At 42.6% G+C, this 72,089-nt stretch overlaps 1 protein-coding gene across 3 annotated transcripts; it reads left to right on the top strand.

The window, feature by feature from the left end:
• The first annotated feature begins 26,194 nt into the window (after nucleotides 1-26,194).
• Nucleotides 26,195-54,627, top strand: LOC124011487 (cholecystokinin receptor-like). Of its 3 annotated transcripts, XM_046324915.1 has the most exons (6): nucleotides 26,195-26,468; nucleotides 27,763-27,859; nucleotides 39,564-39,812; nucleotides 47,089-47,350; nucleotides 53,165-53,292; nucleotides 53,711-54,627. In XM_046324915.1, the coding sequence occupies exons 1-6, from the start codon at nucleotides 26,430-26,432 to the stop codon at nucleotides 54,283-54,285; spliced, it is 1,350 nt and encodes a 449-aa protein (XP_046180871.1). In that variant the 5' UTR covers nucleotides 26,195-26,429; the 3' UTR covers nucleotides 54,286-54,627. The 3 variants fall into 3 exon arrangements, with proteins under 3 accessions (XP_046180871.1, XP_046180872.1, XP_046180873.1); XM_046324916.1 differs by lacking the exon at nucleotides 27,763-27,859; XM_046324917.1 differs by lacking the exon at nucleotides 26,195-26,468 and having other exon boundaries at nucleotides 27,763-27,879.
• Nucleotides 54,628-72,089: the final 17,462 nt, after the last annotated feature.

Here is a 72,089-nt window from a genome sequence, read left to right as displayed (position 1 = left end):
GGACGCGACATTGACGTTCGTTCTAAATGTTCTATTGCCATGCTGGCTGGCTGGCAACATTCTTATAATATATAATAATAATATATGCCATTTAGCAGACGCTTCTTGTCTCTTCCTTGCTAGCTAGCTCACTACAGCTAACTTACAGTCACATCAAACAGTGCAGCTAGAATAAGAACAAAGTAGCTGCATTCGCATTTGTTTCAGCTGTTTTCTAGTGACTTTTATTTGGATACATAAAAACAAGCTTATGAAGAGCAATTTCACCTGGCATAGAAAATGTGCTCTGTCGTCAGGACATTGTTGTTCAGAGGAGCTAGCCAACAACACAGCTAACACACTCACTTCTAATTGAATCTGGAAACACTGAAAACTAGCTGCACTTAATTTAATTTGACATGTTTTCTATTGATATTTCTTAGTATATAACCATAAAAATTATGCTGATTCGTGATTTCGACTGGCTGAGAAAAGCTGCCTGCCTGCCTTTTTCATCCCGTCTCCTGACGCATTCATTTCTATGTGATAGCTGGAAATCGAATTGGAACATCGAATTGGAACATTGAAACAATGTTGCAAATGTAAGATAGACAGACAGCAAGGTTCACACAAATCTCCTCTGTTGAAAACTAAATGTTAGTCTAAAAGAAATGTGAGATAATGTCTACATGTTTTTATATTGGAGATCAAGTTGATAAGTTGCCTGGCTGGGCTGATGAGACAGTGTATTGCGCTGTCAGATGGAACAGAGTAAATAGGCATTTTAACATCATAGATTTAGCCGGAAAAGACACTGGCTGGAATGAGGTTTTAACCAATCAGCATTCAGGATTTGTCACACCCTGATCTGTTTCACCTGTCATTGTGATTGTCTTCACACTCCTCCAGGTTTCTCCCTTCTTCACCATTGTCCCCTGTGTATTTATAGCTGTGTTCTCTGTTTGTCTGTTGCCAGTTTGTCTTGTTTGTCAAGTCAACCAGCGTTTTTGTTCTCAGCTCCTGCTTTCCCCAGTCTCTCTTTTTCTCACCCTCCTGGTTTTGACCCTTGCCTGTCCTGACTCTGTGCCCGCCTCTGTGCCCGCCTGCCTGTGCCCGCCTGCCTGCACTCTGCCTGCCCCTGACCCTGACCCTGACCCTGAGCCTGCCTGCCACCCGGTACCATTTCCCCACCTCTGGATTATTGACCCCTGCCTGCCTTGACCTGTATATTGTCTGCCGCTGTTGTATTATTAAACCATTGTTAGTTCGATGTTGTCTGCATCTGGGTCTTGCCTTCATACCTGATAGGATTAGACATGATAGGATTATAAATTCTTATATTAAACAAAATCTGAAAATCCATCATTATAGTCTCTCCATGTCTACCTTGGAGGAAATCATGAGAACAGGGGCAATTACATATGTTTTATGTTTAACATAACTAACAAATTACATTTAACAAAAATGTACCCTTGATCCAATATAAACGAATGTATAGAATGTATTACACAAGACAAAATTCAAAAATTCAACAGCAAAATGGCAGAGTCATGTTTTAAGAGTAAAACTAACAATTACTCAATAATCCATGCCTTCAGGGAATGCTATAAAGTCCAAAATGTATGGGCAGTGTTAGAAGGTTGCCTGTCAGAATTATTACAATGTACTTTTAATATGCCTGTTTGCATATTTCAAGACATGGCATTTTAAAGTGCAGTCAGATACCCGATGGGTTGGACTATACTATCTCAACAATAATCTTGAAAAAAATGTAAGTTAAAAACTGGAAATCAACTAATCCTCCACTGTTAACACAATGGAAATATCACATGCTTTATTTTTATTTTTTATTTTTTTATTATCTAAATGTTGAAAGTCTGTGGGTGACAGAGAAAAACTAAATTGTACAGTTTGAGGCTATGTGATGGAGAGTAATTGAGAGTATTGTATATTAAAAAAATCTAAAATAAAATAACATTTGTTCCACAGAAAACATTAAGATGAAGAAATTAGCACTGTTTCAAATACATACATATAATGAAAATTACTGTAATGTTACCTAAACACATCGAATTAATAGCGATTACAGTAGCAATTAACAATGAGTTTACATGTCCACACACGAGTGTCTCAGTTAAAACCACATCTACAAGAAGTCTATATTAAATGATCTCTTCCGCCTTACGGCATGTGGAGGGGGCAAGTATGCTATGCATTCAGATACCATTTGTTATCACGCTAACGAACAACCAGGGTCGGGAGCCACGTCAAGACAATGATCATGTTGAATGCCTTGGATGGTATCATCATCTTGTTAGGAAACCAAATTCAAGGTAAACATTTTAGTCTTTCATTGTATCCAAGTTGTATATAAATGTTCTAATTTTGCATATGTATTTTTTATGTATTATAAGTAATTAATGCACGAATGGCACCATTTTTATATTCTTGTTAGTAAAAAATACTGTTGTTTATGTAGGTCTTTATGTTTACTGTTAGAAAATATTACATTTGTTTCTTTCTACATACTACATATTTAAACACTACATACGCACACATAAAACACACACATACCGACACAACACAAACACGCACACAAACACATACAGTGGATGCTCCACTAAAAGTTTCACGTTTATGCTGCGGGACTTAGAGGTAATTTGTGGTTTAGTACGGTACCCCGGGTCACCACTTCATTGCTCCACACCAGCGCAAGGGGGAGTTAGAGCACTGATTATGCTTTTGGGTCCTACTGTATCTCTAACTGACAATGAATGGGCGACATTAACCTAAATAGAAACTGATCATTGTCCACGACTTCAGTATTACTTACTAAAACTGTTGTTACACTAAGGTTTTTATTATTTTATTTTGTTAGGATTATTTTTCTCTTACTGTAGTACTGTAGCCCACTCTCGATCGGTCATGTTGTACAGCGCCTGAGTGGTGCAATGGTCTAAGACACTGCATAGCAATGCTACAGATGCAGGTTCTGTGCTGGCCTTGACTGGGAGACCCATGAGATGACTGTAGGTTTTAGGTTTCTCTCCCTCTAAAAACATAAATTAATCATTCTAAATAACCAACTGGCTTTATTTACAAATTGGTAACAATGTCTCACCCATGTTCAAGAATTGTCTTTTTCTCGCTCATTTTACATTATTTGAAAACAATATCATCGCCAAAATATTGTTATTTTTTAAACAAAGCGAATATTATTATTATTATGAATTTAAAATGATATAAAAGCTCCTTGGATATTGTCACAGCTATATAATTAACCCTGTTATTAGCAGGACACTATATATTGGTCATATTGATCATGGCTCCCATGGGATTGCCTTGCAGTTCTCCAGCTGTATCCACTGAAAGCGTGCGAGGTTCAAGGCACGAGGGCTGGGCCACAGAGCCAAGCACAGAAGACAGACCTTGTCACGCCCTGACCTTAGAGAGCCTTGTTATGTCTCTATTTGGTTTGGTCAGGGTGTGATTTGGGTGGGCATTCTATGTTCTTTATTTCTATGTTTGGCTGGGTATGGTTCTCAATCAGGGACAGCTGTCTATCTTTGTCTCTGATTGGGAATCATACTTAGGCAGCCCTTTTTCCCACCTGTGATTGTGGGTAGTTGACTTTTCTTAGTGGCACTATAGCCCTGTAAGCTTCACGGTTGTTTCTTCGTTTGTTGTTTTATTGGCAACATTTAAATTTAATTTCAATAAAAGGGATAATGTACGCGCACCACTCTGCACTTTGGTCCACTTCTCTCGACGGCCGTGACAGAACTACCCACCACAAAAGGACCAAGCAGTGTGATAAGGGGGACACATGGACATGGGAGGAAATCCTGGACGGTAAAGGACCCTGGAGGCAGGCTGGGGAATATCGCCGACCCAAGGAGGAGCTGGAGGCAGCAAATGCGGAACGACAACGCAACGAGGAGTTGGCTCAACGAGGCATGCACGAGAGCAGCCCCAAACATTGTTTTGGGGGGGGAACATGGGGAGATTGGTGGAGTCGGGATATAGCCCTCAGCCAACTCCGTTTACCGTGGGGGTAAGCGTGGTACCTGTCAGGCACCATGTTATGCGGTGGAGCGCACGGTGTCTCCAGTGGGCATTCACAGCCCGGTGCGCTACATCCCAGCTCCCCGCATCTGCCAGGCGAGTGTGAGCATCCAGCCAGGACGGATGGTATACACCAAGTCACTTGGCTCTGTCATAACCTCACATGGTCTCTCCTATCATTGCTATGCAGACGACACACAATTAATCTTCTCCTTTCCCCCTTCTGATGACCAGGTGGCGAATCGCATCTCTGCATGTCTGGCAGACATATCAGTGTGGATGACGGATCACCACCTCAAGCTGAACTTCGGCAAGACGGAGCTGCTCTTCCTCCCGGGGAAGGACTGCCCGTTCCATGATCTCGCCATCACGGTTGACAACTCCATTGTGTCCTCCTCCCAGAGCGCTAAGAACCTTTGCGTGATCCTGGACAACAAACTGTCGTTCTCAACTAACATCAAGGCGGTGGCCCGTTCCTGTAGGTTCATGCTCTACAACATCCGCAGAGTACGACCCTGCCTCACACAGGAAGCGGCGCAGGTCCTAATCCAGGCACTTGTCATCTCCCATCTGGATTACTGCAACTCGCTGTTGGCTGGGCTCCCTGCCTGTGCCATTAAACCCCTACAACTCATCCAGAACGCCGCAGCCCGTCTAGTGTTCAACCTTCCCAAGTTCTCTCACGTCACCCCGCTCCTCCGCTCTCTCCACTGGCTTCCAGTTGAAGCTCGCATCCGCTACAAGACCATGGTGCTTGCCTACGGAGCTGTGAGGGGAACGGCACCTCAGTACCTCCAGGCTCTGATCAGGCCCTACACCCAAATAAGGGCACTGCGTTCATCCACCTCTGGCCTGCTCGCCTCCCTACCACTGAGGAAGTACAGTTCCCGCTCAGCTCAGTCAAAACTGTTCGCTGCTCTGGCTCCCCAATGGTGGAACAAACTCCCTCACGACGCCAGGACAGCGGAGTCAATCACCACCTTCCGGAGACACCTGAAACCCCACCTCTTTAAGGAATACCTAGGATAGGATAAAGTAATCCTTCTCACCCCCTCCCCCCTTAAAATATTTAGATGCACTATTGTAAAGTGGTTGTTCCACTGGATGTCATAAGGTGAATGCACCAATTTGTAAGTCGCTCTGGATAAGAGCGTCTGCTAAATGACTTAAATGTAAATGTAAATGTAAATGGATGGTGCCAGCTCAGCGCGCCTGGTCTCCAGTGCGTCTCTTCGGTCCAGGATATCCTGCGCCGGCTCTGTGTACTGTGCCTTCGGTGCGTCTGCACAGCCCAGTGCGTCCTGTGCCAGTGCTCTGCCTGTCCCGGTCGAAATTAACCATCCAGCCAGGACGGGTTGTGCAGGCTCTACGCTCGAGACCTCCAGTGCACCACCACAGCCCAGTCTATCCAATGCCCGCCCCACGCACCAGGCCTCCTGTGTGTCTCTCCAGTCCGGTGAGTCCTGTGCCTGCTTCAAGGACCAGGCCTCCTGTGTGTCTCCCCAGCCTGGTGAGTCCTGTGCCTGCTGCACGAAATAAGCCTCCAGTGATGATCCATGGCACGAAGCCTCCAGTGATGATCCATGACACGAAGCCTCCAGTGATGATCCATGACACGAAGCCTCCAGTGATGATCCATGGCATGAAGCCTCCAGTGATGATCCATGGCATGAAGCCTCCAGTGATGATCCATGGCAAGAAGCCTCCAGTGATAATCCATGGCACGATGCTTCCAGTGATGATCCATGGCAAGAAGCCTCCAGTGATAATCCATGGCATGAAGCCTCCAGTGATGATCCATGGCATGAAGCCTCCAGTGAGGAGTCATAGCAGGAAGCCTCCAGCAACAGCCTCCAGTCTGGAGCCTCCAGCGACGGCCTCCAGTCTGGAGCCTCCCGCGACGGCCTCCAGTCTGGAGCCTCCCGCGACGGTCCGCACACCCCTTTTTGTTCTTGCGCTGTCTCTCCGAGTGCTCATTGACTCTGGGTTTGATGAATATCTTATGGATGCCACGATAGCTTCGGAGATTGGTATTCCCACTCAGCCTCTCTCTGTGCCCATGGATACTAGGGCACTGGACGGCCGCTCTATAGGGGAAGTCACCCATAGTACTGTGCCCGTTCAATTACGGGTTTCTGGTAACCACAATGAGACCATACAGTTCATCTTCATTGCTTCTCCCCATGTTCCGGTTGTGCTGTGTTGGGATTTTCCTGGCTACAAAAACACAATCCTGTGATTGACTGCACCACAAGCTCAATCCTGGGTTGGTCCTTTTTTCCATTCCCACTGCCTTCAAGCAGCATAGCCTTCCCCAAGTCGTCCTCCCCAGGATGTTAGCGAGATTGTGGTTGTCTCTGCTATTCCTACTGAATACCAAGACCTCCTGGAAGTGTTCAGTAAGACATGTGCTACTTCTCTTCCCATGCACCGTCCTTATAATTGTGCCATCAACTACACCAGCTCGGGGTTGGTTTTAGTCCGGACCAGAGACCAAAGCTATGGAGGAGTATATAGAAGAGTCTCTGGCCACTGGGGTCGTCCGTCCTTCTGCATCTCCTGCTTGCGGAGGGGGTTTTCTTGTGGAGAAGAAGGACAAGACCCTGCGTCAGTGCATTGACTATAGGAGACTTATTAACGATATCACTGTCACAAATCGTTATCTCTCCTCTCCTCAGCGTTTGAACCTCTCCAGGGAGCTACCATGTTTTCCAAGTTGAACATTCGGAATGCCTACACAAATCCTCTGCCACACCCTTGACCTCTGAAACCATTCTCCCTACCTCATGGCTTGCTGCCACTGTGGATTGGGGTATTGAGAACCAGGTTCGCAAGGCGCAACGCTCCCAACCTGGACCTGAAGGTGGCCCGGCTAACTGGCTGTTTGTCTCTAACCCAGTCTGGTCCTGTGTCCTGGACTGGGATCATTCCTCCAGGCTGACCTGTAATCCAGGGTACCGTCGTACCCTAGCCTTCCTTCAACAACGTTTCTGGTGGCCTACAATGGTCCCTGACATCTCTGCCTTCATCACCGCATGTACTGTGTGTGCTCAAAACAAGACTCCACGGCAAGCTCCTTTTGGCCTCCTGCAGCCACTACCAGTTCCTCATCATCCCTGGTCTCAAATATCTCTGGACTTTGTCACTGGGCTCCCTCCGTTTGATGGCAACACTGTCATTCCAACGGTAGTCGACCGGTTCTCCAAGGCAGCCCATTTCATCCCTCTCCCCAAACTACAAGGAGACGGCCCAGCTTATTGTGCAGCATGTCTTCTGGATCCATGGACTCCCGGTAGACATGGGCTCCGTTCAGAGTTCTCATCTCAGTTCTGGAAGGCATTCTGCACCCTTATTGGGTCGGCGACAGTCACCGGACCCAAGCTCCCTGCTACTGCATTGGGCAGAGGGTATGGCTTTCAACTCGGGATCTGCCCCTTCGGGTAGAGTCCCGCAAGCTGTCTTCCTGGTTCATTGGTCCTTTTCCCATCTCCAGAGTCCTGAGTTCCGCTGCTGTCCGTCTTGTGTTACTCCGTACCCTCCGTATTCACCCTAACATCCATGTTTCTAGGATTAAGCCTGTGTCTCACTGTCCTTTGTCTTCTGTCTCCAGGCCCATCTCTCCCGCCGGGTTATCGGTGGCCAGTAAGCGTATACGGTGAGACGCCTCCTGAAGGTTTGACCACGGTGCAGGGGGTTTCCAGTACCTGGTCGACTGGGAGGGATATGGCCCGGAGGAGAGGTGCTGGATTTCTGCTAAAGACATCTTGGACCCAGTCTCCAACCATCTACCTCCTGTGTCTACATTTGAGTCTCGCCTTGATACTCATATTTGTCTTTAGGATAATATTATGACTGTTTCTCAGAGATTAGAGTGAAACGGAACACTGTGTGGAAGACTGAAGATTAACTGTGCTGTTGCTTTCTGTCCCAACTCATTATCATCATCTGCCTCATGGTGTAAATATGATGAATCAAATAAATGCATTACTCTCAACATTAATGCTCATATTCAATCATGGTGGTGAGATTTGACAAACAGTACGAGGTTGGTATTTCCAGTTTTTAGCAACATATCCAAGGCATATCCAAGGCAGATGCTGGTCTTCACACAACAGTCATGCCATCAGTGTTACTGTCTCAGGTAAGTAATTCATTAATCACTGCTCTCAGCTTGTAATACATTTTATTTTATTTTATTTCACCTTTATTTAACCAGGTAGGCTAGTTGAGAACAGGTTCTCATTTGCAACTGCGACCTGGCCAAGATAAAGCATAGCAGTGTGAACAGACAACACAGAGTTACACATGGAGTAAACAATTAACAAGTCAATAACACAGAGAAAAAAAGAGGAGTCTATATACAATGTGTGCAAAAGGCATGAGGAGGTAGGCGAATAATTACAATATTGCAGATTAACACTGAAGTGATAAATGATCATGTACAGGTAGAGATATTGGTGTGCAAAAGAGCAGAAAAGTAAATAAATAAAAACTGTGGGGATGAGGTAGGTGAAAATGGGTGTGCTATTTACCAATAGATTATGTACAGCTACAGCGATCGGTTAGCTGCTCAGCTAGCTGATGTTTGAAGTTGGTGAGGGAGATAAAAGTCTCCAACTTCAGCGATTTTTGCAATTCGTTCCAGTCACAGGCAGCAGAGTACTGGAACGAAAGGCGGCCGAATGAGGTGTTGGCTTTAGGGATGATCAATGAGATACACCTGCTGGAGCGCGTGCTATGGATGGGTGTTGCCATCGTGACCAGTGAGCTGAGATAAGGCGGAGCTTTGCCTAGCATGGCCTTGTAGATGACCTGAAGCCAGTGGGTCTGGCGACGAATATGTAGCGAGGGCCAGCCGACTAGAGCATACAAGTTGCAGTGGTGGGTAATATAAGGTGCTTTAGTGACAAAACGGATGGCACTGTGATAAACTGCATCCAGTTTGCTGAGTAGAGTGTTGGAAGCAATTTTGTAGATGACGTCGCCGAAGTCGAGGATCGGTAGGATAGTCAGTTTTACTAGGGTAAGTTTGCCGGCGTGAGTGAAGGAGGCTTTGTTGCGGAATAGAAAGCCGATTCTTGATTTGATTTTCGATTGGAGATGTTTGATATGGGTCTGGAAGGAGAGTTTGCAGTCTAGCCAGACACCTAGGTACTTATAGGTGTCCACATATTCAAGGTCGGAGCCATCCAGTGTGGTGATGCTAGTCGGGCATGCGGGTGCAGGCAGCGATCGGTTGAAAAGCATGCATTTGGTTTTACTAGCGTTTAAGAGCAGTTGGAGGCCACGGAAGGAGTATTGTATGGCATTGAAGCTCGTTTGGAGGTTAGATAGCACAGTGTCCAATGACGGGCCGAAACTGTATACAATGGTGTCGTCTGCATAAAGGTGGATCAGGGAATCGCCCGCTGCAAGAGCAGCATCATTGATATATACAGAGAAAAGAGTCGGCCCGAGAATTGAACCCTGTGGCACCCCCATAGAGACTGCCAGGGGACCGGACAACATGCCCTCCGATTTTACACACTGAACTCTGTCTGCAAAGTAATTGGTGAACCAGGCAAGGCAGTCATCCGAAAAACCGAGGCTACTGAGTCTGCCGATAAGAATATGGTGATTGACAGAGTCGAAAGCCTTGGCAAGGTCGATGAAGACGGCTGCACAGTACTGTCTTTTATCGATGGCGGTTATGATGTCATTTAGTACCTTGAGTGTGGCTGAGGTGCACCCGTGACCGCCTCGGAAACCGGATTGCATAGCGGAGAAGGTACGGTGGGATTCGAGATGGTCAGTCACCTGTTTGTTGACTTGGCTTTCGAAGACCTTAGATAGGCAGGGCAGGATGGATATAGGTCTGTAACAGTTTGGGTCCAGGGTGTCACCCCCTTTGAAAAGGGGAATGACTGCGGCAGCTTTCCAGTCCTTGGGGATCTCAGACGATATGAAAGAGAGGTTGAACAGGCTGGTAATAGCGGTTGCGACAATGGCGGCGGATAGTTTCAGAAATAGAGGGTCCAGATTGTCAAGCCCAGCTGATTTATACGGGTCCAGGTTTTGCAGCTCTTTCAGAACATCTGCTATCTGGATTTGGGTAAAGGAGAACCTGGAGAGGCTTGGGCGAGGAGCTGCGGGGGGGCCGGGGCTGTTGGCCGAGGTAGGAGTAGCCAGGCGGAAGGCATGGCCAGCCGTTGAGAAATGCTTGTTGAAGTTTTCGATAATCATGGATTTGTCGGTGGTGACCGTGTTCCCTAGCCTCAGTGCAGTGGGCAGCTGGGAGGAGGTGCTCTTGTTCTCCATGGACTTCACAGTGTCCCAGAACTTTTTGGAGTTGGAGCTACAGGATGCAAACTTCTGCCTGAAGAAGCTGGCCTTAGCTTTCCTGACTGACTGCGTGTATTGGTTCCTGACTTCCGTGAACAGTTGCATATCGCGGAGACTGTTCGATGCTATTGCAGTCCGCCACAGGATGTTTTTGTGCTGGTCGAGGGCAGTCAGGTCTGGAGTGAACCAAGGGCTGTATCTGTTCTTAATTCTGCATTTTCTGAACGGAGCATGCTTATCTAAAATGGTGAGGAAGTTACTCTTAAAGAATGACCAGGCATCCTCAACTGACGGGATGAGGTCAATGTCCTTCCAGGATACCCGGGCCAGGTCGATTAGAAAGGCCTGCTCACAGAAGTGTTTTAGGGAGCGTTTGACAGTGATGAGGGGTGGTCGTTTGACTGCGGCACCGTAGCGGATACAGGCAATGAGGCAGTGGTCGCTGAGATCCTGGTTGAAGACAGCGGAGGTGTATTTGGAGGGCCAGTTGGTCAGGATGACGTCTATGAGGGTGCCCTTGCTTACAGAGTTAGGGTTGTACCTGGTGGGTTCCTTGCTGAAAAATGAGCTCCTGTATATCTTGAGATTTAAATGGTTTTTTAGAGTGAAGTACATCGAAAAAATCAAGAGAACTGCAAGACTCAATAGAAGACAAAACAAGGAACAAACCAAAAAAGACAGGCTTTTGAAAAATTAACTATTTTTCATAAAATTGTACAGTTATCTTAGCTAGCTGAATTGCTAGTAGAATTGTTTACTTGTTGCTAAGCAGTTGCTAGGGACTCTCCTGGAAGAAGCTAGCTAGCTTACAAAGAATAACAACAAAAAATATCTAGTTAACAGAAGAAAGGAAGACAAAATAAGGACAAAAGAAGGACAGAAGAAAAAGGAAAAGAAAGAGGACAACAAAGTGAAACAGTCAGCACTTCTATTGCAACTTCGTATTTCGTCGTCCTAACGTAGTCTACACTGCTATCTGCCCAGCAGCTAGCCAGCTAGCAAACGTCCACCGTCTACCGAATAGCAGCACTGTAGAAACTATTACACTCAACTGAACGACTTGATTAGTGTAGTGTTAGCTAGCTACATAGTTGTCTTTGCTGTCTTCGTATCCAAGATAATTGTGTAGTTTAGAGCATGTAGTCTTAGAGTGATTATCTTAATTTACCGAGGTTAGCTAGCCAGCTATTTGTCGTCCTTAACGTAGGAGACACTGCTAGCTAGCCAACAGCTAGCCAACGTCTACTGAATAGAACTTCCGCACTCAACAACCCGGTCGCATTCCGCTTCGCTCCACAGGTAGTATCACATTTTTCATTTCATTTCATTACAGCACAACGGTTTGATTACATAGCTACATAGCTAGCTACATAGCCGTCTGTGTATCAAAGATAATTGTGTAGTCTAGAGCGATTTTCTAGGTTAGCTAGCCAGCTATTGTCGTTCTTTTAACGCAACGTAACGTAATCAACACTGCTAGCTAGCCAGCTAGCCCCCGAATAGCAGCACTGTAGAAACTATTACACTCAACGGAACGACTTGATTAGTGTAGTGTCAACAACGCAGCCACTGTCAGCTAGCCTACAAAGTCAACAACGCAGCCACTGCCAGGTAGCCTACTTCAGCAGTACTGTATCATTTTAATCATTTTAGTCAATAAGATTCTTGCTATGTAAGCTTAACTTTCTGAACATTCGAGACGTGTAGTCCACTTGTCATTCCAATCTCCTTGCATTAGCGTAGCCTCTTCTGTAGCCTGTCAACTATGTGTCTGTCTATCCCTGTTCTCTCCTCTCTGCACAGACCATACAAACGCTCCACACCGCGTGGCCGCGGCCACCCTAATCTGGTGGTCCCAGCGCGCACGACCCACGTGGAGTTCCAGGTCTCCGGTAGCCTCTGGAACTGCCGATCTGCGGCCAACAAGGCAGAGTTCATCTCAGCCTATGCCTCCCTCCAGTCCCTCGACTTCTTGGCACTGACAGAAACATGGATCACCACAGACAACACTGCTACTCCTACTGCTCTCTCTTCGTCCGCCCATGTGTTCTCGCACACCCCGAGAGCTTCTGGTCAGCGGGGTGGTGGCACCGGGATCCTCATCTCTCCCAAGTGGTCATTCTCTCTTTCTCCCCTTACCCATCTGTCTATCGCCTCCTTTGAATTTCATGCTGTCACAGTTACCCGCCCTTTCAAGCTTAACATCCTTATCATTTATCGCCCTCCAGGTCCCCTCGGAGAGTTCATCAATGAGCTTGATGCCTTGATAAGCTCCTTTCCTGAGGACGGCTCACCTCTTACAGTTCTGGGCGACTTTAACCTCCCCACGTCTACCTTTGACTCATTCCTCTCTGCCTCCTTCTTTCCACTCCTCTCCTCTTTTGACCTCACCCTCTCACCTTCCCGCCCTACTCACAAGGCAGGCAATACGCTCGACCTCATCTTTACTAGATGCTGTTCTTCCACTAACCTCATTGCAACTCCCCTCCAAGTCTCCGACCACTACCTTGTATCCTTTTCCCTTTCGCTCTCATCCAACACTTCCCACACTGCCCCTACTCGGATGGTATCGCGCCGTCCCAACCTTCGCTCTCTCTCCCCCGCTACTCTCTCCTCTTCCATCCTATCATCTCTTCCCTCTGCTCAAACCTTCTCCAACCTATCTCCTGATTCTGCCTCCTCAACCCTCCTCTCCTCCCTTTCTGCATCCTTTGACTCTCTATGTCCCCTATCTTCCAGGCCGGCTCGGTCCTCCCCTCCCGCTCCGTGGCTTGACGACTCATTGCGAGCTCACAGAATAGGGCTCCGGGCAGCCGAGCGGAAATGGAGGAAAACTCGCCTCCCTGCGGACCTGGCATCCTTTCACTCCCTCCTCTCTACATTTTCCTCCTCTGTCTCATGCTAAAGCCACTTTCTACCACTCTAAATTCCAAGCATCTGCCTCTAACCCTAGGAAGTTCTTTGCCACCTTCTCCTCCCTCCTGAATCCTCCTCCCCCTCCCCCCCCTCCTCCCTCTCTGCAGATGACTTCGTCAACCATTTTGAAAAGAAGGTCGACGACATCCGATCCTCGTTTGCTAAGTCAAACGACACCGCTGGTTCTGCTCACACTGCCCTACCCTGTGCTCTGACCTCTTTCTCCCCTCTCTCTCCAGATGAAATCTCGCGTCTTGTGACGGCCGGCCGCCCAACAACCTGCCCGCTCGACCCTATCCCCTCCTCTCTTCTCCAGACCATTACCTGAGACCTTCTCCCTTACCTCACCTCGCTCATCAACTTATCCCTGACCGCTGGCTACGTCCCTTCCGTCTTCAAGAGAGCGAGAGTTGCACCCCTTCTGAAAAAACCTACACTCGATCCCTCCGATGTCAACAACTACAGACCAGTATCCCTTCTTTCTTTTCTCTCCAAAACTCTTGAACGTGCCGTCCTTGGTCAGCTCTCCCGCTATCTCTCTCAGAATGACCTTCTTGATCCAAATCAGTCAGGTTTCAAGACTAGTCATTCAACTGAGACTGCTCTTCTCTGTATCACGGAGGCGCTCCGCACCGCTAAAGCTAACTCTCTCTCCTCTGCTCTCATCCTTCTAGACCTATCGGCTGCCTTCGATACTGTGAACCATCAGATCCTCCTCTCCACCCTCTCCGAGTTGGGCATCTCCGGCGCGACCCACTCTTGGATTGCGTCCTACCTGACAGGTCGCTCCTACCAGGTGGCGTGGCGAGAATCTGTCTCCTCACCACGCGCTCTCACCACTGGTGTCCCCCAGGGCTCTGTTCTAGGCCCTCTCCTATTCTTGCTATACACCAAGTCACTTGGCTCTGTCATAACCTCACATGGTCTCTCCTATCATTGCTATGCAGATGACACACAATTAATCTTCTCCTTTCCCCCTTCTGATGACCAGGTGGCGAATCGCATCTCTGCATGTCTGGCAGACATATCAGTGTGGATGACGGATCACCACCTCAAGCTGAACTTCGGCAAGACGGAGCTGCTCTTCCTCCCGGGGAAGGACTGCCCGTTCCATGATCTCGCCATCACGGTTGACAACTCCATTGTGTCCTCCTCCCAGAGCGCTAAGAACCTTGGCGTGATCCTAGACAACACCCTGTCGTTCTCAACTAACATCAAGGCGGTGGCCCGTTCCTGTAGGTTCATGCTCTACAACATCCGCAGAGTACGACCCTGCCTCACACAGGAAGCGGCGCAGGTCCTAATCCAGGCACTTGTCATCTCCTGTCTGGATTACTGCAACTTGCTGTTGGCTGGGCTCCCTGCCTATGCCATTAAACCCCTACAACTCATCCAGAACGCCGCAGCCCGTCTAGTGTTCAACCTTCCCAAGTTCTCTCACGTCACCCCGCTCCTCCGCTCTCTCCACTGGCTTCCAGTTGAAGCTCGCATCCGCTACAAGACCATGGTGCTTGCCTACGGAGCTGTGAGGGGAACGGCACCTCAGTACCTCCAGGCTCTGATCAGGCCCTACACCCAAATAAGGGCACTGCGTTCATCCACCTCTGGCCTGCTCGCCTCCCTACCACTGAGGAAGTACAGTTCCCGCTCAGCCCAGTCAAAACTGTTCGCTGCTCTGGCTCCCCAATGGTGGAACAAACTCCCTCACGACGCCAGGACAGCGGAGTCAATCACCACCTTCCGGAGACACCTGAAACCCCACCTCTTTAAGGAATACCTAGGATAGGATAAAGTAATCCTTCTCACCCCCCCCCTTAAAAGATTTAGATGCACTATTGTAAAGTGGCTGTTCCACTGGATGTCATAAGGGGAATGCACCAATTTGTAAGTCGCTCTGGATAAGAGCGTCTGCTAAATTACTTAAATGTAAATGTAAATGTAAATGATTTGAGTGAGATTGAGGGCATCTAGCTTAGATTGTAGGACTGCCGGGGTGTTAAGCATATCCCAGTTTAGGTCACCTAGCAGAACAAACTCTGAAGCTAGATGGGGGGCAATCAATTCACAAATGGTGTCCAGGGCACAGCTGGGAGCTGAGGGGGGTCGGTAGCAGGCGGCAACAGTGAGAGACTTATTTCTGGAGAGAGTGATTTTCAGAATTAGTAGTTCGAACTGTTTGGGTATGGACCTGGAAAGTATGACATTACTTTGCAGGCTATCTCTGCAGTAGACTGCAACTCCTCCCCCTTTAGCAGTTCTATCTTGACGGAAGATGTTATAGTTTGGGTATGGAAATCTCTGAGTTTTTGGTGGCCTTCCTGAGCCAGGATTCAGACACGGCAAGGACATCTGAGTTAGCAGAGTGTGCTAAAGCAGTGAGTAAAACAAACTTAGGGAGGAGGCTTCTGATGTTGACATGCATGAAACCAAGGCTTTTTCGATCACAGAAGTCAACAAATGAGGGTGCCTGGGGACATGCAGGGCCAGGGTTTACCTCCACATCACCCGTGGAACAGAGAAGGAGTAGTATGAGGGTGCGGCTAAGGGCTATCAAAACTGGTCGCCTAGAGCGTTGGGGACAGAGAATTAGAGGAGCAGGGTTCTGGGCATGGTAGAATATATTCAGGACATAATGCGCAGACAGGGGTATTGTGGGGTGCGGGTATGGCGGAGGTAAGCCCAGGCACTGGGTGATGATGAGAGAGGTTTTATCTCTGGACATGCTGTTTTTAAAGATATGCGAAGAAAAAATATCTAAAATATCTAAAACGAAAAAGAGACGATATTTACAGAGAGACGATACGACAGGACGAGTTACTGCTACGCCATCTTGGAATGACATATACATATTGCATCAGTCAAAGAAATTATGATCTTTAACTTATTTTGTCGCACACAACCTCAGCTTTACTATGGCACCATTATTTGATCCATGAGTGAGTGTTGAGTTGGTCACACTGGGCACACCATGTCAATCAACATGGAAATGTGAGTAATATTTGCTTGAGACATTGTTCAATGAGATTTCAACATTTATTAACCCGCTCAAAAAGATAGCTAGAGGTGTATGGAATTCCCAATGTGTTGTCACACTTTTAAACATCTAAAAATACAACCAAATTTGAAAAAATGATGGGGGGGGTGTTTTGCTAGTGCAAGTGATAAATGGTGTTTCAGATTCTGCACATATTGTTATAACAAGATCTCCACAGAGGAGCGACCTTTGCATGCTTCTTGAACATGCACGCTTTCTATGATTACATAAGAAAACAGGTACAGTTGAAGTAGGAAGTTTACATTCACATATGTTGAAGTCATTAAAACTTGTTTTTCAACCACTCAACAAATGTCTTGTTAACAAACTATAGTTTTGGCGAGTCAGTTAGGACATCTGCATGACAGAAGTAATTTTTCCAACAATTGTTTACAGACAGATTATTTCACTTATAATTCACTGTATCACAATTCCAGTGGGTCAGAAGTTTAGATACACTGAGTTGACTGTGCCTTTAAACAGCTTGGAAAATTCCAGAAAATTATGTCATGGCTTTACAAGCTTCTGATAAGCTAATTTACATAATTTGAGTCAATTGGAGATGTACCTGTGGATGTATTTCAAGGTCTACCTTCAAACTCAGTGCCTCTTTTCTTGACATCATTGGAACAACAAAGGAAATCATGTCTGGTTCATCCTTGGGAGCAATTTCAAAATGCCTGAAGATACCACATTAATCTGTACAAAAAATAGTACGCAAGTATAAACATCATGGGACCACGCAGCCATCATACCGCTCAGGAAGGGACGCATTCTGTTCTCCTAGAGATGAACGTACTTTGGTGTGAAAAGTGCAAATCATTCCCAGAACAACAGCAAAGGACCTTGTGAAGATGCTGGAGGAAACAGGTACAACAATTTCTGTATCCACAGTAAAACGAGTCCTATATCGGCATAACCCGAACACCATGCCAACCGTGAAGCACGGAGATGGCAGCATCATGTTGTGGGGGTGCTTTTGCTGCAGGAGGGACTGATGCATTTCACAAAATACATGGCATCATGAGGCAGGAAAATTTGGTGGATATTATGAAGCAACATCTCAAGATATCAGTCAGGAATTTAAAGCTTTGTCGCAAATGGGTCTTCCAAATGGACAATGACCCCAAGCATACTTCCAAAGTTGTGGCAAATTGGCTTAAAAAAGTCAAAGTATTGGAGTGGCCATCCCAAAGCCCTGACCTCAATCCTATAGAACATTTGTGGGCAGAACTGAAAATGTGTGTGCGAGCAAGGAGGCCTACAAACCTGACTCAGTTACACCAGAACTGTCAGGAGGAATGGGCCAAAAATTTTGACTCAAGTTAAACAATTTAAAGGCAATGCTACCAAATACTAATTGATTGTATGTAATCTTCTGACCCACTGGGAATGATATGAAAGAAATAAAAGCTAAAATAAATAATTCTCTCTACTATGATTCTGACATTTCACATTCTTGAAATAAAGTGGTGATCCTAAATGACCTAAAACAGGGGCTTGTTTCTCTGATTAAATGTCAGGAATTGAGAAAAACTGAGTTTAAATATATGCACACTTCCGACCAACTGTATAACTAAACATTAACCTCAAAATGTGGCCATTGATGTGTTATTCATTTTAAGGATGAATAAACACTGTTCAATTCGTTTTTAAGATCGCCTTATTTACTGTATTACAAAAGTAAGATTGAATTCTTTGGTTGACATCGCAACCAAATCTTAACATTTGAAGGTGATGTAGCTCAGTTGGTAGAGCATGGCGCTTGTAACGCCAGGGTAGTGGGTTCGATCCCTGGGACCACCCATACGTAGAATGTATGCACACATGACTGTAAGTTGCTTTGGATAAAAGCGTCTGCTAAATGGCATATATTATTATTATTATCTAATGCTTCGATCGTGTCTCCGCTGACCTTACTGAACCCATTATCTTTCTCAACCTTCAGTCTCAACCTTGACTGTGATTACTCATAATTATTAATTATGTTGCTTTATTTTACTTGTTTTTTGTTGTTGCTGTACAGCCCTTTGAGATGTTTGATTGTTATGAATAGCACTATAAAAGTAGAATCAATTGTTATTATTATTCATTTTATCTGAACCACTCTCTTAATCTTATTCTTTAACTTTTATTTTTGGTTTAGTTGGAGATGTGAATCCAACATATAATTTCTTAACAAGTTAATAGGCTGTGTATTGTATTGCAATAGTGATATTGAATTGTTTTTTGTTACCAACGCAACCAAATATGTACATTTGAAGGGAATTTATGACTTAGTCTGACCTTAATTCCAGTTTGTCTACAAATAAATAATGTATATGGTGGATTCATGCCTCCATCTTAACCATACATGTAAGTTAAATAACAGGACTAAATCAAACCAAACTTTACAGAAAGTGCTTGGAGAAAAAAGAAGGAAGGGAAGCACTGCTAAGGTATACAATAGTAGGTTTTTGTAGACAGAAGGTGCTCTTTGGTAAAAGGGGTAAATTGATCATCAAAACGAAAGGAGAACCAAGGCACACTTCATATAATTACTTAAAATGTCTTTATTTGTATTGCATGTGGTTACATAATTAATTGGACAACACCTAGTAATCAATACCATACACATTAAAAAAGTATAATAGATACAATGGTGGAAAAAGTACCCAATTTTCATTCTTGAGTCAAAGTGAAGATACCTTAAAAGAAAATGACTCAAGTAAATGTAAGTCACCTTGGAAAATCCCACTTGAGTCAAATCTAAAACTATTTGGTTTTTGGTACTATTTGGTACTTAGGTATCAAATTAAAAGTATAAATCATTTAAAATTCCCTATATTAAGCAAACCAGACAACATGATTTTCTTGTTTGTGTCACGTCCTGACCTTAGTTCCTTTTTTTATGTCTCTGTTTTAGTTTGGTCAGGGCGTGAGTTGGGGTGGGCATTCTATGTTGTGTTTTCTAGGTTTCTATTTCTATGTGTTTGGCCTGGTATGGTTCCCAATCAGAAGCAGCTAGACAGTCGTTGTCTCTGATTGAGAACCATACTTAGGCAGCCTGTTTTTCCACTATGATTTGTGGGTAGTTGTTTTCTGTCTCTGTGTCTGCACCAGACAGAACTGTTTTGTTATTTTTGTGATTTCAGTGTTCATTAAATAATATGGACATATACCACGCTGCACCTTGGTCCTCTCCTTCCAACAGCCGTTACAGTTTGTTAAATTTACGGATAGTCCAGGTCACAGTAAAACACACAGACATCATTTACAAACGAAGCATTTGTTTTTAGTGAGTCTGCCATATCAGAGGCAGTAGGGATGATCACCAATGTTCTATTAATAAGTGTGTGAATTGGCAATTTTCCTGTCCTGCTTAGCATTCAAAATATAACAAGTACTTTTGGGTGTCACGGAGTAAAAAGTACATTATTTTATTTCGGAATGTAGTGGAGTAAGAGTCGGCAAAAATATAAATAGTAGAGTACAGGTACCCCAAAAAACTACTTGAGTAGTACTTGGAACCTTAGGCCTATTTTGTATCGTCTATTTGTAGTTGAATCCTAGGTTTAATAAAAAAAATAGATGTTGACGACTTCCCATGGAGATGACCACTATGGCTACAGCTGCAGGGGCTGACTCTGCAGAAGACTCATGAGAAGAAGATTATGATGACGGTGAGGGATGCTGATCTGAGAAATACTATACAATAATACAATATGGCGAATATTCTGTAACTTCCACCAGTATAGTTTAACTGCAGATTAAGCATTAAAAGGGACATTTCACTTTTAGTTGAACGTTTAATGTTTCTAGACCTCAAAAGGAGACGAGTAGATGTCAAGTTCTGACCTTAGTTCTGTTATTATATCTTTGTTAGTATGGTCAGGGCATGAGTTGGGTGGGTTGTCTGTGTTCGTTTTTCTATCATTTGTGATTTCTGTGTTCGGCCTAGTATGGTTCTCAATCAGAGGCAGCTGTCAATCGTTGTCCCTGATTGAGAATCATACTTAGGTAGCCTGGTTTCACTTTTGAGTTGTGGGTGTTTATTTTCAGTTTAGTGTTTGTGTGACTCGTGTGCTCGTTAGAGGTTAACGTGGTTTCCTGTTCGTGGGTTTTTTGCTGGACAGTTTTAGTCCCCGTGTTTGGAACATTTGTTTTTATGTGCGCCCTGTGTTTTCGTGGTGTGGCTTATGTTCGCCGTTTGTGCATTAAATAGCACTACCCTGAACTCTCTGCTTCCTGCACCTGACTTCGCACCCACTATACCCAGATCGTTACAGTAGACTAGTGTTGTGATATGTCAACAAACCCATAAATTGTGTAGATCCAGCTATAGGCCTCAATCACCAATGAATGGTAAAAATAAATAAATAATTTCCTAGGTTAATTTGGTGCTCATCTTTTCCATTTGTTTAGGGATTGAGGAATATAGCTGGATCGACACAACCAATGGTCTGGGAATAGGATATTCTGTATTTTAACACTAGTTACCCTCTTGCAATCTATTGACTTTGATAAACATCTTCATTCAACATGGAGCTGTATTTCTATATTGATACTTTCAACAGGAAATATGTCCAAGGTCAAGTGTATGAAAATGACCAGTTAATCCCTGCTTATATGTCCCTGCTTTACTCATGTGCTTTTATCCATATTAAAGATTAATTAGATACATTGTCAGTTAAAATGAAATTGTTAAAGTGGTGCAGCAGAGCTTTTGTATCATTTCAGCCAGTAGTTTTGAAGTAGTGTTCACGAGTCAAAACGGGTTCACGGAAATTGTACACAATTGTGTACAACGTCAACCATCTCATATGATATGTTACATACCACAAAATATTCTATAAAATCCTGCAATTCATATATATTACGGATTTGTAAGTGCTTAAGATCTCTTTATTTAATAACAAGGCAACAGTAAAGATGTCATCCCTTACGAATGATGCAGAGCCTCACCTTTTGCCAATAGTCACAACAATTCAAGCTCAAAATGGAATAGGAGATATGCTTGTTCACGGTTTGGAATTACTAACGTACGAACAGACGGAGACAAGAGCCATAGTCTCCCCTCCAATTTCTTCGTGGTGCCAATTTACACACGAGCGAAAAGCAAGACCGATGTGCGAGTTAAATATACTCCCTTTTCACTTTTAGTATTTGTCAAAATTTGAATCCACTAGGGAAGACAGAACCTGCAAAGGAAGAAATCACTAGGGAAGAAAGAGAAAAAGCTAAATTTGACCAGGGTGATCGCTTTGCTGTTGTTTGAATCTCAGATTGACCCTTTAATTCTGTGCTCATACATCAACTATTAATAGGTAGCTATTTATTCATGAAATCATGATTATTCAATAACATCAGAGGGATTCATTACCTTTTGCTCAAACATCAGGCAGCTTTTGCCACCAACAGAAAATAAGTACTCAGATAGAAACGAACAAAGAAGACAACATATCCCTTCATCCAAATGATAGATGGATGAATCACAGACACACAGGCGCACACACACTGCTGTGATTCACAAGGCTTCTCCGTCAGACTCCCACTCAGATTGGTCCTAAAAATGGTACAATTCAGTGGCTTTCCCTTTTCATTGCTGTCACTCACCATCATTACCCAAGATGCTTAGTGCCCTCTCTGAGTGATCACTGACTCAACACAAGGTAGTACACAATTGGACAGACAGCAGAGTCTGGCACCATATTCCTTAGACTAGTGCACCACTTTTGACCAGAGCCCTATAGGCCCTGGTCACAAGTAGTGCTCTAAATATCCATCAATCAATCAAATGTATTTATTAAGCCCTTTTTACATCAGCAGATGTCACAAAGTGGTTATACAGAAACACAGCCTAAAACCCCAAACAGCAAGCAATGCAGATAAATAGGTGAAACCACTGCTTCCAGCTGTTTGCTTACAAATTCTAGGGACAATAGGGAGGCCGATGTCTTCTAACTGTAGTGTATGTGTAGGTACAGTATGTACCGCAGAACCAAATCAGAGAACAAGTTTGGAGCAAGTCCATGTAATGCTTTATAGGTTAGCAATGAAACATTGAAATCATTCCTAGCCTTAACAGAAAGGCAGTGTAGAGAGGCTAGCACTGGAGTAATATGATAGATTTTTTGGGTTCTAGTCAATATTCCATCAGCCGTATTTAGCACTAATTTAAGTGTATTTTGTGCTTGATCCAGGTAGCCGGAGAGTAGAGCATTGTAGTAGACTAATCTAGAAGTGAAAAAAGAGTGGATTAGATTTTTTACATAATTATTGGTGGAAAGATGCAAAAAAGCTGCCCTAGAAATATTCTTCATACTGTATGTTCGTCTAAAGAGATATCAGGTTACAGAGTAACACCGAGGTACTTCCATGTGTTATTTTAGACAACTGTACAACCATCAAGTTCAATTGTCAGATCAATTGTCTGATTATATCTTGCGACCTGGAACTATCATCTCTGTTTTGTCCGAGTTTAAAAGTAAAAAATGTGCCTCCATCCACATCCTTATGTCTGAAACACAGGTTTCCAGGGTCGGTAATTTTTTTTGCCATCACTATGTTTCATCTATGTTTCATTTAAATCTGTGTGTTATCTGCATATCAGTGAAAGTTGACATTGTGTTTCCGAATGACATCACCAAGAGGTAAAATATATAGTGAAAACAATTGTGATCTTAAAATGGAACCTTGAGGAACACCAAAACCTACCATTGATTTGACAGAGAACAAACCATCCACAGATGGTGTCAAAAGCGGCATCGATGGCGCCATCGTCTATGAATTTATTTTGTCCCCCTACACAAAACGCGATCACGACACGCAGGTTAAAATATGAAAACAAACTCTGAACCAATGACATTAATTTTGGGACAGGTCGAAAAGCATTAAACATTTATGGCAATTTAGCTAGCTAGCTTGCTGTTGCAAGCTAATTTGTTCTGGGATATAAACATTAGGTTGTTATTTTACCTGAAATGCACAAGGTCCTCTACTCCAACAATTAATCCACACATAAAAACTGTAAACCGAATCGTTCCTATTCATCTCTCCTCCTTCCAGGCATTTTCATCTTTTAACTTTAACTTTCATAGTATTAACACAATAACTGGCAACAGTTCGTCTTTCAATCACCCACGTGGGTATAACCAATGAGGAGATGGGAGAGGCAGGACTTGCAGCATTGAGATCTATATTTTAATCCTTGGAAACGCAGACGCTTGTTGGCACGTGCGATCAGTGTGGGTGCAATAATTGAATAACAGATTTCTAAATGTATTTTGCTCACACATGCGACGCGAGCGGTGTGGTCAGCCTATAAGAGCACAAGGACAGACGACCCTTGGTTTGACGCCATTAAAATGTAATTTACCAACTTCACGAGTGCAGTCTCTATACTTTGAGGGGGTCTAACACTTTTGGATACATTATTTGTCTTCAGGAAGGCAGTGAGTTGCTGCACAACAGCTTTTTCAAACAATTTTGAGAGGAATGGGAGATTCGAAACAGGCTGATTGTTTTTATACATTTAAGGAGAGGATTTATTACTGCCAATTTTAGTCAGCTTAGGAAATAGCTCTTTCAGTAGTTTTGTTGGAATAGACAGCTGGAAGGTTTAGAGGCCATTGTTATTTTTGTGAATGTGATGAGAGGTGAAAACAACTTGTTTCTCAATTGATCCTAGGTCCTGGCAGTTCTGTGCAGACTCAGGACAACTGAGTTTGAGAAATACGAATATTCAAAGAGGAGTCCATCATTTTATTTCTAATGATAATTATCTCTTTGTCGAAGAAGTATCTTTGCGACAGTAAAAGATACATTTTTGATTGGCTGGAAAAGCAGCAGCGATACTGTACGTTGCTGTCTTTCCAAACTAGTCGGAAGACTTCCAATTTGGTGGAACGCCACTTCCCTTCCAATTTTCTGTATACCAGGGAGCAAATTTCTATTGACAAAGTTTTTTGGTTTTCAGAGGTGCGACTACATCCAGGGTATTATGGATTCCATCATGCCATCATGATGCACAAAACAACCATTTGATGCAATATCAGTATTATAACATATTCTTGTAATTTCTCTCACAGCCCTTGGAGGTGGAGGGAGTCTGAAAGGGAATCTAGGAATCTATGTGTTGTCTGAGATAGTGCGGCTTTTGATAATCCTTGCTTGGGGATTGAGCAGATTATTGGTTGCTATTGCAGACGTTAAAGATTGTGGTCCGATAGTCTAGGAGGAAAAACCTTTAGATCCACAATATGTATTCCACTGGACAAAACTAGATCCAGAGTATGATTATGGCAATAAGTAGGTCCGGAGACAGGTTGGACAAAACCTATTGAGTTGATAATGGCTTTGAAAGCCTTTTGAAGTGAGTCTATGGACTTTTCCATGTGAATATTGAAGTCACCAAAAAGTAGGATATTACCTGCCATGACTACGAGGTCCAATGGGAATTCAGTGAATTCAGTAATACGCTGTATACGGCCCAGGAGGCTGAATATGGCCCAGGAGGCCTGTAAAACAGTAGCTATAAAAAGTGATTGAGCAGGATGTATAGATTGTATGACTAGAAGCTCAAAAGACAAAAACAGTCCTTTTTTTGTAAATTGATATTTGCTTTCATAAATGTTAGCAACACCTCCACCTTTGTGGGATGTGAGGGAGATATGATCACTAGTAAACCTGGAAGAGAGGCCTTATTTAACACATTATATTCATCAGTCTTGAGCCATGTTCCAGTCAGGTTATGATTAGTGATTAGTTCATTAACTAAGACTGCCTTGGAAGTTAAGGATCTAACATTAAGTGGTCCTCTTTTGATATGTGAGATATTTTCAAATTCTCTTTCAAAAATGACAGGAATGGAACAAGGGTAGGTAACAACACATCCATGCTGGGTCCCCTCAGAGGTGTGTTTTCAGTCCCCTCCTGTACTCCCTGACTGCACGGCCAGACACGACACCAACACCATCATTAAGTTTGCCGATGACAACAGTGGTAGGCCTGATCACCGACAATGATGAGACAGCCTATAGGGAGGAGGTCAAAGACCTGGCGATGTGGTGCCAGGACAACAACCTTTCCCTCAACGTGATCAAAACAAAGGGTGATTGTGGACTACAGGAAAAGGAGGACCAAGCACGCCCCCGTTCTCGACGGAGCTGAAGAGCTAGTCGCAGGTTGAGAGCTTCAAGTTCCTTGGTGTCACATCAAAACAAACTAAACATTGTGGTCCTGTGTAGCTCAGTTGGTAGAGCATGGCGCTTGTAACGCCAGGGTAGTGGGTTTGATCCCCGGGACCACCCATACGTAGAATGTATGCACACATGACTGTAAGTCGCTTTGGATAAAAGCGTCTGCTAAATGGCATATATTATTATATATATTATAAACATGGTCCAAGCACACCAAGACAGTCGTGAAGAGGGCACAACAAAACCTATTCCACCTCAGGAGACTGAAAAGATTTGGCATGGTTCCTCAGATCCTCAAACGTTTCTAGAGCTGCACCATCGAGAGCATCCTGACAGGTTGCATCACTGCCTGGTAGTGCAACTGCTCAGCCTCCGACCGCAAGGCACTACAGAGGGTAATAGACACTGCCCAGTAGATCACTGGGGCCAAGCTTCCTGCCATCCAGGACCTCTATTCCAGGCGGTGTCAGGAAGGCCCTAAAAAGTGTGACCCGATTCAGGAAACTAAGCGTATGTTGCAAGTCATGACATCACAGGAGAGCGTTTTGAACGTAAAAAATATTTTCTTTATTAAATTGCGTTTTTTGAAGGCTGCTGTCTATATGAGCTCCTCAGTCTGTGTTGGTAATAAAATAAAATCTAATTGTATTATTCACATGCGCCGAATATAACAGGTGTAGACCTTGGAATGAAATGCTTACTTACGAACTATTAACCAACAATGGAATTTAAAAATATGCAGATAAGAATAAGAAATAATAATATTAATCCTGTCGAACACGGCTTTACATTTTTTTTATTGTGTACTAGAGCTGCATAAGTGTTGCTCTACACTTTCTGGAGGATCAAGTTTTGAAATCAGTGGAATTAGAGTATGATAGCTAAAGAGATGGAGAAAACACCTGTCTCCGGATTACAATTATGGCAACCATGGTATGGCGCTCATGACAGGGAGACTCATCCATCATGCAAGGGTAAGATTGTCTAGTGTTAGCTAGCTACATTTTCAGATATTACATGTTTCTAATTTTGACAGAAAGTGGTTTCATTTCAAGCAAGTGTACTGTTAGCTAGCTAGATAACGTGAGCTGGCTGGCTCCCTAGCTGACATTATTATTTGTTTCCCAGAGCCATTTGCTTTTCGAGTTAGAGCCTAATGTTAGGCATTGTTGGCACTTTGATCATTGATGTTTAACTAGCGAACGTTAGCTGGCTGGCTCGTTATCTAACGTTACGTGATGTGTGTGATCTTCACCGTTCTTTACCTAGCTAAGTTCATTGTTTAGCTAGCTACCTATATGTCTTAAGCTAAAGTGTACTGTTAGCTAGTTAGCTAACATTAGCTGGCTGGCTACCTAGCGGACATTTACTATTCGTTTCTCAGCTGTTTGCTTTTCTAATTAGAGCCTAATGTTAGGCATTGTTGGCACATTATTCATTGTTGTTTAACTAGCTAACGTTAGCTGGCTGGCTCGTTAGCTAACGTTACGTGACGTGTGTACAACACCCCTTGAATATGGTTGGTGTCAGTAAACGTATGAAAAAAGACGTAATTGTTGCCAGCAAAGCTGATTAGGCTGTTTTCTTGTTATCCAAAGGTAAACAAATCATCGGTCAGAGCATCAAGTGTGCACTCCGAGAGCGAAATGAGATGGGTGGGGCTAAAGCTTAAGAGGGTGTGAACGATACTGAATAGTTGTAGACAAAGAAGAGCTCTTCACTAGACAACAAAACATTCAAATGCGATTTTCTCAAAAGTGAGTTTACAGGTTGATGAAGTTTCAAAGCAAAATTACTTTCTACATTGTTCCTCAAATGCAGTGTATGATATACCATTTTGTAGCTCTGAGTCTCTATAATGTATAAAAAAAACACAATTTCACATTTTACTACATGAGACCGAATCCAAGTGGTGAGTCACAATTGTAAAAGACTATTCTCTCTGCTACCGTACGGCAGATTAAAAAGAAGCCTCGATACTGTAATATTTCTAAACTTTTAAAACCATGACTAGAGAGAGACAGCAAAAAGCTGCTGTTTATGTAAGTAAGTTAATGTTTAAGTTGTTATTCAGCACTGTCAACAATTTGTTCAACACTTTTATAAGCCATAAAATGCGCGTTCTACCTACTTCCACTCACGTTACAACCAGCACTGCAGCTGCAGTGAATGAGTATAGAAAAGTGCTTAGATAAGCTTGCATTATTATTATTAGCGGCTTGTGTCTTTTTTAATATCAAGGAATATTTCCCTGTCTCTGTTTTATAGGAGGAACAATATGATTTGGTGCATGAGGCAGAATTAATGCAGTGCAGCTTGAGTTTTGCCTTCAGCTGGAAGACTGTGTCCCCTTTTCTCAACAAAGGTAGGGAGAGCAGAGAGATGGTGAGTTGGATGAGTGGCAGCCTCACAACTGCTCCCTCCCTCCCCTCAGACTGACAATCAGATGCAGACCATCAGTCCAGTAACACTTAAAAAGCTCATTATTATGCTCACTCAGCTGTGCCTCACAAGAAATACAACAAATGATCTATTATCAGTGTGATCATATACCTCCAATTTTGAAATATTATTTGGCAGGGCAATTTAAGCATAGGCAATATGCCATGGAAATCTATTGTGCCTATAGCCTACTGCACAAACCTCATTGCTACTTAACTGTTTTTACGTTTTTTAAAGAAATGCTTTTTTTATCTTAATGTAAGATGACTTGCTTTTGGACTCAGAAGTGATGTTGAGAAAAGGTTGGTGACCACTAGGCTAAGGTGTTATATCTTCCACTGGGAGGCAGTGTCAAGCTACAGTATATACTACTGTGCTGCAGTTAAGTAACTGCATTGCCCCTCATCCCAAACACCCCTCCCCAACGTGTGTTTATAAAGTGATGCATTCTCTCTACATGCCAGAAAATCTCTCCAGTCTCCGCGCAACAATGATGCCAGTGTGCTCTCGTTGACTCTACACACGAATCTGCATCTTTCTGCGGACTGTCAGTGGATTGACATATACGACAGAACAATTTAATGTCAAAACGACAGGAGTGTAAATTGGAAATAATCCTCTGGACCAGATTTGCTACCATGGGCATTTTTGTGATGCTCTCCACAACTGTATAATTATTTCATAGAGATACAACTGATAAGGATGAAAATATATTGATTTGATTAATTGTAATAGTTTGAAGAACAGAGAAAAAACATGGCTTTACAAACTTCTAATGACACTTCTTTGTCAACATTCCTGGACTGTCTGCCACGCCTGCAGAGCAACTCATCCGTGCATGCATCTGGAAATATGAGCAAGGAAGTTACCAATACCACCTGTAGCAATGCGTCTATCATCACAAAAGCCCCATCGGTGCGTCAAAAAGGTAATACTGGAAGATTCCTAAAGATTCTCATTAACAATCTCAGTTCTTTTCCTATCATTAAATTAATTACATGAGATTAATTCCTACATTAAATGATATGATGGGTTGCGATTGGCATCGTTTGTCACAGCAGCATAGGATTTAATTAAGTGAGAAATGCAGGTTGTTTACACCACATTGAACAATAGGGTAACTTGGAGGAAATGTATATTCACCTTAAGGGAAATGTATATTTTCTGATGGAAAAAAAGTTACGTTTGGTAAGATTTAGATATATTGCAAAATGCCCCCTGAAGATTAGTGTGTTAATTGACTCTTAAAAGCTAAAGTCCTGGTAAATCAAATTTTGGAAAACAAAATGACCTTGCATATGTAAACGACATCATTTTGCTTGCCTAGAGATTACCACTTCCTCCCGATTTGGGGCATGCCTTGCACAAACTCAGGTGCTCTGCCTTGCTAGCACAGGTGACACCCTCCTGAAGTGTTTTACCAGTCAGCACCACACAAATCTAGTTATTCACTTACGCAACTAGCACAAAAAAACTGTTTACTAGTCAAAAAGCTTGGACACGCCTACTCATTCAAGGGTTTACTACTTTCTACATTGTAGAATGATAGTGAATAAATGAAAACTATGAAATAACACATATGGAATCATGTAATAACCAAAAAAGGATTAAACAAGTAAAAATATATTTTATATTTGAGATTATTCAAAGTGGCCATCCTTTGCCTTGATGACAGCTTTGCACACTCTTGGCATTCTCTCAACCAGATTCCTCTGGAATGCTCTTCCATCAGTCTTGAAGGAGTTCACACATATGCTGAGCACTTGTTGGCTGCTTTTCATTCACTCTGCGGTCCAACTCATCCCAAACCATCTTAATTTGGTTGAGGTCGGGTGATTGTGGAGGCCAGGTCATCTGATGTAGCACTCCATCGCGGTCCTTCTTGGAGGTGTGATGAAAAAAAAATGATAGTCCCACTAAATGCAAACCAGATGGGATGGCGTATCGCTGCAGAATGATGTCGTAGCCATGCTGGTTAACTGTGCCTTGAATTCAAAAAAAAATTTGTAGACAGTGTCACCAGCAAAGCACCATCATACCTCCTCCACCTTGCTTCACGGTGGGAACCAAACATGTGGAGATCATCCATTCACCTACTCCTGTAGTAGTTGTTTCTTTGCAGCAATTTGACCATGAAGGCCTGATTCACACAGTCTCCTCTGAACAGTTGATATTGAGATGTGTCTGTTACTTGAACTCTGTGAAACATTTGTTTGGGCTGCAATTTCTGAGGCTGGTAACTCTATAGAACTTGTGCTCTGCAGCTGAGGTAACTCTGGGTCTTCCTTCCCTGTGGCTGTCCTCATGAGAGCCAGTTTCATCATAGTGCTTGCTGGTTTTTGCAGCTTCACTTGAAGAAATGTTCTACATTGACTGACATTGATTTTAAAGTAATGATGGACTGTCATTTCTCTTCTCTCTATTTTTACCATAACATGTACTTGGTGTTTTACCAAATAGGTCCATCTTCTGTATACCACCCCTACCTTGTCACAACACAACTGATTGGCTCAAACACATTAGGAAAGAAAGAAATTCCACAAATTAACTTTTAACAAGGCACACTTGTTTGATTGAAATGCATTCCAGGAGACTACCTCATGAATTTGGTAGAGAGAACACCAAGAGCTTTCATTAATGCAAAGGGTGGCTACGTTAAAGAATCTCAAACTGTTTTCTATTGATACCCCAACCACATCGATCTCAACACATTCAAATTATATTATTCAATTAAATACACATTTATTCACACGTACGGAAAAAAGAGAGCGCGCGCACACACACACATACAGCCCTGACATAACTAATGTAGACTTCATCTGCAGACTCCATGGCTAAAAGGATTTTAGCTGACTTGGCTGTCTCTGAGACAGTGTCACGAGTTCCACCAAAGTCGGCTCCTCTCCTTGTTCGGGTGGCATTCGGCGGTCGACGTCACCGGCCTTCTAGCCATCGCGCTCCATTTTAATTTTTTTAATTTGTTTTGTCTTGTTCCCCACACACATGGTTTAATTCCCTAATCACATTGTATATATTTATTCCTCTTCCCCCCCCCCCCCCATGTCCTTGTGTGGAATTCAGTAAACGGAAATAAAAACACGTAACTGCTAGGCTAAACTTCTCTGCTGTTTAGGCCCTATGGCTATCACACTGTGATGGTGTGAAGTGAACCCATGCACATGTGTAGATACTGTGTGTGGCTGTGTGAGAGCAAAGTCTTGCATCTCGCTCATCTCAATATCAGCAGTGCTGCTCATCACAAAGTAATTTAGCTGAATCTACTCTCTTAGAATAAGAAGTGACTCGAGGAACCCTTGAGATTATCAAGGAACCCCTGGAGTTCCTCAAGGAACAATTGCTATTCAATGTTTCATATTTCCACCCTCGGTTGGTTGAGGGTTTCTTGGAGGAACCTAATGGTTCAATGTAGCAACAGGTCCCTGGAAGAACCATGGAGCGGAGGCTTGGCTTATTAGGGGCGTTTCTTATATATATATATATATTTTTTGTGCCAACCGTTAGAGTAAACATCATTCATGTAAATCTTTTCTGTTATATTGTCATCAAGGTTGAACACTGACAGTTTTGTAGCGTCAATGAAGCTAAAAGAGGTTTCTGAGTTCCTCAGGAGCCTATGAAAATCCCATAGTTGGTTTAGTTACCACTTTATTGCTGGATGTAATCAGCAATGTTAATATTATATTTTAATAATTGCATAAATATTCAAGGATTATTTTGTTGTTGCAGTGTACACATTTAACATAAATGACATTTACGCTAACAGGGAACCGAAAATAACTATCTTAAAGCCACATCCTCTATATTAAAACTGTTCAACATTGAACTCCTCCATCACAAAAGGTTCCGGTTTGAACCTTTACACAGGGTTTCCTCAAATACCCTTCTCAGAGGGGTTCCTCAAGAAACTTTTTTCAACTGGAAAGGTTCCGCCAGTGTGGCAACACAAAATATTCTTCCAGGCAACTTTACTTCTAAGAGTGTACTTTTAACAAACCTGTTTAAAAAACTAAAACTATAATGAAACTATTATTTTTGACTCCAAAAAGTAACTAAAATAAAATAAAGACCATCATGAGTTATGTTCAGTTTATTAAAAAAAAACAATGTGACACCGTCATGTATAATATCAGTCTGATGGTATTTTTGACAGTATTTCAATCTGAAGACAGTATGGTTTGAAGTGACTGAAATGCATCAGAAAGGTATTGGGAAGTTCAAAAGATCATGATGATCCTGTGTAGAAAATAACATTACTAACCACATTTCCATCCACAGTTTTAATGCAAGTAATTTTATGCAGTATAAACTAAAATCATGACAGCTGTGATAGAAACATGAAGTTTCAGTACAATTTTATAAATGCCGACAGATAATTTGTTAATTTGAAATGGTGGGATTTTTTGTGTCTGTAAAATTAACAATGCACAAATTGGCTGTGGAAACTCCTTTATGTGTAAATATTGATATAATAACCATCATATAGAAGTAAACTTTGTGTCACGTGATGATATTGTGTGTGGTCTTCCCACAACTACTTGGGAAACCATACAGTTTATTAGGCTATTACAGCTGCAACCAGAGGTTACTGTGGCAACCAGAGGTTACTGATGTAACCCTGGTTCTATGAACCAAGCACACATTTTCACTTGGGAACCAATTTTCAAATCAGGCAACTCCACATGGTGTTGCGACCCCTAATTTGATTAACCCTGATTTTAAGGTAGACTCGGCGCAATGACATTGCCACAAGCAGCACCGCAGTTATTGGGAGTGTTTGAGGGGTAAGGCTAAAGAAAGTGACTGTAGATTAAAGTTGAGGAATGAAGTCGGAGGAGGTACATCTGTGACAGCCGAAAGTCGGACACTAATGTGGTTTTCCAACAGCAGGGCTCAGATTAACATGGCCGTGTTGCCATTATTTATAAAATGTTTTCTTTACAATGTCGAAATTAACATGTATCTATGCCTCATATCACACACTCACAAACTAAAATCATAATATAATATTATACAATCACTTAGTGAGAGCCTCAAATATCACATTTATTTGTATATCCACTGTTGTACATATACACCTTGGCAAATTGGTTCCTGTTTGAGTCATGTCTTTGGTCACGTTTGCGTTAGTCAAACAAAACACCCTAATGATTTGTTGACAATAGATACTCCCACAATGCATGCAAAGGCTGCAGGATGAAGTTGGTGAAGGGCAACTGCATAAGCTTGCAGTCCACTGCAGTCAAAACGCAATGTACTTTGATTACAGGATTCTTGTAAAGTTCATGCAGTTGACATGTAGGTGCAAGGGGACATTGCCATGCGTAAGGTGCCGTCTTTCAGATGGGATGTTAAACGGGTGTCCTGACTCTCTGTGGCCATTAAAAATCCCATGGCACTTATCGTAAGAGTACAGGTGTTAACCCCAGTGTCATGGCTAAATTCCCAACCTTGTCCAATTCCATCATGGCCATCTAATCACCCCCCTCATTCCTACAATGCATATATCACTCCTCACCTCTCCACCTGATAGCTGATGTGTGGTGAGCGTTCTGGCACAAAAATGAATGGCGTACATCACAGAGGTGGGTGCTGCACATTGGTGGTGGATGAGGTGAGTTTACCCCTTAATATGTAAACTCTTTGAGTACCTCAGTTGGTAGAAAAGCGCTATATACTGTAAATACAATACATTTTTATTACTAATCAAGTCTGACAGTTTTCATCCCCAGAATTCAACACACAATGAAAAGCGGTGACCAATGATGGTCCCCAACTTGACAAAAGAGATCCGCTCGAACGCAGCCGTTGAAATGAGCACAATGCAAGACTTTGCTTTCACACAGTCACACAGAGTATCTGCACATGTGCATGGGTACGACTCACATGCTGCTACAACGTCGTAACAATGTGACCAGAACAGCTGAGAGAACTAAATCATCTAAAAATGAAATATAGATATTTTTATAAAACTAGTCAAATGCATCTGAAAACTAACTGAAACTAAACTAAATGTAAAATAAAAACTGTTGAACTAATATAAATGAAACGAATATATATATATATATAACACACAAAACTAAAATAATCTTGCTTCCATCACAATCATCGAGTTTAGCTGTCAGTGTCACTATCATTACAGTTGTCATTTTTGATATCATAAAGGCTGTCAGAAGCGTTATGTTCATCTTACAGCATTTTGGTGATAGAAAGAAGCCACTCGATTGCTATAGGGAACAATGAATCAGATGCATGTCTTTACTCTAAACAGGCAACTGGGTCAGTTAGGCTCAGTTTTGAATTTTCAATCACAATGAATGAGCTTAACATGGATAAGGGAGGGCTGCGCCTCTGAGACACTTCATATGACTCCGGCCACTGATCTAATGCACAGATAAGGAGATGACATGGATTTCCATTGATTTAATTGAAAGGGAGTCATTTTCGGAGCTGACACTGTCCTTCTGCATGGTTTAGAAAAGAATGTGTCATGAAGCTGATATGATACTGTCAACATTTATTCAAGTCCACCTCGGGCACCATATATGGGGGGGGGGGAGCAGCATTGTACTGCACCATAATAATGCCTAGAAGACTTTGTATCAGGGGCTTTATGTATCAAGCAAGTGATACAGACGCCACTTGCTCTCTACTGGAGGTGGCTTAGAAATGCTGGGACCAAGTGAGTTTCAGGTATCCAGTGAGCATAGATGATCATGGTTTTCGCCTGATAGATTTAATGTGATTGGGGAATTTGCTGGACCACTTATCTGATAACTGACTAAATCCTCCTCTCACATCTCCTTCATACAACAGCTCCCAATAATTAAATCCGATCTCAAATAAAAAATATATTTCATTTTTCACATGCTTCGTAAACAAGAGGTGTAGACTAACAGTTAAAGGTTTACTTATGGTCCCTTCCCAACCATGCGGAGAGGAAAAAAAGAGAAATAGAAAAATAATAACACAAGGAATAAATGCAAACTGAGTAACAATAACTTGGCTATATACACAAGGTACCAGTACTGAGTCAATGTGCAAGGGTACTAGGTAACTGAGGTAGATACTGTATGTTCATACTATCAAGGAACAAGGCGGGACCTAAATGCAGACACAGGATGCAGATGGTTGGAGTCTTACAGTGTTTATTAATCCAAAGGGGTAGGCAAGAGGATGGTCGTGGACAGACAAAAAGGTCAAAACCAGATCAGAGTCCAGGAGCTACAGAGTGGCAGACAGGCTTGTGGTCAAGGCAGGTACAAAGTCCAGAAACAGGCAAGGGTCAAAACTGGGAGGACTAGAAAAAGGAGAATGCAAAAAGCATGAGAACAGGAAAAACACTGGTTGACTTGAAAACATACAAGACGAACTGGCACAGAGAGACAGGAAACACAGGGATAAATACACTGGGGAAAATAAGTGGTGCATCGGTACCGCTTGCCGTGCGACAGCAGATAGAACAGTTTATGACATGAGTGGCTGGAGTCTGACAATTTTTGGGGCCTTCCTCTCACACTGCCTGGTAAAAAGGTCCATGCGCAAAACCCTCTGTAGAGCCTTTCGGTCAGATGTCAAGCAGTTGTCATACCAACCAGTGATTCAACCAGTCAAGATGCTCTCAATGGTGTGGCTGTATAACCTTTTGAGGATCTGAGTACCCATGAATCATCTTTTCAGCCTTCTTAGGGGGAAGAGGCATTGCCATGCCTTCTTCACGACTGTGTTGGTGTGTGTGGACCATGATAATATCTTAATGATGGTTGGTGTAACTGAGTCAGGTTTGTAGGCCTCCTTGCTTGAACACGCTTTTTCAGTTCTGCCCACAAAATTTCTATAGGATTGAGGTCAGGGCTTTATGATGGCCATTCCAACACCTTGACATTGTTGTTCCTAAGCCATTTTGCCACAACCTTGGAAGTATGCTTGGGGTCATTGTCCACTTGGAAGACACATTTGCGACCAAGTTTTAACTTCCTGACTGATATCTTGAGATGTTGCTTCAATATATCCACATAATTTCCCTCCCTCATGACGCAATCTATTTTGTGAAGTGCACCAGTCCCTCCTGCAGCAAAGCATCCCCACAACATGATGCTGCCACTCCCATTCTTCACTGTTGGGATGGTGTTCTTCGGGTTGCAAGTCTCCCCCTTTTTCCTCCAAACATAACGATGGTCATTATGGCCAAACAATTCTATTTTTGTTTCATCACACCAGAGGTAATTTCTCTAAAAAGTATGATCTTTGTCCCCATGTGCAGTTGCAAACCGTAGTCTGGCTTTTTTTATGGCGGTTTTGCAACAGTGGCTTCTTCCTTGCTGAGCGGCCTTTCAGTTTATGTCGATATAGGACTTTGTTTTACTTTGGATATAGATACTTTTGTACCTGTTTCCTCCAGTATCTTCACAAGGTTCAATCCCTGTTCTGGGATTGATTTGCACTTTTCTCGCCAAAGTGACAGACTGGGTCTCCTTCCTGAGCGGTATAATTGTTTGTACAGATGAACGTGGTACCTTCATGCATTTGCAAATTGCTCACAAGGATGAACCAGGCTTGTGGAGGTCTACAATCATTTTTCTGAGGTCTTCGCTGATTTATTTGGATTTTCCCATGATGTCAAGCAAAGAGGCACTGAGGTTGATGGTAGGCCTTGAAATACATCCACAGGTACACTTCCAATTGACTCAAATGATGTCAATTAGCCTATCAGAAGCTTGTAAAGCCATGACATCATTTACTGGAATTTTCCAAGCTGTTTAAAGGCACAGTTAACTTAGTGTATGTAAACTTCTGACCCACCTGAATTGTGATATAGTGAATTATAAGTGAAATAATTTGTCTGTAAACAATTGTTGGAAAATTACTTGTCACGCACGAAGTAGATGTCCTAACCAACTTGCCAAAACTATAGTTTGTTAACAAGAAATGTGTGGAGTGGTTGAAAAACAAGTTTTAATGATTCAAACCTGTGTGTATGTACATTTCCGACATCAACTGTAAGTACCTTTGATTGTGTTAAATTAAAATAGCCCCAAAAAGAATAGTTTCTCAGCAACAAAAAAAAGTCCAAGCAAATATGTTGCTTGGACTGTCTGGGAGTGGTCTGAGAGAGGGGCCTAATTGGAAGAGCCTAATAGGAGGGAAGTATAACATGAAAACTAACTTTTACAAATCTCTCTTTGTTATTGGTAAATTAACTGATACCACTTGCTACTGTCACCAGGCAGTCCAAAAAACCCAACCAGGAAAACAAGCAGACATTTTCAGGCTGTCTTTTTAAAAAGCTTTTACACTAAAAGTGCATTATGATAATTTTCTCAATTTCACAGTATTATTCCAACCTCATAGTGTGGAAATATAAATAAAACACAGAAAAAATATATTTTTACTGCACTGGAAGTCAGGATTTGTTCCGTACATTAAATAACCATGATCTGTTTACGTTACAAATATACAATGCATTCTGAAAATATTCAGACCACTTGACTTTTTCCACATTTTATTACGTTTCAGCCTCATTCTAAAATGGATGGGAAAAAATACACATAATACCCCATAATTACAAAGCAAATACAGGTTTTTAGAAAAAAAGTATTCAAATAAAGCAGCTTTGGTATAGATGGCAGTCTCGTGTCTTCTTGGCTATGACGCTACAAGCTTGGCACACCTGTATGTGTGGAGTTTCTCCCATTCTTCTCTGTAGTTCCTCTCAAGCTCTGTTGGTTGAATGGGGAGCGTCGCTGCACAGCTATTTTCAGGTCTGTCCAGAGAATTTAGATCGGGCTCTGAATACTTTCCGAATGCACTGTTATCGATAATGTTTTGTTTCTATTGTTTGGATATACAGTACAGCCTAGTGTACATCATATAATAATATCTACCATTTAGCAGATGCTTTTATTCAAAGCAACCTACAGCAGTGTACAGCAATGCATTTCAGTACATGTGGCCCCATCAGGAATCAAACACGTGCTTATGTCATTGCTAGCTCCACGCTCTTATCTACTGTGTTAAACAGGACCGGTCAAGTGTAGATTACTTTGCATTATTTGACCTTTTGAAATGTATCTAGATTCAGCTCAGTTCATTATAGAGTAGCCAGGTTTTCTTTGTGTGTTTAACAAGCCTCATGGGTAATTGAATGCATTTTTGGCATGGTGCACAACAAGCAGACATTTTAAAAGTGCCAGCAATAAGACAGCAAAAAATGTTTGGGTTAGTCTTGGCCCCTCTAGGGTTTGCATCGCTCGAACACCAATTCACTTGAATACTGCTGGTTATTCTAACTTATCTTGTTAAAAAGTAGACTATAAAGATAGTTGTTTTTTTATAGTTGTTTTTTTCTTCGGTGTGTTAAGCTACAGCACATTTTTTAATACTTTATCAATTAACTTAATTGTTAAATGTTGTTATTGGCGGGCTGTCAGGCTGGCTGGCTGTAGATATTTATATAAAGTATATGCAGTACCAGTCAAAAGTTGACAAACCTATTCAATCAAAGTTTTATTTTCATTCTTACTATTTTCTACATTACAGAATAATAGTGAAGACATCAAAACTATGAAATAATGCAAATAGAATCATGTAGTAACCAAAAAAATGTTTACAAAAAAAATATATATATTTTAGATTCTTCAAAGTAGCCATCCTTTGCCTTGCTGACAATTGAAGATATATGGACAGAAACTGAAACCACTACTACTGTAGGCTGCCTGCTACTTTTCCCCAATACTTTCTTATGAACAGAATCGCAAAGCGGGGCAGCATTGGTATTTCCAAGCACAAGTGGGGCATTTCGAACAATTCCTTCGACCTCTTGGCTTGGTTATTAGTCTGACATTCACTGTCAACTGTGGGACCATATATAGACAGGGTTGTGCTTTTTCAAATAATGTCCAAACAATTGAATTTACCACAGGTGTAATCCAATCAAGTTATAGAAACATCTCAAGGATGATCAATGGAAACAAGATGCACCTGAGCTTTAAAAAAAAACTGTTTTCACTTTGTCATTATGGGTTATTGTGTGTAGATTGATGAGAATTTTTTAAATAACGGAGCAAAATGTGGAAAAGTGAAAGGGGCTGAATACTTTCTGAATGCACTAAAGGTTGATTGCACAATCTGCTTCCTGCTGACTAGAGAGAAACAAGATATGTTTCTGTATAAAACGGCCACTTCAAATCTAAGTTTCTCAACAAGCTCATTCGTATGCTTTATAAACTATAAGTCATTGTCAAACAATAAGTATTTGAAGTATGAGTATGCATCCTGCAGACATTAACCCTTGACTTTCGGGGTGACATTACTCTTGTAATCACTCAGCTCAGCAGATAGTCAATGGTGACCTTGTCCCGTCACATGCTGTCAGCTTCAAGCACAGGGTCCGTGACAGTGTAATGACTAGCATCGACTTCACTGGCATCCTTGGAGCTCTCTGTCCTTGCAGTCATAGATGCTCAGTTGCAGACCAGCAGATTGTCTAGATGTATAGAATGTAGAATATATTCCAACTATGGTGTGTTGTGATTATGCTCCGTATAAAATGATATAATACTGATATGTTTTAATATGTGATCATTGTCTTCTCTCTCTCTCTCTCTCAGATATGGACTCGGTGCGGATCCTGCTTTACTCTCTCATCTTCCTGCTCAGCGTCTTTGGCAACCTTCTGATCATTGTGGTCCTGACGGTCAACAAGCGCATGCGCACGGTCACCAACACCTTCCTGGTTTCGCTGGCGGTCAGTGACCTGATGATGGCTGTCTTCTGCATGCCCTTCACACTCATCCCCAACATGCTGGAGGACTTTATCTTTGGAGCCGCCATGTGTAAAACGGTCACCTACTTCATGGGTAAGATTGTGGCTGTGTTCCAGACGGTCTGCAAAGCAGTTGCACTGCACAAATTCACCAATGATTGAATAGCATGTAATCTACATTGCAGTCGAGCATCAGATTGCAATATTATATTGGTGTAGTTACTGACATGGGCAACACTTATCCAGGCATTATGAGATTTGGTGCAATAACAGCTTTGTAGACAGGCTGGATATTACTGGCCTGGAACTGTCACATAGATCTGAAAGCAATGCATTACATATTTTCAGTATTCTTACTAGATATCAGAGCATAATTAGGTTCTGGAGTCAATCATCTTTAAACAGTGGTTTGAGAAGTCTCTTCCTAGTGACATCCTGTTTTGGAGTCGTAACAACAGCCAAAGGGGAATTAACTGTAGCTCATTTATGCTGAGGTCAGGGCGGCCACAACCCATCATGCCAGAGCCAGTTGGACTGTCATATGTCCGCAGGAGTGTGACTTACTGATGAGCTGGCCTTTCATCAGGCTGAGCCCAATTGACCACAATGCCTCCCTGAGTCAGAGAGAGAAAAAAGAGAGGAGAGTGAGTAAGAGGGAGTGAGAGTGAGAGAGTGGGGGGAGAGGGGCAGACAGAGAACGAGAGAGAGAGAACACGAGAGAGAGAATGTGAGAGAGAACGAGAGAAAGAGAGAGAGAGAGGAAGTTTCAAATTTCACATTTTATTTGTCATGTAAGGGATAAACATGCTATACACTGTCCAAGAAAATGCTTATTTGCAGATTTATTCCTGACAATGCAACAACAATAAGAAATTAAAAATCTATAATAATACGAACATGAAGTAAATGGCTCCGTAAAATATATTTTTTAAATGTATAGTACAGGACGACACATTTTACAGTCCAACATGTGTTTTGGGGAAGGGGGGATTGGGGGGCAAGTATTTAATTGTGAATAATTTAGCAATCATAATAAGAGTCTGGTAGCAGCAGTTGTGATGTTTGTGTAGCATGAATGTGTGTTGTCGTAGAAATTCATTCGGAGAGAGACTGTCATTTCTTCAAACAATCAAGTTCAAGTTCAAATCCTCGAGCTGACAAGGCACAAATCTGTCGTTTTACCCCTGAACAGGCAGTTAAACCACTGTTCCTAGGCCATCATTGAAAATAAGAATTTGTTCATAACTGACTTGCCTAGATAAATAAAGGTACAATAAAATTCACAAAAATGTAAACTTGTTTTTCAACACTCCACACATTTCTTGTTAATAAACTATTGTTTTGGCAAGTCTGTTAGGACATCTACTTTGTGCATGACACAAGTAATTTTTCCAACAATTGTTTACAGGCAGGTTTTTACACATATAAATCACTGTATCACAATTCCAGTGGGTCAGAAGTTTACATACACTAAGTTGACTGTGCCTTTAAACAGTTTGGACATTTCCAGAAAATTATGTCATGGCTTTAGAAGCTTCTAATAGGCTAATTTATGTCATTTGAGTAAATTGGAAGTGTACCTGTGGATGTATTTCAAGGCCTACCTTCAAACACAGTGCCTCTTTGCTTGACATCATGGGAAAATCATAAGAAATTTGCCAAGACCTCAGAAAAAAAATTGTAGACCTCCACAAATCTGGTTCATCCTTGTGAGCCATTTCCAAACGCCTGAAGGTACCACGTTCATCTGTACAAACAAATGTACACAAGTATAAACACCATGGGACCACGTAGCCGTCACACCACTCAGGAAAGAGATGCGTTCTGTCTCCTGGAGATGAACGTACTTTGGTGTGAAAAGTGCAAATCAATCCCAGAACAACAGCAAAGGACCTTGTGAAGATGCTGGAGGAAACAGGAACAAAGGTATCTATATCCAAGGTAAAACGAGTCTTATATCAACATAAACTGAAAGGCCGCTCAGCAAGGAAGAAGCCACTGCTCCAAAACCACCATTAAAAGGCCAGACTACTGATTGAAACTGCCCATGGGGACAAAGATCATACTTTTTGGAGAAATTACCTCTGGTCTGATGGAACAAAAATAGAATTGTTTGGCCATAATGACGATTGTTATGTTTGGAGGAGAAAGGGGGAGGCTTGCAAGCCGAAGAACACCATCCCAAACATGAAGCACGGGGGTGGCAGCATCATGTTTGGGGGGTGATTTACTGCATGAGGGACTGGTGCACATATATGTCAATCATGAGGGAGTAAAATGACGTGGCTGTATTAAAGGAACATCTCAAGATATTAGTCAGGAAGTTAAAGCTTGGTCGCAAATGGGTCTTCCAAATGGACAATGACCCCAAGCATTCTTCCAAACTTGTTGCAAAATGGCTTAAGGACAACAAAGTCGAGATATATTGGAGTGGCCATCACAAAGCCCTGACCTCATTCCCATAGAACATTTGTGAGCAGAACTGAAAAGGTGTGCACGAGCAAGAAGGCCTACAAACCTGACTCAGTTACACCAGCTCTGTCAGGAGGAATGGGCCAAAGTTGTCCCCAACCTATTGTGAGAAGCTTGTGGAAGGCTACCCAAAACATTTGACCCAAGTTAAATCATTTAAAGGCAATGTTGCTAGCTGACCTAAAACAGGGAATTTTTGCTAGGATTAAATGTCAGGAATTGTGAAACACTGAGTTTAAATGTATTTGACTAAGGTGTATGTAAACTTCCGACTTCAACTGTATCTATTTGTGTGATCTGCCTTATTCATATTATGCAGTTAGAAACATCACTCTGAAGCAGACAAGAAAAATCAATGGGCAAAAGTTTCATCAGCCAAAAGCAATCAATGCACAGGGCTATTATGACTTTCTTTCTTCAGACATTGATTTTGTGCATAGGCACAGCAAAATTGACCATTAATGCCTGCACATAGAGTCTTACCATCAGTCCCAATGACTGGCTAAAGGTAGATGATGTACATTATATAGATGTCCTGTATATATTGATGAAGTGTGTTGTTAACCTCTTGATGTGTAAATTCTAAATATGAATAACGGCCCTTACAATGTGAGTTCTTCTTGCACGCGATACCAGGTATGTTGCATTTTGCCATTATTCTCTGCCCCCCTCACTGCATCAAGACCACATTTTCCTCTTAATATTAGGCTTTACATAACCATTCAATCCCTTATCCTTTCTGCATATGGTAGTAGCAGTGAGTATCTATATTATTATTGATAAATCTCTTATTATTTTAATCTATATTATATTATTATCTGAAAGAGGCTTTGGTGTTAGCCTGTCTGAGTGCGGGGACTTTGGCATGAGTGAGGCAAGGTTGTAGATATAATGAGTTATCTATGGAGCTAGACAGGATTATCTAGATTTATATTTTGGCGTCATCTATGGGCTGAATGTTATGTGGGTGGGCCAGTTATCGATCTCCTTCCAAAACATGGTTACATTTGTATTAACTTAAAGTATTACTAACTACAAACTGCCCTAAAATGGTTTCACCCAAATCTGCCAACCCCATTTAGCTTTCGCACTGCAGCTAGGCCGGGCAGGCTTGTATTTGAGGTGATAATCTGTGAGGTGAAAACATTCATTTGCTTTGTGATTTGTTAGAAACTATAAACGACTTGTCAAGTCATGTGCCCCGGTTCTTGTATTTACTGTAACAAGCACATTGAAGATTTGTACTATGCTGAAAAGTGGCCAAACTAAATTAATCTTATGCAGTCAATGGGCGCAGCCATCTTTGACTTTGTTAATTTGTGTTTTATAGTCAATTGCATTTTGGGGTTAGGGAGTTTTCATTGGTCAACATAAACAAACATGTCTGCAATCATGAAGATTTTAGCCGCTGTTAGCTTAGCTGACACGTACCTCTATAATATTACATTTCTCCCTTGTGCTCACCAGAGATGTGGTACATTGTAAACAAGTCTAGCTGTTAGGTTGCAAATGTATGTTTTGTTTTTTTGTCAGCGCAACTTGTTTTTTAGACTGGTTTATGGAATGAGTTTGGCTGTGGATGTGTTCCGTGTGATGCTTGGATGCTAAAGTTTGCACTTACAATAAAAGGTCAAATTGAGGAATAAAGTTGTGAAAACCTTTATTTTCCATCAGTAAGTAACATTGTTTAGATGCTTTTCAGACAACAACGCCATTTAGATGTGTTTGTTATATGTAGACGTTCTGTTACTTCTGTTCCAATCACATATTTGCGATGGTACGCTGCAGGGACCAATCAAAAAATATAACAAATATGTGACCGTACGCTTGAAAAGGTTAAGGGTCCAAGGAGCCATTTTTATCTCAATATCAAATCATTTCTGGGTAAGAATGAAGAAGTATCTTAATGTAATTGTTCCAATTAAAATGAACAAAAATAGCTTCTTAGCAAAGAGCAATTTGTCAAGAAAGAATTTAGCTCGGACTGTCTGGGAGTGGTCTGAATTGTGAGGGGAAAACTGAATGCCGTGGCTGCGAATACAGAGTTTTCTGTCACCTGCCGCCCCGAAGGCTATACAACCTCTGTCTGTTGTAATGGATATTGCAGTTGAACAAGCAGGACACAGTCCCTTAACATCGCATTGGAGCAAAAACAATCACTGGATGATAGCTTGTGAACAGGCAGTGGCTCGGGTGGTTGTTGTCCTTGATGATATTTATGGCCTTCCCAGTTTGCCCCCGGTGATGCGTTGTGCAGACCTCACTACCCTCTGGAGAGCCTTACGGTTGTGGGCGGAGCAGTTGCCGTACCAGGCGGTAATACTGTAGAAGTTTGTAAGTGCTTTTGGTGACAAGCTGAATTTCTTCAGCCTCCTGAACTTGAAATGTACTACCCTCTCCACTACTGTCCCGTCAATGTGGATAGGGGAGTTCTCCCTCTGCTGTTTCCTGAAGTCCACAATCATCTCCTTTGTTTTGTTGACGTTGAGTGTGAGGTTATTTTACTGACACCACACTCCGAGGGCCCTCACCTCCTCCCTGTAGGCCGTGTTGTCATTGTTGGTAATCAAGCATGGCCACGCAGTCGTGGGTGAACAGGGAGTACAGGAGAGGAGCTCACAGCACACCCTTGTGGGGCCCCAGAGTTGAGGATCAGTGAGGTGGAGATGTTGTTACCTACCCTCACCACCTGGGCGCGGCCCCAAGTCCAGTACCCAGTTGCACAGGGTGGGGTCGAGAACCAGGGTCTCGAGCTTGATCACGAGTTTGGTGGGTACTATCGTGTTAAATGCTGGGCTGTAGTCGATGAACAGCATTCTCACATAGGTATTCCTCTTGTCCAGATGGGTTAGGGCAGTGTGCAGTGTGGTTGCGATTGTGTCGTCTGTGAACCTATTGGGGCGGTAAAGCAAATTGGAGTGGGTCTGGGGTGTCAGGTAGGGTGGAGTTGATATGGTCCTTGACTAGTCTCTCAAAGCACTTCATGATGACGTAAGTGAGTGCTACGGGGCGGTAGTCGTTTAGCTCAGTTACCTTAGCATTCTTGGGAACAGGAACGATGGTGGCCCTCTGAAGCATGTGGGAACAGCAGACTGGGATAAGGATTGATTGAATATGTCCGTAAACACACCAGCCAGCTGGTCTGCGCATGCTCTGAGGACGCGGCTGGGGATGCCGTCTGGGCCTGCAGCCTTGCGAGGATTAACACGTTTAAATGTTTTACTCACGTCGGCCACGGAAAAGGAGGGGGGGCCCATAGTCCTTGGTAGCAGGCCACGTCGTTGGCACTGTATTATCCTCAAAGCGGGCAAAGAAGGTGTTAAGTTTGTCTGGAAGCAAGACGTACAGTATGTGTCCGTGACGTGTCTGGTTTTCTATTTGTAGTCCGCGATTGCCTGTAGACCCTGTTCACATACGTCTTGTGTCTGAGCCGTTGAATTGCGACTCCACTTTGACCCTAAACTGACATTTAGCTTGTTTGATTGCCTTGTGGAGGGAATAACTACACTGTTTGTATTCGGCCGTATTCCCGGTCATCTTTCCATTGTTAAATGCGGTGTTTCGCGCTTTCAGTTTTGCGTGAATGCCGCCATCTATCCATGGTATCTCGTTAGGGTAGGTTTTAATGGTCACAGTGGGAACAACCTCTCACTTGCTCATCCTTGTAAACTCACACAGTGAATCAGCGTAGACATCTATTTTATTCTCTGAGGCTACCCGGAACATGTCCCAGTCCACGTGAACAAAACATTCTTGAAGCGTGGATTCTGATTGGTCAGACCAGTGTTGAATGGTTCTTGTCACGGGTACATCCTGTTTGAATTTCTGCCTATAGGAGAGGAGAAGCAAAATAGAGTCGAGGTCGGATTTGTCAAATGAAGGGCAGAGGAGGGCCTTGTATGCATGGCAGAAGTTAGAGAAGCAGTGATCCAGTGTTTTGCCAGCCATTGATATGCTGATAGAATTTAGGTAGCCTTGTTCTCAAATTTGCTTTGTTAAAATCCCCAGCTACATTAAATGCAGCCTCCGGATATATGGTTTCCAGTTTGCATGGAGTCCAGTGGAGTTCCTCGAGGGCCGTTATGGTGTTGACTCGGGGGGGATATACATCGCAGTGACAATGACCAATATGAATTCTCGTGGGAGATAATAGGGACGACATTTGATTTTGAGGAATTCTAGGTCCGGTGAACAGAAGGACTTGTGTTCCTGTATATTGTTATTTTTGAATGAGCAGTCGTTCATGTGCAAAGTATTTATTCTCATCAGCATAGTTTCCACATGTATGTACCAGCCCAATCTCTTTGTCTCTCCCGCTCTCTTTATCTTGCTCCTCACTTTCATTGTGTAACAAGCCGTCATACTGGGTTAGTCTACCATGGACTTTTCATTGAATTATTGAAGTAATCAACCTATAATCTATCCTGTGTGTGTGTTTATGTAATTCTGTGTGAGTATTTAGTTAATCTAGAAATCTAACATTGAGCAGGACAGAACGACAATGGTGTGATTCCATCAGTGTGGGGCTATTTGTCTGAAATGTAATGCTCTTCGTGTCTTTACTTAATTATAAGCTAAAGAGGTTTTACCATTTGTCTTTACTTTTTTTGGTGGCCTACGAGCATCTCTCTGATGTGGCAAGCCTGCTCAAATACATAGATGTTTATCACTATCAAACCTGGTAATATATTATTTGTTTTCCTTAATTAAAATATTTTTCCTGCTTAATTGAACTTCCCTTGCTCAATGGAGACAATGTAATTGTCTCAAAAGTTTAAACCCCGTCCATCAGGCACTCCAGACAGAAAACAAGTACCATTTGAACCCAGGTCTGATCACTGTTGATAGTCATTTTAATCTCTCTTATTGACCCCTATCCCTTCCCTGCATTCCTATAGGGCTCTCCGTCAGCATCTCCACCTTCAGCCTGGTCGCCATAGCAATCGAGAGGTACAGCGCCATCTGCAACCCACTGAAGTCGCGAGTGTGGCAGACTCGTTCCCATGCCTACCGGGTCATCGCCGCCATCTGGGTGTTGTCGTTGGTCATGATGGTGCCCTACCCAGTGTTCAGCCACCTCAAGTCCTTCCCCAAACCCGACCGAACTACGGGACACATGTGCCGCCTGGAATGGCCAAGCGGTGGGGTGGAACAGATGTGGTGAGTGAGTTTCTGACTGGAGACCTCTAGTGCAGTGGTCAGAACTAGTTTCTGACCGGTCCCTGAGTTTCCTGACGCTAATTAAGTCAGTTCTCGAGAGGTATTTTCAAAGTAAGCCGTTATCAAAGGAACATAGATTGCATTGTACAAAAAAGTATCTTGAGTTTGTTCGGTCTGTTTTTATGTTTGATTGCTTTTATTGAATAGATTTGTTTCAAAATAAATTGTTTTTCCCCACATTTCTGATCAGGGAAGCAATGAAGCATTTCATGCTGTTTTCATTATATTTCCACTTATATTAAATTTGCCCAAAAGTAATGCCTTCCCCCTGCAAGACTGAACAGAATCGTCATAGCCGGACATTTCGGAGCACCACAGCAACATCTAAGGCAAAGCAATTCTATTATAAGGCGGAGTAGTTCGCATTGACTCAGGGCTAGCGAAGCAGTTTTGACTCAGGGCTAGCGTCGACTCAGGGCTAGCGAAGCAGTCGACGATTAGTAATATCGCTAGAATATATCTGCATCTGCAGTTCAAGTTTCGGCTTTTTCTGTAGAACCTGTCGCTGTTAAGTTTGGGCACAGAGGACTATTCATCAATTTGCCCATTAACAACCAGAGAGACTGTGGAGTAGAGCAATTAAAGGAAGATTGACATTCTCCAGGGATTCTCCCCAGCCTTATACAGCTCTCTCGTCTCTCTCCTCCAGACCATACTTCTTATCTTTTACACTAAATAAGCTCTCTCTCTGCAGACCTTACTACTTGAATTGTAGTTGTTCACTGATTGCAGCCTACACTGATATGTCTGCCAGACATGCAGAGATCCGATTCGCCACCTGGTCATCAGAAGGGGGAAAGGAGAAGATTAATTGTGTGTCGTCTGCATAGCAATGATAGGAGAGACCCTGTCATAACCTCACATGGTCTCTCCTATCATTGCTATGCAGACGACACACAATTAATCTTCTCCTTTCCCCCTTCTGATGACCAGCTGGCGAATCGCATCTCTGCATGTCTGGCAGACATATCAGTGTGGATGACGGATCACCACCTCAAGCTGAACCTCGGCAAGACGGAGCTGCTCTTCCTCCCGGGGAAGGACTGCCCGTTCCATGATCTCGCCATCACGGTTGACAACTCCATTGTGTCCTCCTCCCAGAGCGCTGAGAACCTTGGCGTGATCCTGGACAACACCCTGTCGTTCTCAACCAACATCAAGGCGGTGGCCCGTTCTTGTAGGTTCATGCTCTACAACATCCGCAGAGTACGACCCTGCCTCACACAGGAAGCGGCGCAGGTCTTAATCCAGGCACTTGTCATCTCCCGTCTGGATTACTGCAACTCGCTGTTGGCTGGGCTCCCTGCCTGTGCCATTAAACCCCTTCAACTCATCCAGAACGCCGCAGCCCGTCTGGTGTTCAACCTTCCCAAGTTCTCTCACGTCACCCCGCTCCTCCGTTCTCTCCACTGGCTTCCAGTTGAAGCTCGCATCCGCTACAAGACCATGGTGCTTGCCTACGGAGCTGTGAGGGGAACGGCACCTCAGTACCTCCAGGCTCTGATCAGGCCCTACACCCAAACAAGGGCACTGCGTTCATCCACCTCTGGCCTGCTCGCCTCCCTACCACTGAGGAAGTACAGCTCCCGCTCAGCCCAGTCAAAACTGTTCGCTGCTCTGGCCCCCAATGGTGGAACAAACTCCCTCACGACGCCAGGACAGCGGAGTCAATCACCACCTTCCGGAGACACCTGAAACCCCACCTCTTTAAGGAATACCTAGGATAGGATAAGTAATCCCTCTCACCCCCCCCTTTAAGATTTAGATGCACTATTGTAAAGTGACTGTTCCACTCGATGTCATAAGGTGAATGCACCAATTTGTAAGTCGCTCTGGATAAGAGCGTCTGCTAAATGACTTAAATGTGAATGTAAATGTAATTAAAACCTTTCCAGACTTTACTTGTTTTTCTTTTACACTACAACCCTAAGAGTCCTTTGGGGATCTACAGTGCATTCTGAAAGTATTCAGACATCTTGAATTTTTCCACATTTTGTTGCATTACAGCCTTATTCTAAAATAGATTAAATCATTTTTTCCCCTCAGCATTCTACACACAATACCCCATAATAACAAAGCAAAAAACTTTTTTGATAAATAAATAAAAACGTAAATATCACATTTACGTAAGTATTCAGACCCTTTACTCAGTACTTTGTTGAAGCACCTTTGGCAGCTATTACAGCCTCAAGTGTTCTTGGGTATGGTGTTACAAACTTGGCACACCTATATGAGGAGTTTCTCCCATTCTTCTCTTCAGATCCTCTCAAGATCTGTGATGTTGCTGCCCAGCTAAGCCACTCCTGCATTGCCTTGGTTGTGTACTCAAAGTCGTTGTCCGGTTGGACTGTAGGGATGGTGCCAGGTTCCCTTCAGACTTGATGCTTGGCATTCAGGCCATTGAGTTCAATCTTGATTTCATCAGACCAGAAATTCTTGTTTCTCATGGTCTGAGAGTCCTTTAGGTGCCTTTTGTCAAACTCCAAGCGGACTGTCTTGTGCCTTTTACTGAGAAGTGGCTTCCATCTGGCCACTCTACCATAAAGGCCTGATTGGTGGAGTGCCGCAGAGATAGTTGTCCATTTGAAAGGTTCTCCCATCTCCACAGAGGAACTCTGGAGATCTGTCAGAGTGACCATCGGGTTCTTGGTCATCTCTCTGACCAAGGCCCTACTCCCACTATTCTTCAGTTTGACCGGGCGGCCAAATTTCTTCCATTTCTTTGTGTTTCCAAACTTCTTCCATTTCAGAATGATGGAGGCCACTGTGTTCTTGGGAACCATCAATGCTACAGAAAGTTTTGGTATCCTCGATACAATCATGTCTCGGGGATCTACGGACAATTCCTTTGACCTCATGGCTTGGTTTTTGCTCTGACATGCACTGTCAACTGTTGGACCTCACATAGACAGGTGTGGGCCTTTCCAAATCATGTCCAATCAATTTAATTTACCACAGGTGGAATCAAGTTGTAGAAACATCTTAAGGATGATGAATGGATGCACCTGAGCTCAATTTCAAGTCTCGTAGCAAAGGGTCTGAATATATATATTTTTTATATAGATTTGCAAACATTTCTGAGGATTTATTGTTATTTCTGAGTATTTTTGTTTATTTAATCCATTTTAAAATAAGGCTGTAACCTAACAAAATGTGAAAAAAGGGAAGGAGTCTGAATACTTTCCGAATGCACTATTTCTCTTATCAAATCAAATCAAATTAAATTTTATTTGTCACATACACATGGTTAGCAGATGTTAATGCGAGTGTAGCGAAATGCTTGTGCTTCTAGTTCCGACAATGCAGTGATAACCAACAAGTAATCTAACTAACAATTCCAAAACTACTGTCTTATACACAGTGTAAGGGGATAAGGAACATGTACATAAGGATATATGAATGAGTGATGGTACAGAGCAGCATACAGTAGATGGTATCGAGTACAGTATATACATATGAGATGAGTGTGTAGACAAAGTAAACAAAGTGGCATAGTTAAAGTGGCTAGTGATACATGTGTTACATAAGGATGCAGTCGATGTTGTAGAGTACAGTATATACATATGCATATGAGATGAATAATGTAGGGTAAGTAACATTATATAAGGTAGCATTGTTTAAAGTGGCTAGTGATATATTTACATCATTTCCCATCAATTTCCATTATTAAAATGGCTGGAGTTGGGTCAGTGTCAATGACAGTGTGTTGGCAGCAGCCACTCAATGTTAGTGGTGGCTGTTTAACAGTCTGATGGCCTTGAGATAGAAGCTGTTTTTCAGTCTCTCGGTCCCAGCTTTGATGCACCTGTACTGACCTCGCCTTCTGGATGATAGCGGGGTGAACAGGCAGTGGTTCGGGTGGTTGATGTCCTTGATGATCTTTATGGCCTTCCTGTAACAACGGGTGGTGTAGGTGTCCTGGAGGGCAGGTAGTTTGCCCCCGGTGATGCGTTGTGCAGTCCTCACTACCCTCTGGAGAGCCTTACGGTTGAGGGCGGAGCAGTTGCCGTACCAGGCGGTGATACAGCCCGCCAGGATGCTCTCGATTGTGCATCTGTAGAAGTTTGTGAGTGCTTTTGGTGACAAGCTGAATTTCTTCAGCCTCCTGAGGTTGAATAGGCGCTGCTGCGCTTCTTCACGACGCTGTCAGTGTGAGTGGACCAATTCAGTTTGTCTGTGATGTGTATGCCGAGGAACTTAAAACTAGCTACCCTCTCCACTACTGTTCCATCGATGTGGATAGGGGGTGTTCCCTCTGCTGTTTCCTGAAGTCCACAATCATCTCCTTAGTTTTGTTGACGTTGAGTGTGAGGTTATTTTCCTGACACCACACTCCAAGGGCCCTCACCTCCTCCCTGTAGGCCGTCTCGTCGTTGTTGGTAATCAAGCCTACCACTGTTGTGTCGTCCGCAAACTTGATGATTGAGTTGGAGGCGTGCGTGGCCACGCAGTCGTGGGTGAACAGGGAGTACAGGAGAGGGCTCAGAACGCACCCTTGTTGGGCCCCCGTGTTGAGGATCAGCGGGGAGGAGATGTTGTTGCCTACCCTCACCACCTGGGGGCGGCCCGTCAGGAAGTCCAGTACCCAGTTGCACAGGGCGGGGTCGAGACCCAGGGTCTCGAGCTTGATGACGAGCTTGGAGGGTACTATGGTGTTGAATGCCGAGCTGTAGTCGATGAACAATGGCAGGCACAATCATTTTAATAGGATTTATATTTGAATTTGTATTGATATTCAAAAAATGATCAAAGCAGCAGTGACAGTAGATGTAATCAACAAGCACACACAATATAATACCTATCATTTTTGAATTATTACAATATATTTCAGAAAATATGCTATTGAAATATAACTTGTGACCTTAGTACTTTTGTACTTTTGGTGACCTCTTTGGTGTAATGGCTAAGGTGTTGGACTGACAGTCACAGGGACTATTTGAGTCCATTACGGGCTACTCCCCAAATTGGCTATTGAATCAGCGTGTCTAATTATGCTTACTTATGATGCCGGGCCATGAAGAATTGTCAAATAATGTGAAACAGAAGTATTAGTATAGCACTTGCTCCTCGCCCCTTTCCAATGTTCTTCTCTGACAATAGAGAATAAGGATCAAAGACTAAACAAAAGATGAACCGAAACCTCATCTATTTACTGCCTCTCTGTATGTCCTTCCTTCCTGTCACCGCTTGTCCCCCAATCCCTAATGTGTGACCCACTATCAAACAGAGTACTGATGAAAAGCTTTGAGTATCAGAGGCTGCATTAATGAATGAATGAATGAATGAATGAATGAATGAATGAATGAATGAATGAATGAGAGCCTAACCTGCTGCAAAAGCTGATGGGAGATTAAAAATGAACCATCCATGGAGGATGTTCAGAGGAAAACACCCACGCACCCATTAGAATTTCACACAACGCAAAATAAAGGCTTCCTCTCTACTAATTCTCAAAGTGTGTGGAATGAACAATAGTGGATTTGTACTTTTTTTGTACACGGCCAAGTTGATAGTATCCGCATTGATGTGAAGATAATTGGAAAAATGTTATTTACCTCCATAGAAATATTATTTTATTTTATTACCACAATGATCAAAGTAACTTTTTTCTCTTCCTGTCTGGCTTCCTGTCCCTCTTTACCTCTGTCTTTCTCTCCCTCTTTCTTTCCCTCCCTTTTTCTCTCAATTTCCCTCTTTTTCAATCACTCCATGTTTACTTCTCTTTCCCTCTTTCTTTCTCTCCTTTTTTCTAAGGTACATGCTGTTGCTTTTAATCTTGTTCTTCATCCCTGGGGTTGTGATGATCGTTGCCTATGGACTCATCTCCAGAGAGCTGTACCGGCGGATGAAGTTTGAGCTGGACCAAAACAGAGAGAACAGTTGTGAGACTCCTACACCACATGTATCTCCTGCCATGGATATGATTGAACAACTAATTTGTTTCTCACAAATAGAAAGTTATGTACATGAAGTTGAGGTTTTGGGTTAGGGATTGGGGTTGGGGTTTTGAAATAGGGTGGTGCTGGGCAGAAGCAATGAGGGCAAGGACTAGGATTAGGGTTTTTAAAAAGGCTGGTAAGGCTGGGGCCAGAATAAGGGTTTTTCATTCATACAGTAACTATTTTCTCATAAAGCCTGTTTATTTGTGAATGCATGTTCCCCACAATGCAGGCTTATGTCACCAACTCTTTTCCCATTATATTATTAGTAATGTGCTCTGTCTTCAACCTACACACTTACTCACCTACACACTTACACCCAATTCAGACCCACTTACACACTTCCATGTACATTCCACAGCACTGAAGAATGGCGTAAACACCACTGTGACCACCAGCAACAACGACACAGACGATGATGGCTGCTACATCCAGATAACGAAGAAGCCACCGTCCATGGAGCTGTCCACCCTCACCACCCCAACTCCGGCCCCTCCTAAACCCAGAGTGTCCGCCGAGCACCCTCGAAGCAATACCTCGGAGGCTAAACTCTTGGCCAAGAAGCGCGTGATCCGCATGCTCATTATCACTGCCATTCTCTTCTTCCTCTGCTGGATGCCCCTGTACACGGCCAACACGTGGAAGGCATTTCACATCAGCTCAGCCCACCGGCTCCTCTCGGGGGCACCCATCTCGTTCATCCACCTATTGAGCTACACATCGGTGTGCGTCAACCCCGTTATCTATTGTTTTATGAATACACGCTTCCGCAAGGCGTTGCTCACCACCTTCGCCCACAGCCGTCCGCCCTGCTGTTGGCGCCGCCGGGAGAGGCGGAACGGCGGGGATGATGAGATGACAGTGACGGGGACTATGGGTCCTTTGTCCATGTCCAAGATCAGTTATACCACAGTGAGCACCGCGGGGACCTACTGATTCTTTGTGAAGGGGGCTAGGGGTACAGTGTCCATATTAGGACAGCCTCATTCTCTGCAGGACTTCTTCCTAATATGGACCCTGTATAGGGGAACACACTGCTGTAGCAGTGGGTACACTGGTAGTTGTGACCAGGGATGGCAACTGACAGAATGCTTGTGCATTTTCTTTGCTTGTTCGCTCCTGATTTCTTCACGTTTTATTGTGTTACATACTGGGATTAAAATGTATTTAATTTACATTTTTTTTGTCAACGATCTACTCAATGCACTCTGTAATGTCAAAGTGGAAGAAAATGTCTAATGAAAAATAAAACACTAATATATATTGATTTGATAAGTATTTACCCTCCTGAGTCAATACATGTTAGAAACACCTTTGGGGATCATGACTAGACATCAATTTAAAGTCTTGCCATACATCTTCAAGCAGATTTAAGTCAACTGTAACTGGGCCACTCAGGGACATTCACTGTCTTCATAGTAAGCAACTCCAGTGTAGATTTGGCCTTGTGTTGTAGGTTATTGTTCCACGGAAAGGTGAATTCCTCTCCCAGTGTTTGGTATTAAGCAGACTTAAGCAGTTTTTCCTGTGCTCAGCTCCATCCCATTTATTTTTGTCAATCATACCTATACCATGATGAAGCTAACACCATACTTGAAAATAAGGTGGCATTTAGTCAATTATGTGTTTTATTGGATTTACCCCTACATTTACATTTAAGTCATTTAGCAGACGCTCTTATCCAGAGCGACTTACAAATTGGTGCATTCACCTTATGACATCCAGTGGAACAGTCACTTTACAATAGTGCATCTAAATCTTAAAGGGGGGGTGAGAGGGATTAGTTATCCTATCCTAGGTATTCCTTAAAGAGGTGGGGTTTCAGGTGTCTCCGGAAGGTGGTGATTGACTCCGCTGTCCTGGCGTCGTGAGGGAGTTTGTTCCACCATTGGGGGGCCAGAGCAGCGAACAGTTTTGACTGGGCTGAGCGGGAGCTGTACTTCCTCAGTGGTAGGGAGGCGAGCAGGCCAGAGGTGGATGAACGCAGTGCCCTTGTTTGGGTGTAGGGCCTGATCAGAGCCTGGAGGTACTGAGGTGCCGTTCCCCTCACAGCTCCGTAGGCAAGCACCATGGTCTTGTAGCGGATGCGAGCTTCAACTGGAAGCCAGTGGAGAGAACGGAGGAGCGGGGTGACGTGAGAGAACTTGGGAAGGTTGAACACCAGACGGGCTGCGGCGTTCTGGATGAGTTGAAGGGGTTTAATGGCACAGGCAGGGAGCCCAGCCAACAGCGAGTTGCAGTAATCCAGACGGGAGATGACAAGTGCCTGGATTAGGACCTGCGCCGCTTCCTGTGTGAGGCAGGGTCGTACTCTGCGGATGATGTAGAGCATGAACCTACAGGAACGGGCCACCGCCTTGATGTTGGTTGAGAACGACAGGGTGTTGTCCAGGATCACGCCAAGGTTCTTAGCGCTTTGGGAGGAGGACACAATGGAGTTGTCAACCGTGATGGCGAGATCATGGAACGGGCAGTCCTTCCCCGGGAGGAAGAGCAGCTCCGTCTTGCCGAGGTTCAGCTTGAGGTGGTGATCCGTCATCCACACTGATATGTCTGCCAGACATGCAGAGATGCGATTCGCCACCTGGTCATCAGAAGGGGGAAAGGAGAAGATTAATTGTGTGTCGTCTGCATAGCAATGATAGGAGAGACCATGTGAGGTTATGACAGAGCCAAGTGACTTGGTGTATAGCGAGAATAGGAGAGGGCCTAGAACAGAGCCCTGGGGGACACCAGTGGTGAGAGCGCGTGGTGAGGAGACAGATTCTCGCCACGCCACCTGGTAGGAGCGACCTGTCAGGTAGGACGCAATCCAAGCGTGGGCCGCGCCGGAGATGCCCAACTCGGAGAGGGTGGAGAGGAGGATCTGATGGTTCACAGTATCGAAGGCAGCCGATAGATCTAGAAGGATGAGAGCAGAGGAGAGAGAGTTAGCTTTAGCAGTGCGGAGCGCCTCCGTGATACAGAGGAGAGCAGTCTCAGTTGAATGACTAGTCTTGAAACCTGACTGATTTGGATCAAGAAGGTCATTCAGAGAGAGATAGCGGGAGAGCTGGCCAAGGACGGCACGTTCAAGAGTTTTGGAGAGAAAAGAAAGAAGGGATACTGGTCTGTAATTGTTGACATCGGAGGGATCGAGTGTAGGTTTTTTCAGAAGGGGTGCAACTCTCGCTCTCTTGAAGACTGAAGGGACGTAGCCAGCGGTCAGGGATGAGTTGATGAGCGAGGTGAGGTAAGGGAGAAGGTCTCCGGAAATGGTCTGGAGAAGAGAGGAGGGGATAGGGTCAAGCGGGCAGGTTGTTGGGCGGCCGCCCGTCACAAGACGCGAGATTTCATCTGGAGAGAGAGGGGAGAAAGAGGTCAGAGCACAGGGTAGGGCAGTGTGAGCAGAACCAGCGGTGTCGTTTGACTTAGCAAACGAGGATCGGATGTCGTCGACCTTCTTTTCAAAATGGTTGACGAAGTTATCTGCAGAGAGGGAGGGGGGGGAAGGATTCAGGAGGGAGGAGAAGGTGGCAAAGAGCTTCCTAGGGTTAGAGGCAGATGCTTGGAATTTAGAGTGGTAGACAGTGGCTTTAGCAGCAGAGACAGAGGAGGAAAATGTAGAGAGGAGGGAGTGAAAGGATGCCAGGTCCGCAGGGAGGCGAGTTTTCCTCCATTTCCGTTCGGCTGCCCGGAGCCCTGTTCTGTGAGCTCGCAATGAGTCATCAAGCCACGCCGGGTATGGGTATGGGCGAGGTATGGGTATGGGCGAGGGGACGGTTTAAAATTATACTGTTACATTGATGCTGTTGACCCGGATTACTGGTTGCTGCGGAAAAAAGGAGGAAGGTCAAAAGGGGGGTGAGTGTAACGGATGTGAAACGGCTAGCTTAGTTAGCGGTGTGCGCTAAATAGCGTTTCAATCGGTTACGTCACTTGCTCTGAGACCTTGAAGTAGTGTTTCCCCTTGCTCTGCAAGGGCCGTGGCTTTTGTGGAGCGATGGGTAACGATGCTTCGTGGGCGACTGTTGTTGATGTGTGCAGAAGGTCCCTGGTTCGACGCCCGGGCATGGGCGAGGGGACGGTTTAAAATTAAACTGTTACAGTAGCAAGAATCTTATTGACTAAAATGATTAAAATGATACAGTACTGCTGAAGTAGGCTAGCTGGCAGTGGGTGCGTTGTTGACACTACACTAATCAAGTCGTTCCGTTGAGTGTAATAGTTTCGACAGTGCTGCTATTCGGGGGCTAGCTGGCTAGCTAGCAGTGTTGTTTACGTTACGTTGCGTTAAAAGAACGACAATAGCTGGCTAGCTAACCTAGAAAATCGCTCTAGACTACACAATTATCTTTGATACAAGGACGGCTATGTAGCTAGCTATGTAGCTAGCTACGATCAAACAAATCAAACCGTTGTACTGTAAAGAAATGAAATTAAAATGTGATACTACCTGTGAATGCGACCGGGTTGTGAGTCTATTCGGTAGACGTTGGCTAGCTGTTGGCTAGCTGTTGGCTAGCTGTTGGCTAGCTAGCAGAGTCTCCTACGTTAAGGACGACAAATAGCTGGCTAGCTAACCTCGGTAAATTAAGATGATCACTCTAAGACTCTAAGACTACCCCTAACATAAGGCTTTGCATTTAGGTCAAAAAGTGTATTCCTGTGCCATGTTTTTTTTCCAGTATTACTTTAGTGCCTTGTTGCATACGTATGCATGTTTTATTCTGTATGTTTGTATTCTTCTTTTCATGCTGTCATTTAGGTCGTTATTGTGGAGTCACTACAATGTTTTTGATCCATCCTCCGTTTTCTCCCATCACAGCCATTTAAATCTGTAGCTGTTTTAAAATCATCAACGGTTTTATCATGGTGACATCCTTGAGCAGTTTTCTTCCTGTTCTGCAGCTCATTTCATTAGGGCAACTGTATCTTTGATGTGACTGGGTGGTTTAAAACATAATCAACAGCATAATTGTTTTTTTATTTGTTGTATTTAACCTTTACATAACCAGGCAAGTCAGTTAAGAATAAATTCTAATTTACAAGGCAAAAGGCCTCCTGCGGGGATGGAGGCTATGTCAGATAGGGGGAGTGAGGCCTAAGAAGATTTTATAAATAAGCATCAAGCAGTGGGTCTTGCGACGGTTATACAGATATGACCAGTTTACAGAGGAGTATAGAGTACAGTGATGTGTAAGGAGCATTGGTGGCATTTCTGATGGCCGAATGGTAAAGAACATCTAGCCGCTCGAGAGCACCCTTAACTGCCAATCTATAAATTACATCTCCGTAATCTGGCAATGGTAAAATGGTCATCTGAATCAGGGTTAGTTTGGCAGTTGGGATGAAGAGGAGCGATTATGATAGAGGAAACTAAGTCTAGATTTAACTTTAGCCTGCAGCTTTGATATGCACTGAGAGAGGGACAGTGTACTGTCTAGCCATGCTCCAAAGTACTTGTATGAGGTGACTACCTCAAGCTCTAAACCCTCAGAGGTAGTAATCACACCTGTCGGGAGAGGGGCCTTCTTCTTACCAAACCATATGACCTTTGTTGGGAAAAGATAGGATAAGGCCCATACACTGAGTGTACAAAACATTGTGTATGTGTGCCGTTCAGAAATGGATAATGGCAGAGAAAGCATGTTGGACACTAAGAAAGCTTTGTTTTAGAGTGTTTAACACAAAATCAGAGGAGGGGCTGTATCATGCATATACAGTACATGGATGAAAGAGCTTCCTACTGCCTACTGCCTGACCTATGTTGTTGATGTAAATTGAGAAGAGTGTGGGGCCTAAAATCGAGCCTTGGAGTACTCCCTTGGTGACAGGCAGCGGCTGAGACCGCAGATGTTCTGACATTATACACTGCACGCTTTGAGAAAACTTGATTAAGCTTAAATGTCAGACTTGTTATTGTTACCCATCCATCAATCACTGCCCTTCTTTATGAGGCTTTCAAAAAGCTTCCTGGTCTTTGTAGTTGAGTTTGTGCTAAATTCAATACTTGACTGAGGGGCCTTACAGATGTTGTATGTATGGGGGACAGAGGAAGGGATAGTCATAAAAAAATTATGCCAACCCCTGTTATTTCACACAGTTAGTCCATATATTTTACTACTGAACTGATTTAGGTTTGCCTAAACAAAGGTGGTGAATACTTATGCAACAAATATATTTTAGTTATTTAGGTTTTACTTTGTACACACAGTTCATTTGTACACTCATTTGTACACATTTGTAGAATTCTCTTTTCACTTTAACAATATGGAGTATTATGTGTAGATCAACGACAAAAGAAAATGCAAGGGGTGTGAATACTTATGATACCCACTGTATGTGTGGTTAATTTATAGGACTGATTACCTGAACATACAAGGTATTTCAAATACAAAATGGAATGTTGATCTTTTATGTAGTACTTAAATGTGTGTGTGCTGTATATGTAATGTAAATGTTTCCGTATTATTGTTTTTATAAATCAATGCCAAACTGTATCACACAATGAGGAAAAGAGAGCATACGACCACATACACTGAGTGTACAAAACATTGTGTATGTGTGCCATTCAGAGGGTGAATGGGCAAGACAAAATATTTAAGTGCCTTGTGTGAAGAACTGCAAAGCTGTTGGGTTTTTCACGCTCAACAGTTTCCCGTGTGTATCAAGAATCGTCCACCACCCAAAGGACATCCAACCAGCTTGACAAAACTGTGGGAAGCATTGGAGTCAACATGGGGCAGCCTTTGGAATGCTTTCAACACCTTGTAGTGTTCATGCTCCAAAGAGTTGAGGTTGTTCTGAGGGCAAAAGGGGGTGCAACTCAATAGGAAGGTGTTCCTAATGTTTTATACACTCAATGTAGAAGTTGTCTGATTACTCATCCTGAATTTAATTTTGCTTGTCTATCAATCGCTCCGTACATCAGTCTGAACCTACTACTTTGGAAGTCGTTTGTGCTGACGTGAAGATGTGTATAGGCCCAACCCATCGGTTTCTAGGGCCAACCAGAACGGTTTGACTTTGTTCGCATTTAAGAAGGCAAAATTCCAAAACTTTAGTGGGTGTGGCATTTGGCCGGAGATGTGGATGGGTAACCAGGCAAACATAGAAGATCTGTCACCCAAAGACTATTGATACAGTAGCTTGGTGGTTGGTGTCTTATAGCTCCCTACCGGAAATGTACAGTATATGTTTAAAACTAGTTGGAAATACTATAATTACACAATAGCACATTTAATTTGAACACAAATTAAATTATTAAATATTTTCGTATTTCACCCCCTTTTACTCCCAATTACAATCTTGCCTCATCGCTGCAACTCCCCAAAGGGCTCGGGAGAGGCGAAGGTCGAGTCGTACATCCTCCAAAACATGACCCGCCAAAGTGCCCTCCTTAACACCCACCTGCTTAACCTTGAAGCCAGCTGCACCAAACACTGTTCAACTGACGACTGAGGTCAGCCTGCAGGCGCACAGCCCACCACAAAAATCATTAGAGCATGATGAGCCAAGTAATGCGCCCTCGGTCAAACCCTCCCCTAACCTGGACGACGCTGAGCCAATTGTGCGCCGCTCTATGGGACTCCCGGTCACAGCTGGTTGTGACATAGCCTGCGATGCAGGGCCTTAGACCGCTGCGGCACTCAGGAGGCCCCGAATTGTACCATGTTATATGCATTCTATTCCGCCTTCGCTTTCACAAACAGCTAAAACGCTTGTTTGGAGTGCAGTTTTTTTTTTCACGAAATACATTTAAAATGTATTGGAAAGAGGTTATCAAGTCCTTTCAAATACATGGAACATGTTACAATTACAAACGTATAAATCTTGTGTGAAATATCCGGTAAAGCTGTTTTCCACAGACAGTTATTACCTCCTCTGAAATGCTGTTGAAGCTTTTTATTGAGGGAAGGTACCACAGCCACAGTGTATCTACCATCCTCGCGTTGAACATATGAAAAACCATGTTGTACCTGCTGTAACAAGTATTTGCTTTGTTATTTCATGGTCCGAAGGAAAATTCATGCTAAGAATATGTTTCAATGTACCTGTTTGCAAATTGCAATGTTTCAGATCCATCCATGCATTATGTGATTGGTCTGTATACCGCAGGTGGACTTGCTCTTTGCTCAACGGTGTTCTGGCTATACATGGTACAGAAAAGCTGTTTTAGTCCAAGTCAACCTTCATGCTTGAGTTTCTCTGCAGTGTACTCACCCACCCCATGTCCTCACCCACCAACCGTAGCGGAGGCAAATTGATCGTGCTCAGCTTTAGACATGCTCAAAACTTCCATTTTATGGTTATAAACAGCTGTATTTTGAAGAGCTCCTGCAATGCGGATCTCATTGCTTCCTCATCTTAAACATGTTTACAAATAGCTGTATACTGATATATCTGTATTATTGACTGTGCCATGGAAAGGACTAAATCCTCCTTTTAGTGTGTGGTAAAACACTATACTTTGCAACAATCCACAATGTAGCAAAGAACTGACACCATTTAGATTATGCTGCTTTACGGTGTCCATATTAGGACAGCCTCTGTCTCATCAGAACTGCTTAGAATAATCATAACACAGTCAAATGAAGTAATGAACCGATGAAACCCAAAATGTGCAGAAACACCATGAAATCCAAAATGCACAGAAGGCCACACACATTACATGCTTATTTATTTCCACGCACAGACACACACATACAGACACACACGACACACACACACACACACAAAGGATCCTATGCAGGATTACACAATTATACAATTTCAATGCCCTCGCTGTTTCACCTTTACTTTTCCTCCCCTTAGGAAATGAAAATAGGCCTCTTTCCATGTCCTAACCTTATCCCCCTTAGACCTTTTCTCTCTCAGCAGAGAGGCGTTGAATATATGAACGGCAATAGAGACACTGCTGTGATATGCTTATGGTCCGTGTTCGATAACAGTATGTCACAGAGACTTTAGGAGATTATTTGACTCCAATGAGCACATGCATAAACTCGCACATACCTTGTAAAAGACATTGTTCAATCGTAGGTGTCTCTTAATCTTGGTATGACAAACGCCTGTGAGGGAATTCGGTAACACTCTACCTATAGCCTGTTGGTGTAATGCTTTATAAGTATTATGAGCCCTACAATGCATTATAACTGCAGGCTTTAAGTAAAGTTTTACAGGGAATTCATGACTTGTCTGTCTCTCTCTTCGTTGATCAGCGTGGAGTAGCATGCACCACACTTAGTATCGTTTACTGCTCTCCCTGGCGTCAATTTGACCTTGTTTATCTACAATCTGTTCCTATTGTTATGATCCTCTGTCCCGGTTACAAAAAGCCAATATCCATTTTAATACTCTGTTTAATTAGTGTTAATCTAAACTTCATCCCTACACACGATATGATTAGCAAACATATCATTGTGTGGTGTGTCTCTCACTTGTGGTGTCAGCTTCACGAATGTTGTACGTATGAGGACCATAAAGAAGAGGAACAACCATTCACAACAACGTTATGACTAAAAATCTGTCTTTCTTTAAAAAACATCTTTATTTCTTTATATTTTTTCCCCAAATTACAAACTTTCCCCTGCCTTTGTAAGAGCAATAGTTTATTGCTAGATATGGTTGGAGCTAAGAGGGAAAAGCCAACAATAACTACAAATAACATTTTAATGATAGGTTCTTATCCTCCAAGATATAAAAACTCGAACACAATTCTCTAATGTAGTTGAAGAAATGGCTCCTGGTAATCGGAAATGGGACCGAGAATAAGACCCTGGTGTTAAAATGTCTGTGGCTGATTCCAGAAACTCTAAGTCAACATGGCACCCTTAATGGAAATGTAAAATTGAAATGGACCTAGACGAGGTGAACATGTCACTTGTTCCTGTGAGAGCATTTATTCAGGATAAACTCCATGTCTCTCTTCTTTAAATAGGTGTTCAAATAAGAAAAATACAGGCGCCATGGACAAACAATCTTGGTCTCGCCTCGTTTTCCAATAATTGTCTTGTACGTTTCAAGGTACCACATGGCACCAACTAAATTACCTAGGGGACTTTATTCATTTACAATACATGATTAAACTGCCTTGTTGTCTTTGTCTATCATTTGTTCTTAGTCTGGTGATGCCTGCTTTTTTATTTAGTTAAGGATCTATCGCTGTTTTTCTTTGCTCTATTCCTTCTTGTTATTCGCATTGACAGAGTAATGCATGCAATGTAGTCCAAATGAGAACTTGATTTAAGACAGTATTAAATGATAGTGGCTTTACTGATAGTTCATTCAGGGGTAGCTTGGTTTTGCACAGCAGTGCCAGTGTGTCTTGGATGGAGGGAGAATGGGTGATAGAAAACCTGATTGAAAAGTAATCTTGCACACAAAACCAGACTGACAATTTATACAACAAGTGAAAACTATATTCTTCATACAGGACATGCTGCTTTGCAAACCAAAGCGACAAGACAGACCAACACAAATGTCGGACGTGCGCAATTGATCACTTCCTGGCAGACAACAAACGGTGACGATTCAATATGCAGAATCGTCTGGAAATGAAAGGAAAACGATGGCTGATGTTCTGTGGTTAGAGACGATAGGATGGCCTCTCACTTTACACGACGCCCACCCACTTAAACTTCTGAAAGTATAATATGAAATCGAATTAACTGCAATTGATTTAATACAGGATAAATGGGAATCTAAATGTGATTTGATGTATAATTTCTGCCAAATAGTAAGCCAATAGCATATTTTCGAAAGATGCTGACATCATGTGCATTATGTGATTCATTCTATGGTTCTGTTTACTGTATAAACGTTTCTGTGAGATTAATCTTGGGAAGTAATTTTTACATTATATCAAATGTGTGTTATAGAGACACATTTTTCAAATACAATTTTCACACAATCTTCCCATATTTTGGAGGATTTTGAATTATTGAGATAGGAGTAAGAGCGGATCATTCATCATCTTGCTCTCTGATGAGTAGAGAAACGCATGATGAATGTTTGAGCCCAAGCTCTAGTGGATGACACACCATCAACCCATTTTTGGAATGGTAAGGTTATGTTATAGCAAGCCAAATTATACTGGGAGAAAACAAACACAGCATGTAAAGTGTTGGTCCCATGTTTCATGAGATGAAATAAAATATCCCATATTTTTTCCATATGCACTTAAAAGCTTATTTCTCTAAAATATTGCACAAAAATGTGTTTACATCCCTGCTGGTGAATATTTCTCCTTTGCCAATATAATCCATCCACCTGACAGATGTGGCATATCAAGAAGCTGATTAAACAGCATGATCATTACACAGGTACAACTTGTACTGAGGACAATAAACTGCCACTCTAAAATGTACAATTTTGTCACACAACACAATGCCACAGAAATCTCAAATTTTGAGGGAGCATGCATGTCGACTGCCAGAATGTCCCCCAGAGCTGTTGCCAGAGAATTTAATGCTCATTTATCTACCATAAGCCACCTCCAAGGTCGTTTTAACGAATTTGGCAGTTTATTTTTATTTTTTTTAAATCACCTTTATTTAACCAGGTAGGCTAGTTGAGAACAAGTTCTCATTTGCAACTGCGACCTGGCCAAGATAAGAGAGTTACACATGGAGTAAACAACCTGCCTCACAACTGCAGACCACGCCAGTCCCGGACCTCCATATCTGGCTTCTTCACCTTGTAGGATGGTCTAAGACCAGCCACCCAGACAGGAGTATTTCTTTCTGTAATTAAGCTCTTTTGTAAGGAAAAACTCATTCTGATTGGCTGGGCCTGGCTCCCCAGTGGGTGTGCCTATGCCCTCCCAGGCCCACCTATGGCTGTGCCCCTGCCAAGTCGTGTGAAATCCATAGATTAGGGCCTTATGCATGTATTTCAATTGACTGATTTCCTTATATGAACTGTAACTCAGTAAAATCATTGAAATTCTTGCATGTCGTGTTTATAATTGCAATTTCCAACCGTCGACTAGGAGCAACGCGAGTGCCTGCTAATTTGGTCAGATCGCAACAAGCTAGGGCATTGGGGAGGAGGATAAGCTAAAACTATGCGCTATGGCCCCAAGAAATCACAGGTTCAATCCCAGCGTTAGGCATTTCTTTTGTGTTTTAACCCTTTACCAAACCTTAACCATTCAGAATTAATGCCTAACCTTAACCCTAATACCTAAACTTAACCTAGACCTTAACACTTACTCAGTTAATGCCTAAACACATTTTTCCCTTTCGTGCAGTTTGACTGACAGCTAACACATGTGGATAAATAAGATACTTTTGTACATGGTTCCATTCTTACTTGGTTGAATCCTTGAAGTATTTAAGTAACTGCAACCATCAAGTCTGAACAACTGACTGCCATTAACTTTTGATAGCGTTATACTGCATTATTTTCTGTATCAATCTGATTTGTCCATGCCAGGCCAGCTTTTGGTGTAAATTATTATCTGTAAAATGTTAGTGTCACTTTGCAATGTTTTCAGGATTCTGGTTAGCTTCCCCACTTTGTAATGTTTTCAGGTTTCTGTGTTTATTTGTGTTTCATGTCAAATTATATTTAAAAAACAATAAATGTTTGGGCAACTCAGATAGGCGGTCTGTCATTAAATGTACACTGTGTTTTTGTGTGTGTGTGTCTCTGTCTGTGGGTGTGTGTGCATACGTACACACATGTCTGTGGCTGTGTGTACCATAGTGTGCATGCATAGACCTACGGGTGTGTACGTGTTCATGGGAATATGAATTCCACCAGCACTGAACAATATCTCCTCATTTGATGTAACTTCTCTGGTTGCTGCTACCATAAAACAGGTTCTCTCGTGTGTCCGTTTATAGGCCTGTGAAAGATTTTGCGTGAGGTCAACACTAAATAGAGCTCATTGGTTCACTCTATAGAGGCCGGTATTTCATGCTAACATCAGGGCCAGGTCTCAAAAGCTCCCATTTGACGTGGTACCCCCTCAGGTGAAGGGCATAAACACTCGGTTTGTAGAACTGATGTACAACTAATTTGACAAAACAGACAACACACAATGATTGTGTAAAAAAAATTGTGAAGACAAACTGTTGCATCACAAAAATATCAGTATCACGTCCATTATATCAAATGTGTTTTACGTGATACAATTTGTGTGGGAGAGTGTTTTTTGGCAATATTTGTGTGTGTGTGTGTGTGTGTGTGTGTGTGTGTGTGTGTGTGTGTGTGTGTGTGTGTGTGTGTGTGTGTGTGTGTGTGTGTGTGTGTGTGTGTGTGTGTGTGTGTGTGTGTGTGTGTGCATAAATAATGCATGAGATTCCACTTGCTCATCCACACATTTTTCTGACAATGGGAATCTTCAGATATGTGTTTCTCAATCCTCAATTGACCCCATTTTGGTCAATGTTGGAAATGCTTGTCGATTTTCTCTTTCTACTACTTTCTTTTACCCTTTTCACTTGAAGGTTTTTTCCCAACAATGACTGGGGAAACCTCATTGTTGAATGGAACAGGACTTTCAGAGAGATATGGTATAGGAAAAGAAGGATAACAAAAGAAAAAAAAGAACTGCTATAGAATGTATTGCCATAGTAACAAACTTTTTCCCTCAGACTTCTTTACTCATAAAACTGGAGCAATATATTTCCAAAAGTTATCTATCAAAGACACTGGTCCCATCACAATAAAAGCAATTCCCAAGAGAGTGCCAGAGATGATATTGGGATGCAACTAGTCATAGCTTGTCTTTCAGCAGGTGTTTGAAATTGTGTTTCGTTATTTGAGCAGAGTATGTTATTAAGGTATTGAGTGCGGCATAAAGTTTAAAGAATAAATACGTTTTGTCAAAGCACATGGCATATTATCATTAGGCTGATATTTGTCATATTCTTAAACCTGTCAAATCTTCCAGAGTAGATTCAGGTGTAATGCACAATGGATTTCAATAGCGACAGTATAGAAAAAGACAGACATAACACATGGGGATGGAGGCAGGGGAGTAATAATGGACACTATGCATCTATTCCAAACGTGTTTTGTTTGTGTAACATTATAGAAAAATACATACTATTTACTGTTTAGAGGTAATGGGGAAAAAGGTTAATATGTCACATGATGTCAATAATGAAGCATATTAACCTTTTTCCCCATTACCTCTAAACAGTAAATAGTATGTATTTTTCTATAATGTTACACAAACAAACCACGTTTGGAATAGATGCATAGTGTCCATTATTACTCCCCTGCCTCCATCCCCATGTGTTATGTCTGTGGGCCGCTCCAGGGTACATTACTCACGTCAGATCCAGCAATCCAAGCAAATGGTCCTTCTGTAGCTCAGTTGGTAGAGCATGGCGCTTGTAACACCAGGGTAGTGGGTTCGTTCCCCGGGACCACCCATACGTAGAATGTATGCACACATGACTGTAAGTCGCTTTGGATAAAAGTGTCTGCTAAATGGCACATATTTTTTTATACATATATATTAAATAGACTCTCACTCTCCCAATCAGCCTACCTAGACAGACAGAAAGGCTCATTCATCTCTCTCCGGGCCCTGACCCACTCTCAGGTGTACCCCACTCTCCTTTTCTATATAAATTGTTCTCCCCTCTCTTCTTCTCTAATTTCTGTATATACAGTGAATTGCAAAAGTATTCAGCTCTTTGGCGTTTTTCCTATTTTGTTGCATTACAACCTGTAATTTAAATAGATGTTTTATTTGGATTTCATGTAATGGACTGTTTTATGAATAATTACTAAACAATATGTATATTTTAAATAGAACTATAACTAATTAAACTCTACTCTGTTTTATTATATCTGATTAATAATATTAATTCATAAGGAAGGGATTGTGAAGCATGAAACAGGGGGTAATAAAATAAAATAAATACCATTCCAGCCAGGTTGTAGAGGACTGGAATTGTGGGTTTTTAACTAAGCAAAAAAGGTCGTTATCCTATGGTTGAACCGACTCAACTTAGCTCTGGGATGTTTAGATAAGGCAGTGTGTGTTTTCTTAGGTTTTCCATTAGCTGGAACTGTCTGAATGGTGATGGATGAAGAAGTTTATCTCAATTTAATTGTGTGTGGAGTGAGAGAGTGATGCAATGAAGCCACTAAATAACATCTGGTGCAACTAATTACCTTCAGAAGTCACAAAATTAGTTAAATAAATTCCACCTGTGTGCAAGTGTCAATTGATCTGTCACATGATCTCAGTATATATACACCTGTTCTGAAAGGCCCCAGAGTCTGCAACACCACCAAGCAAGGGGCACCACCAAGCAAGTGGCACTATGAAGACCAAGGAGCTCTCCAAACAGGTCAGGGACAAAGTTGTGGAGAAGCACAGATCTGGGTTGGTTTATAAAATATTATTATTCAAAACTTTGAACATCCCACGAGCACCATTAAATCCATTATTAAAAAATGGAAAGAATATGGCACTACAACAAACCTGCCAAGAGAGGGCCGCCCACCAAAACTCACATTCCATAAGGACCACTTTAAGCTGTACACTCCACAGAGCTGGACTTTATGGAAGAAAAATAAGCAAACATGTTTGGTGTTCGCCAAAGGGCATGGGGGAGACTCCCTAAACATATGGAAGAAGGTACTCTGGACAGATCAAGGAATTTGCCCATCAGCAGGGACTGGGAAACTGGTCAGAATTGAAGGAATGATGGATGGCACTAAATACAGGGAAATTATTGAGGGAAACCTGTTTCAGTCTTCCAGAGATTGCAGACTAGGACAGAGGTTCACTTTCCAGCAGGACAATGACCCTAAACATACTGCTAAAGCAACAGTTGAGTGGTTTAATGGAAAACATTTAAATGTCTTGGGATGGCCTAGTCAAAGCCCAGACCTCAATCCAATTGAGAATATGTGGTATGATTTAAAGATTACACCAGCAGAACCCATCCAATTTGAAGGACCTGGAGCAGTCTTGCCTTGAAGAATGGGCAAAAATCCCAGTGGCTAGATGTGCCAAGCTTATAGAGACATACCCCAAAATACTTGCAGCTGTAATTGCTACAAAAGATATCTCTTCTATGTATTGACTTTGGGGGGGGGGGTTGAATTGTTATGCGCACTTTTTTTGTCTAATTTCTTGTTTGTTTCACAATAAAACTATTTTGCATCTTCAAAGTGGTAGGCATGTTGTGTAATTTAAATTATACAAACCCCCCAACAATCAATTTTAATTCCAGGTTGTAAGGCAACAAAATAGCAAGCCACTGTATTCCTCTCTCTCTCTCTCTCTCTCTTTCTTATTTAGATTTCCTCCTCTCTCTCTCTCTCTCTCTCTCTTTCTCCCTCTCTTTTTCTGAAAATGTTTGCTCTTCTCTCTCTTTCCCTCTCTGTCTTTCAAAGGTTCTCGATTCAATCTGTATTGCTCAGCGCTGCAATGTTCGCAGAGGCTGCATTGATGATAAACGCTCCATATTCCGTCTCAGTCGGAATTTACTTTAGTGACGTGGTTTGGAGAAAAGAAAGCAGGAGAACAAAAGGTACTATACTAAAAGATGCTAGATGCTAAAAAGGTTTGTGAGTATAGTGTTTGTGGAGCTGAATTCAACCAGATTTGATGTATTATTTAAGTATGTGTAAAACAACTGCTGATTTAAGGGATATATCAGTGATGTTAAAATGAATGATAAAATAACTAATACAAATTATTAATTTGATCAATCATTTTGTTATCTTCATGTCTTTTCTGCTTGAAAACAATATATTTCTGAACTAGTACTTCCAAATTTGCAGTGGTCTGGAACTAAATGCTTAAGGAGGCCAGGGGAAAGACAGCCTCGCCGTGTGCCTTTCTCCCACCCTTAAAACTCCAAACTCAATGTGAAGCATTGACATGACTTGTGCATGCGTTTTTCTACCTTATACTGCCAGCTAACAATGGAAAGACTGGCTCTGTGGCTGCGGTGCTAGCAGCCGACTCTACTCCTTCCCCTGCCTTCTTTTCCCCACCAGCAACAGTGTGTGGACAAGAACCAGTTACTGCATCTTGAACAACTTGCCTTTGGCAGCTCACAGATAGATCTGGCATTGAATGAATAACATAGATTGAACATCAGCATGCACAATGCAAAGGTAAATGAGAACCGTGAGATTTTGAAAGATCAAATTAAATAATGCTACCTGCTACCGAAGTAAACATGAGGCAACGATGAGAGTGCCAGCTCATCAAACAGGCCAAGGGAAAGAGGCCCAGAGGCAACCGCAGTGAGTGTACAAAACATTATGAACACATGCTCTTTCAATGACATAGACTGACCAGGTGAAAGCTATGATCCCTTATTGATCACTGTAGATGAAGGGGAGGAAACAGGTTAAAGAAGGATTTTTAAGCCTTAAGATTATTGAGACACGGATCGTGTAGGTGTGCCATTCCGAAGGTGAATGGGAAAGACCAGTACCATTGAACGGGGTATGGCAGTAGGTGCCAGGTGCAGGAACTTCAATGCTGCTGGGTTTCCTGTGGGTATCAAGAATGGTCCAGCCATCCAGCCAACTTGACACAACTGTGGGAAGCATTGGGGTCAACATGATCTTGTCAGATTGTACAGTTCACAAATGGTACGAGACATTCACCTGGACAGGTCCTCAGCTTGTTGTTCCAGGATGACCTCACACACACTCTTCCCTAGGTGACAAAGTTACTGCAGTTGGTCCTCACTATACCAGCTGTAACAGAGAGGTTATTTTCTGCGCTGAAACAAATATTAATTTATAGTCAAAACTGGACCGATAAAGGACAACTCTCATCCCTTGACATTTTCTCCATCGAGACCGAGACTCCTAAAATTGATGGCCAAACAGGGAGGAGTTTTATAGTCCAGTCACTGATGTCTTTACTCAGAAGGATAAATGAATGGACTTCATTTACAAGTAAACGTAAGTGCAAGCAGGTATTTATTTGCAGTAGAGCCGTCTACTATTATTACATTACAAATCAGTCAAAAGTTTTGGACACACCTACTCATCACAGGGCTTTTCTTTATTTTGACTTTTTTTTACATTGTAGCATAATAGTGAAGACATGAAAACTATGAAACAACACATATGGAATCATATAGTAACCAAAAAAGCGTTAAATAAATCCATAATATATTTTATATTTGAGATTCTTCAAAGTAGCCACCCTCTTCCATGATAACAGCTTTGCACCTACTTGGCATTCTCTCAACCTGCTGCATGAGGTAGTCCCCTGGAATGCAATTCAGTTAACAGGTGTTTCTTATTAAAAGTTAATTTGTGGAATTTCTTAATGCGATTGAGCCAATCAGTTGTGTTGTGACAAGGTAGGGGTGGTATACAGAAGATATACCTATTTGGTAAAAGACCAAATCCATATTATTAAGCTCAAAAAAACAAAGAGAAACAACAGTACTTCATTATTTATAGACATGAAGGTCAGTCAATTAGGAACATTTTAAGAACTTTCAAAGTTATTTCAAGTGCAGTCGCAAAAACCATCAAGCGCTATTATTAAACTGGCTCTCATGAGGACGGTGTCAGTGCCGTGTGTATAGGTGGCAAGGAAGTCAGGCGCAGGAGAGTCGAAATAGAGTGTAAATGGAGTCTATACAACAAATAAACAACACTGACAATAAAACCATCTCTGACGAAGACATGAGGGGAAACAGAGGGTTAAATACACAACAGTTAATGAATGGGATAGAAAACAGGTGTGTGGGAAGACAAGACAAAACCAATGGAAAATGAAAAATGGATCAATGATGGCT

Source organism: Oncorhynchus gorbuscha, linkage group LG23, assembly GCF_021184085.1.
Source record: "Oncorhynchus gorbuscha isolate QuinsamMale2020 ecotype Even-year linkage group LG23, OgorEven_v1.0, whole genome shotgun sequence".
Lineage (NCBI taxonomy): Eukaryota > Metazoa > Chordata > Actinopteri > Salmoniformes > Salmonidae > Oncorhynchus > Oncorhynchus gorbuscha.
The sequence above is the reverse complement of the archived record's forward strand: the minus strand, read 5'-3'. Positions and strand labels throughout refer to the sequence as shown.

What these genes read in the sequence shown, in the direction of transcription:
- LOC124011487 (XM_046324915.1), top strand. Translation starts at nt 26,430, where the DNA reads ATGGCGCTCATGACAGGGAGACTCATCCATCATGCAAGG. An exon ending in GACTCATCCATCATGCAAGG is followed by an intron (nt 26,469 to 27,762) that starts GTAAGATTGTCT and finishes TCTGTTTTATAG; the next exon opens with GAGGAACAATATGATTTGGT. An exon ending in GTCCCCTTTTCTCAACAAAG is followed by an intron (nt 27,860 to 39,563) that starts GTAGGGAGAGCA and finishes TCTCTCTCTCAG; the next exon opens with ATATGGACTCGGTGCGGATC.